Genomic DNA, 72,089 nt, shown 5'->3' with positions numbered 1-72,089 from the left:
TAGAAAATGCTGGTTTTAGAAGTTAAATAGGCAGAAAAAAGTTAAGCAGGTATTTGCTGTTTTCTAACTGTGGGTGTTATCATGGCCTTTTAGACCCTGAGGTGTCTTTGCATCTCCAACTTGGGCTCTTGACTTCATGGATACAAGGCACCCCCCACCCCCGCCACCCCGCCCAGAGTCTAAAGAGGCCAAGTGCATCCATTTCCAGTTGACATTTTGGCTTCATTTTAGCCAGGGGCATTTTCTGGCCCTTTCCCCTAAGTTAAGGGGTACTTTCTTCTGAGGTCTCAGATCCCTGAGCACCCAACACTGACAGCAATGGAGCAGAATGATGAAGTCAGCTTGTCCCCGCTCTGGGGGAATGTTCACCTCTCTCATCTGGCTCACTTATCCAAAGTCTAGAACCATGTGGACTGAGTTCATCTTTATCTAGAAACTGTGGTTCCTCTGCACCTGTCAGTCTCACCTCCTATAATCGCTTTCCTTCTTACTTTTATTCTATGTTCATCATCCCATGTAAAATCTGGCTCAAAGCTCACCACCTCGAACCCTCTCTCAAAGTACCCCCTGACTTATTTCTACCCACCTGGCCTCCGTAGCTGGTTCTGACAACTTCACAGAAAGACTAAGCCCATACTTCAGTTCAGTTCACTTCAGTCGCTCAGTCGTGTCCGACTCTTTGCGACCCCATGAATCGCAACACGCCAGGCCTCCCTGTCCATCACCAACTCCCGGAGTTCACTCAGACTCACGTCCATCGAGTCAGTGATGCCATCCAGCCATCTCATCCTCGGTCATCCCCTTCTCCTCCTGCCCCCAATCCCTTTCAGCATCAGAGTCTTTTCCAATGAGTCAACTCTTTGCATGAGGTGGCCAAAGTACTGGAGTTTCAGCTTTAGCATCATTCCTTTCAAAGAAATCCCAGGGCTGATCTCCTTCAGAATGGACTGGTTGGATCTCCTTGCAGTCCAAGGGACTCTCAAGAGTCTTCTCCAACACCACAGTTCAAAAGCATCAGTTCTTTGGCGCTTAGCCTTCTTCACAGGCCCCAGCAAAGCAGAGGAACCCAAAAGAAGCAAAAAGCAGCTCTAGTGAATTTCTCCAGAATACTACAATTGGAGACTCAGAAAGCTTTTTAAACTTTAGCACTTACGTGAGCTTCAGTGTTGTTTTATTCTGAATTACACTCAGAAAGATCATCATCTTTCCAGGGCTTGGGGCCTCCGTTAGCATGAATGGAATCAATTTCTTCACACTATTTCATACTTTTTATTAGTTTGTCATCTAAAGCCTTCCAATTTCCAAAAGGAATTGGTGACTGCCTGCAATTAACAGAAAAAAAAAAAAAACCACCCACATCTATGTGGGGTTGACGTGTGGCATCTGTCCCTCCTTTTCAGCACCTCCAGCCCTTATCTCACTCTAGGCTTACTGCCAACACTTCTGAACAAATCTCCCATGTCCATCACTCCAATCAAGTCCATCCTGTGCTCTGCTGCCAATTCTTTCTAAAGCACACAGTGATTTTGTCACCGTCCTGCATTTTTATCAGCTCCACCGAGATTGTAAGTTGCCTAAAGATACAAACTGCACACATTTATATTTCCTGTGTTGCTGTGATTCTCAGATTTGATGGGGAACTTATTTAAAATGTGACTCCATGATTCTTGCAATTAAAGATGGATCTGGTAGGACCAGAGTGAGGTCAGGAACCTGCCTTTTGTTTCCAGATAAGTACTCGTAGGAGACTGTGGCGCTGGGGGTCCATAGACTAGAAACTGAGAATCATTCTCTTTTAAATCTGGCAGGGACCTAATAAATGGGTAAAAATTGAGTTTAGTTTCTTTTAAATCAATGCACCTCTATTTCATCTTCTCTGAAAAGATTTTTTAGTTCCCCATTTCCTTCACTCCAGCATCTGGTAGAATGTCATTGATTAAGTTTCACACTGAAGTGATTTTTTAAAATATTCAGAAGAAAAAAGAGGAGCAAGGAGCTTATAAATGGCTTTCACTGCACACCTGGAGAATTATCAAGGTGATAAATGGTCCTGTCAGTGATGTCTGGGTATAACCCAGGTGCTTAGATCACTGAAAAAGGGTCTTTTCCATCTCTGCCTACCCACACCATCAATTACCCCTCTATAGCAGACTGCCAAAAGAAGCCACAGTTAACGGAAATATATTTTAAGCCCTAATTTCCAAACTTCGTGCTCACTCTCTAAACAGAGAAAGGGAATAAGAGAGAGCCAGGAGGAGCAGTGGAGAACAGTAGCAGGATTAAAAAATAATATGGCATGTGTTTCATTGAACACCTACTGTGTGCTAAGCTCCATTAGGCACCACACACAGGTAATTGATATCCTCACAGTAACCTGCAAGTAGGTATTGACTGTCCTATTTTGTAGAAAAGGAAACTGTTTGCCTTCCTCCTGTGACATTGCCATGACTCAAGCAAAGGAAACTGGGAAAAAACAATGCTTGAAAAGATAACCACACATTTCAGAGTCAACCCCTGGGCACATTTGTAATGACGATTTAGAAAGGGAAAGGGCCTAAGAGGGGAAGGAAAACTCAGTCTCAAGGCTCTTCCTAAAGGCGTGGGAAATGACCCTTCCGATCCCAAGTGCTCACGGGCTGGCTTTACCTTACCCCTAAACAGTCTTGAGGTGCTTGGGGATCTGTGACCTGTCCAGTTCATTACCAGTCATAGATGAGTTATTAAAAATAATTGACTCTTTCTTGGGCACAAATTCCATTTAATAGATTAATATGACAAATCTCAAAACAAAAACAAACAGAGAACAGCTGTCTGGCTCAGACCAGCCATCAGCAACATTGTTGTAACCCCAGGCTTGGAATCTCCGCTCCTCCTGGGTGTCCTCTTCACCTGGCCTTCCGAGCCATGGTCCTGCTGGCCACCAGGGAGCCCCTGTCTGTGGTTCCACATGCTCTTCAGGTGGTTCCTGGGCTCCTGCACTCCCACCACCACTCCCCTCCCCAGGCTCTCCTGCCCCAGGACCGACACACTGGCCTGTGTGGAAGGGGATGTCACTCCACATAAATGTGCTGACTTCTCTGTCTGCCTCCACAGCCAGCCCGCTGAGTGCGGCCCCGGAGTCAGGATCTGATAGAAGGTCACCAGCCAGAGTGGCCTCCAGTCTGTCCTCCAGCACAGCTGGTGACAGGGTTCTTCCTGTTCATAAAAACTCTCCTGAGGCTCCCAGCCCAGCGGGCTTCCAGCCCCACCATGCTATGCTGCTGAGTCTCTCATACACACACCAACCGTCATCCTTTCCTCCTTTGATGAGCGCCTTTCCCATCTGGGACAACATCTGCAGTGCTGAGAGAGGTATCCATCCCCAGCATCTCAAGGTCTGAGCCTCGTGAACAGCCATCGGCCTCAGGGCTAGCCCCCTGCCAGCATCAGCCCCACACAGCATCTTTCAGCTGAAAGGAAAGACACAGCCAAGGTACGCGAACAGAGGCAGCAGTGTGGATGTAAGGGGAGACGGCCTGACAAGGGCAGAAGGTTCATGGACGGTGGTGGGAGAGGCCAGGCTTAAGACACTGGATTTTATTTAATAAGCAGAAAACCACGTGGCTACACGCACAGGGAGGAGTCATGAACAGTGTTTCAGGGTAAATAATCAGGAGGTAGAAAAAGTGGGGTCTTTGAGGGGCCTTTGGAGGCAAGGAGCCCGACTTGGGGCGCTTGCTCTGGAGCAGGGCCACCTGCTCCTCGGGATCCAGGGAAGATCGTCTGAACCCAGCCCGCACACCGCATGAAGTCCGAGGCCCTTGCTTCCCCCGAGCGCCCTGGGCGCCACCATCTAGCTCTGCTGAATGCTCATTCCGCATCTCCCTCTCTACCCCAACCGTGACCAAAGTGTAGGATGCAACCTTTTCTCCACCCTCTTCCCATCCTCTCAAATGTCCTCCTACCAGGCAGGTTTGTGTAGCGGGATGAAGAGTACATGGGGAGGACAGATGTACATCGGAGAACCCTGGAGCAGGTAGCTAAAATGAGACTTCCCTGTTAGCAAAAGGCCCATGGGCCATTTCTGCTGACTCAGCACTAGCCCTCACCTGTGATATCCATCCTTTCCCCCTCCTTTTCCCTTCTCTCTTCATCACTTTCCAAATTTTGGCTTGTTTTTTAATGCTAGTGGCTCAACAATCTCTTCCTTGCTGCCTTTCAGATCATACCATCAGGGTCTTACCTCTGTCTCCCTGAAGTTTGCTAAGTCTTTTTCTAAGCCAAGTCAGATTCTGTGTAAGAGAGACTCTGGTGCCAGTTTTATGAATAACAATTTTTCTTGGAACTCCCATCCCCAACTTCACCCCTAAGCCTCTGGAGCATCTTTGAGAAACTTTCAGGCTTCACTTTGATGTCAACTTGAGAGTCTTTCCATGTTTAAAGCTCCTGTGTCTATTCTGTATGACTGGCAAAAAAAAAAAAAAAAAAGAAAGAAAGAAAGAAAGAGGCAGAAATACAAAGTTGAGAAGCAGGTTGGATTGCAGCAATGATTTTTACAAATTCTACTCTGGGAATCCCTTTATATTACTTATGAGGACTCCAAATAGCTTTCGTTTTTGTCCCTTGTCTCAATTTTAACGTCCTGGTGATCTTGGCATGGAATAACAGACTGGTTCCAAATCGGGAAAGTGAAAGTCACTCAGTCCTGTCCGCCTCTTTACGACCCCATGGACTGTCCACGGAATTCTCTAGGCCAGAATACTGGAGTGGGTAGCGTTTCCCTTCTCCAGGACATCATCCTAACCCAGGGATCAAACCCAGGTCTACCACATTGCAGGCGGCTTCTTTACCAGCTGAGCCACAAGGGAAACCCAATTGGGAAAGGTTTGTCAAATCGGGAAAGGAGTATGTCAGAGCTGAACTGTTACTCTGCTTATTTAACTTATATGCAGGGTACATCATGTGAAATGCCAGGCTGGATGAAGAATAAGCTGGAATCAAGATTGCTGGGAGAAATATCAATAACCTCAGATATGCAGATGACACCACCCTTATGGCAGAAAGTGAAGAGGAGCTAAAAAGCCTCTTGATGAGAGTGAAAGAGGAGAGTGAAAAAGTTGGCTTAAAGCTCAACATTCAGAAAATGAAGATCATGGCATCCGGTCCCATCACTTCATGGGAAATAGATGGGGAAACAGTGGAAACAGTGTCAGACTTTATTTTGGGGGGCTCCAAAATCACTGCAGATGGTGACTGCAGCCATGAAATTAAAAGACGCTGCCCTTGGAAGAAAAGTTATGACCAACCTAGATAGCATATTCAAAAGCAGAGACATTATTTTGCCGACTAAGGTCCGTCTAGTCAAGGCTATGGTTTTTCCTGTGGTCATGTATGGATGTGAGAGTTGGACTGTGAAGAAAGCTGAGCGCTGAAGAATTGATGCTTTAGAACTGCGGTGTTGGAGAAGACTCTTGAGAATCCCTTGGACTGCAAGGAGATCAGCCCTGGGATTTCTTTGGAAGGAATGATGCTAAAGCTGAAACTCTAGTACTTTGGCCACCTCATGTGAAGAGTTGATTCATTGGAAAAGACTCTGATGCTGAGAGGGATTGGGGGCAGGAGGAGAAGGGGACGACAGAGGATGAGATGGCTGGATGGCATCACTGACTCGATGGACGTGAGTCTGAGTGAACTCTGGGAGATGGTGATGGACAGGGAGGCCTGGCGTGCTGCGATTCATGGGGTCACAAAGAGTCCGACATGACTGAGTGACTGAACTGGACTGAACTGATGCCATACAGTAGGTCCTTGTTGTTTATTCCGTTTTAAACTAGTCCCTGATGCCTCCACAGGGACATTCGTTGAACTGAGGCAATCAGGACACCTAATTCTTATGGTGGAAATACGTTAGAGATCAGATGTGAATTTAGGTCGACCCTGGGAAGGGCATGGGCATGGACCGGCATGGGCGGCACCTCACAGAGGTAAGCCTCTCACTCTGCACACCCCCCTGCACAGCACCGCCTGCAGCCTGGTCCCGCTGCATGACCTTCAGGCATCCTCTGTGGGGCAGTTGCTAATACCCGCTGCTGTCTTGGACACTGGGTCAGAATCAGCCCCCAGAAAACTAATCTGGCCCATGACTTTGACTTTCCTGGCTGTGTGAGCTCTGAATTTTCAGAATTAGAGCTTCTCCTTGGGTTAGATATTGTTTCTCAGGTCTGTTTTAAACGTAAGTATTAATATCTCCTCAGCACAGATCAGGACTTGTATCAGCTTAGAACCATAAAAGAGGCAGTGCAGGAAATTTCATCCACCCACCTTGGTTTATGCAAGAGGAAACTGAGGCCAGAGTGATGAGGTGACATCATCAAAGACACTGAGCTACGAACAGCACCAAGAGAAGAATGTGGGTCCAGCGTTAGGTCCAGTGATTTTTTCCATTTCTTTCATCCATCTTTCCAATAAACATTTACTGAGCACCCACTATGTACCAAGAGCTATGGTAAGAGCTGGGGATATTGTTATCACCAGGGATGAATAATAGATGCCCTGACCATTTCATACTACCTACCTGTATGTGCTAACAATATAGGTTAATGAGCTCCCTGCCACTGCCCTCCGTTAGTAGGTCACCGAATAGGTAAGTGTGGATGAGAAGAGAAAGAGAGAGGTATATCTCTAACATGGGCTGTCACTTACCCAACCGCCTACCCAACCTGGGCAGGAAAACTTGCCATGGGGATCCCTGGGCTGCCGGGCACAGCATACGGGCTTGGAAACGTGGAGGGGGGATGGGGCAAGAAGTAAAGGAAAAGAGGCACAGAGATCCCGACAGCAGGCTTTAAAGGTGCTGAAAGCAAACCACCCTCCTCTTACATAGCTGAACGGAGGAGGTCGGAGGGGGAGGTACGTGGGCCTACTTAATGACGAGACTCTACTTCCCTGGGGGCGTGGGGAGCGCTAGAGGAAGAAGCAGGATTCAGCAGCTGTCCCCCACCTTCCTGATCCCATGAGCTCAGGAGCTGTGCCCCACCCCAGAGCCCCCTCTTTCCAGGGCTCCTAACCTCAAACAGCCAAGACCACTAAGTTGGCTGGGGACCAGCTTACCAGGAAACTAGAAAGATATGGTGTGCATTTATCCTTGGTGAGTCACTGCTTTCATTTCATTAAACTTCAAGGAAATGTATATAAGAGTTCTGATAGCCACAATGAGCTTGTAACCAAAACCAAGACTTTCTCATAAACTGATGATAATTAATGGGGAAAGTTTCAACTGTCCCGTAAGGGGTGTCAAAGGCGGTGTTATTTGAACATAACAGAATCACTTCCTGTCCTAAAAAGCCACCCCAGAGAGCTGAATACTTCTGGGAGACAGCCCTAGCCCCGGTGACACTGTCTGGCACTAATTCAGCTTCACCTGGTTGGAGTTGAGGACTGCCCTAGGGCCAGGCTTGCAAAATATGCATATTGTATAAAAGGCCTCCCGACTTTAGCTGCTTGCTCTGTTTCTGGCTTCCAGGATGCCTGGGCACTGGGTCCCTCCATTTGCATCTCTCACAGCTACATATTCAGGGGGTTATGGTCTGAGAGGTTCCCAAACATACTGCATACAGGTAACTCAACCCTGGCCCCGTGGGGGGGTGAGAATTCTCAGCAGCGTTAGCCACTTCTCCGATCTACTCTTCAGAAAACCTCTGAAGGTAAATTATATACTATCAAAATAATTACAGTAGTCTCTCTACTTCTGTGAATATTTTTAAATGTCTACAATTAAGTTGATAAATAAAATAAAACCTTACTTGCTGGGGATAATCCATTTATTTGTTTGTGCTCATTAAATTCTGAATTAACATTCACCAAAAACTTACTGGCCTTCTAGTATGGGTCAAGCAGTGTTTTATCAGCTTCAGTGCTAAAACATTTGCCCTTCAGCAGTGGATCCAAATAGAATTTCTGTGGGTGCTGCTGCTGCTGCTAAGTCGCTTAGTCGTGTCCGACTCTGTGTGACCCCATAGACAGCAGCCCACCAGGCTCGCCCGTCCCTGGGATTCTCCAGGCGAGAACGCTGGAGTGGGTTGCCATTGCCTTCTCTGTCTGTGAGTGAGGCCTTGGCATTTTACAGTTTGTCAGGAGGTTGCATTGTACAGTCAAGGTGGAGAATCGCTGTCCTGAGGGAGTGATGGGGCAAAGAGCACAAGGAGAGACTTGGCTGGGCTCTCACTTTAGATGTCCATGTGGTGTTGAGAACCTCACTCATATCTTTGGCTTTCAGGCTGAACTTACTTCTGGACAAGGAGAGAATGGGATTTGATGGTCTCTAAGTCTCTTGGTCTGAACCAAGGTATAAGTCCCTTTCAACTCCTGCATTCTAGGACTTTTCAAGATGTTTTGTGGTGAGAGGAACTGGAAGCTTTTGGAGAGTCCCTGAGTTCAACACCTGTTCAGATGCCTCTCCCATTCTCTATACCAACTTATTTTACCCATGTGTGTCCATCAGTCTCAGGGTTAAACCAACTTAACAGAAGACAGTGGCTACAACAAGGCTATAAAAGGTCCATTAGTCCCCATAGTGCCCGTCTTTCCCAGACTGCTTCCTCCATCTAGACACTTAGGGGACAGTGAATCAAGGGTTACCCAGGGAAGCAGAAAGGCCAGTGCCTGGTGGATGACAAGTGTGGAGACAAGGAACCAAGCATTTCTCTGAAGTGCCAGCCCTGGCAAGTAACTCAACATGCTAAGAGCATTCGAGCCCCAACCAAGAAGAAGCCTCTGCATGCCAGGCACCCAGAGGCTAAGGAGGAAAATACCCTTATCTACTTTCTTCCACCCAGGTCTTGGTGTGATACAAGAGGAGCACACATTCTCCATTCTTCACTGGCCAATAATAATGCGGGAAGAATTTGGAGTTCACCCTTCTGGACAAAATGGAAGATTATTAACAGAAGAGTTATTGATAAGTATACAAATAAATTTTATTTTCCATTGTAGATCTATTTCTGAAAATATTATGTTCAAGTTGAACATACGAAAACAGAACACTTCTTTCTTCTTTACTTGAAGTGGCCATCTAAGAATTTCAATTGTGATTTCTCTGCATCTTAGTCTACTGGTTATAATGCAGTAGCCAACATTCAAATCCATGAAAGCAAATCCTTTTGTAAAGGATTAGATTAAATCATGTGAGGATGAACCAGGTCTTTCTTAAATTTTTAAATATTTTGAGTGAGAGACTTTATCAATCTCCATTACTCCTTACAGATTCAACTTTCAGTTCATATAAAGTCAGCCTCAGGTGGAGACTCACTATTCCGATTACTCTATTGGGAAGATTGCTGAGCTTAGTCGCTCAGTCATGTCTGACTCTTTGAGACCCCATGGACTGTAGCTCGCCAGGATCCTCTGTCCATGGGGATTCTCCAGGCAAGAATGCTGGAGTGGGTTGCCATGCCCTCCTCCAGAGCATGGCAAAGAGCAACATGTATATATATTGTTGCTGTTGTCAGTTACTAAGTCATGGCCTACTCTTTGCAACCCCATGAACAGCAGTACTGCAGGCACCTCTATCCTCCACTATCTCCCAGAGTTGGTCAGACTCCTGTCCTTTGAGTCAGTGATGCAATCTAACCATCTCATCCTCTGCTGCCCCCTTCTCTTTTTGCCTTCAATCTTCCCCAGAATCAGGGTATTTTCCAATGAGTCAGCTCTTCACATCAGGTGTCCAAAGCACTGGAGCTTCACCTTCAGCATCAGCCCTTCCAATGAATATTCAGAATTGATTTCCTTTAGGATGGACTGGTTTGATCTCATTTCTGTCCAAGGGACTCTCAAGAGTCTTCTCCAACACCACAGTTCAAAAGCATCAATTCTTCGGTGTTCAGCCTTCTTCACAGTCCAACTCTCACATCCTTACATGACCACTGGAAAAACCATAGCTTTGACTAGACAGACCTTTGTTGGCAAAGTGATATTTCTGCTTTTTAATATGCTGTCTAGATTTGTCATAGCTTTCCTTCCCAGGAACAAGCATCTTTTTATTTCATGGCTATGCCACTATCCTCAGTGATTTTGGAGCCCGAGAATATAAAATCTTTAAACTACGTGCATGTAAAAAAATGAGGATATTTTTAAAATTACAAAGTGAAGAGGATCTACCATAAGTATGATATTTAATGATGAAACTTTAGAAGCATTTTCACTAAAGTCAGAAATCAATGTTGTCTGCTATTGAACATTGTAGTGGAGTCTTAGCTAATACACTAAGACAAGGAAAAGAAATGCGTTAAATAGAATTGGAGTGAAAGACAAAAAATGATTGCTGTTTGCAGAGAACATTATAAGCATAGATAGTCCAAAATAATTTAATAATATAAGAGGGTGCAGCGAATTGCTAAATTTAAGAGCAAGTTAAAAAATCAATATTACCCCCCAATACTGGCAATAACCGACAAATAATAGTTATTAGAAAATATAATAGAACAAAATTCTATGTAGAGTGGCAACAGAAATTACTGGGTACATGGGAGTAAACCTGTGAAAAAGTGCCTGCTGATCAGTTGCTTAGTCGTGTCTGACCCTTTGTGGTCCCATGGACCGTAACCTGCCTGGCTCCTCTGTGGGAAGACATTTATGAAGAAAATTATTAAATATTATTGGAGGATATAAAATAGATCTGAATAAAATTATAAATATGTCAATTCTCCCCCCAAAATATTCTCTAAATTCAATGCTTTCAAATGAAAACTCAACAGAAATTTTTGTGGTACTAGACAAACTGATACCTAACCTCACAATTTCCAAAATGGTTTGAAAATAAGAACAAGATGGAGGCTTGTTGGCTTTTTACCCTATACATTAAAGTTTATTATAAAGCTTTAGAACATAAAACAGTGAAATACTAGAACAGGGATAAAAATAAAACAATGGAACAGAGCAGAGACCCCAGAAATAGCACCAGATGCAGACTCTGAAACTTAATGTATTATACCGGTGACGGTGGGAACGGAGTACTCAGTAAACTGAGAACTGATTCGTCATGTGGGAGAAAAGTGAAGCTGACTCTCATCTCACACATACACAAAATAAATTCTAAATGGATGAAGACCTAGAAAATGAAAACCAAATGTTAAATGGGTTAGAAAAAACTACAGGACCTCTCTGTTCTTGAGATAGGGAACACAAGTCACAAAAGCAGAAATGATAAAAGAAAATACTGATTTCATTAAAAGACTTTCTTTGTAACAAATGATCCCATAAACAAAAGATAAGTAATAGAGAAGATATGCAATGTATCAGAATACATAAAAGATTCATATCAGAACATATACAGATTTCCTACAAACTGATAAGAAAAACCATGTGATCAAAAAACATGCAGAGGATATAACAACTCACAAAAGCCCAAACAACAAATAAACACATGGTAAGATACTCAATTAATAGTCAGTGAAATAGAATAAAAGCAGCATGAGATGCTATTTCATATCTATCAAATTGGTGAAAACGAGAAAGTCTGACTGACTACGGTGGAAAACTCAAACGCAACTGGTGGGAGACTAAATCGGCACAACACATTTGGAGACAAAATTTAAGATATGGATCTATCTAATTGAAAATTCATACACTGTATGGTCCAATAATACTTACATCAAGCATATACATCTGTATGTACACCTGAGAGAAATTCTCACACATGAACATAAGGACACATATACAAAGAATGTTCATTGTAGCATTAAAAATTAAATAGCTAAAAAAGCTGAAAAAACCTAAAATCATAAATAAACAAAATGCATTATATTCACATACTTCAATAGTGTGCATGAGAAGCTGAATAAGCTAGATCTATGTATTACCATGGGCAGACCTAAAAAATAAAGTGGAATTTAAAAAGCAAGTTCCAGAATGGTACATATAGTTTGATATCATATGTTTAACTATATATAATTTTTAATGAATACATCAAGAAATGAATGGGAGTAAGAAGATGGAGACAAACAGCCCTTTTGAGTTTCGCTGTCAAAGGGTTGGGCTGCACAGCACAGAAGGAAGCTAATATATTTTAGGTGAGGAATGTGAGTGTTTGAACCATGAAGGATGAGCTGGAGATGAATGTGCAGGCTGTGTAGGGTGGAGGCGAGTCAAGAAGGGACCTTAATTGGATACGTGGTGGACGGATGACACTATAAAGGGGGGTCAGGTTTGATTAAAAGGCAAGACAAGCGGACCTCCAGAATGATGATGGGACCTGGCCTTTCTGCGGGTAGCGGACGATGCTGTTGTCACTCCTAAGGAACTTCTGCTCTGGAGTCCCAGTGATCCACCTCCTCTATGTACTAAAAATAAATTCTACACCCAGCACCGCGGCACTGTTGCACTGTCTCCACCGCCCTGTGAGCTTCCTCTGGGCCCCGGTGGCTTCTTTTTATCTGCACCCGTGCCTCTCACGGATGTTAGCAAAGGCCGCTCTGGGAAAAGCACTGGGTCTAGTCCCGCCTCCACTGCTTCGCCAGTTCTGTGATTTTTCTAGAGCGAATCCTGTGACTTCCAACACCTCAGTTTTCTACCTCTCAGGGTGGTTAAACCGCCTTGAGGTGACCGCTGGTGCAAGACTCCGGGAAGCCTGGAGGCGAAGCCCTGCCCTGGACCCCGGTTCCCCAGGACCGGCTCGTCCCACCGTGCGCTCTCCGCAGCTGCCTCCTCTCCACCCACAGCCTCGCCTTTGTTTTCTTCCCGCCTTTCTGGCTCCAGGTTTCCCCAAAGCCTGCGGTCAGACGCCACCGCCGGCGGCCCCGGGCTCCGTCTGGGGCGCTGCCTCGCCCACCTGGCCACCCTTGGGGGGCTACCTGGGGGACAGGGACCCGCCAGCGCTGCCGGCCGCGGGGTCCCCGGTAGGTGGGCGGCCACCACCCGTCCCCTGGGCGCGCACCTGTCTCGGGAGACAGTCCGACGGTGCCAGGCGCGAGCCTCGGGGAGCTCGTCTGTCCGCGGGCGCCGCCGGCCGGTGGGCGCTCGCCACGCCGTCGGCTTCTCTGGCTCCCTGTCTGTCCGGGGCCCACCTGCCCCTCTGCCCCTCCTCCCGGGCCTCCCTCGAGTCCCCACTCCTGCGCCCCCCGCCCCCCCCGCCCCCCCAGCCAGCCTCTCTGGGCCCCGCGGTTGGTCGCTTACGGTGTCACTCCGCCCTCCCCGGCAGGAGCCACGCGGCGCGCGCTCTCGGATACGAGCGCATAAAGCCTGCTCGCGCCGAGCCGCCAGCCCGGGCGTGTGGGCTCAGCGGCGTTTTCCAGCGACTCCTCCGGCCAGGAGCGCTCCTGCAAACAGGTTTAGGGGCACCCGCTTCCAGGAAAGTTTGCGGAAAGTGGATTTGAGGCGCACTGGGGAGTGGTGCCAGCCCCCCCCCCCCCGCCCCCAGCCTTTATACCCTTCCAGAAGGCTCGCCTTGCCCAGCCCCTTCCTGACTCCTCGGCTCCCTGACTCTTGCTTCCCTTCGCTCCCGGGTCCCCCCGCCCTTCTCTGGGCTCAGCATCTTCTTCCTTACCTCATTCTCCCTCATCCTCTCCATCCCTGCCCTCTTAACTCCTGCCACACAGTCTCAGCTTCCTTCTGGTCATACTACCCTTCCCCTTTCTTCCGTCTTTAACCTCCTCCTGCCCACTCCGTCTCATTCCTCCGGCCTCTCTACTTGCGCTCACACTCTGCGTCCATCCCCGCCTCCCCGCCTGCTTCTCTCCCAGCAAACTTCCACCATGGATTCCAGGCCTCCTTGGACGGCTGCTCCTACCTCGGGGAGCACCCTCGCTGCCGCGAACGCCACCACACCCTGGCTGGGCCGGGATGAGGAGCTGGCCAAGGTGGAGATCGGCGTCCTGGCCACTGTCCTGGCGCTGGCGACAGGGGGCAACCTGACGGTGCTTCTGACGGTGGGACAGCCGGTCCGCAAGCGCTCCCGCATGCAGGTGTTCGTGCTGCATCTGGCTCTGACCGACCTGGGCGTGGCGCTCTTCCAGGTGCTGCCCCAGCTGCTGTGGGACATCACCTACCGCTTCCAGGGCCCGGACCCGCTCTGCCGGGCCGTCAAGTACCTGCAGGTGCTGAGCATGTTTGCTTCCACCTACATGCTGCTGGCCATGACGCTGGACCGCTACCTGGCCGTCTGTCACCCCCTGCGCAGCCTCCAGCAGCCCAGCCGGTCCACCTACCCGCTCATCGCAGCCCCCTGGCTGCTGGCGGCGGTCCTCAGCCTCCCTCAAGTCTTCATTTTTTCCGTACGAGAGGTGATCCAGGGCTCTGGAGTGCTGGACTGCTGGGCAGACTTCCGCTTCCCTTGGGGGCCACGGGCCTACATCACCTGGACCACCCTAGCCATCTTCATCCTGCCAGTGGCCATGCTCACAGCCTGCTACAGCCTCATCTGCCACGAAATCTGCAAGAACCTCAAAGTCAAGACGGAGGCTGGGCAGGCCGAAGGAGGGAGCTGGGGCCCTGCGAACAGGCCGTCTGCTCCTCGTGGCCCGGTGGCAGCCACGCGGGGGCTGCCATCCCGGGTTAGCAGCGTCAGCACCATCTCGCGGGCCAAGATCCGAACTGTGAAGATGACCTTCGTCATTGTGCTGGCCTATATCGCCTGCTGGGCGCCTTTCTTCAGTGTCCAGATGTGGTCTGTGTGGGATGAGAATGCCCCCGATGAAGGCAAGTGTGTGGTCTGGTTGGGAAGGTAGAGGCAGGAGCAGGAGGTGGAAAAATGCAGAGAAGAGAGAAGGTGGGTATTAGGACAGGGCCACAGTGGCTTCCGGGCCAGGCAGGTAACAAATGGGTGAAGCAGTTAAAGATGGTGTCTGTTCCGGTGTGAAAAGGGACAGTTCTAGTATGCATTCATTTTGAATGGTTTCTATCAATCCCTTCAAAGCTGTTTGAAGATCTCATTTAGCATTATGTGTGTGTTACTCACTCAGTCATGTCTGACTCTTTGTGACCCCACGGACTGTAGCCTACCAGGCTCCTCGGTCCTTGGGATTCTCCAGGCCAGAATACTGGAGCAGGTTGCCATTTCCTTCTCCAGGGGGTCTTCCCGACCCAGGGACTGAACCCGTGTGTCCCGCACTGCAGGCAGAGCCTTCAGCATCTGAGCCTCCTTCCCTGGTGGCGCTAGTCTGCCAGTGCCCATCCGCCAGTGCAGAAGACTTAAGAGACGTGGGTTCGGTGCTTGGGTCGGGAAGATCCCCTGGAGAAGGGCATGGTAACTCGCTCCAGTATTCTGGCTTGGAGAATCCCGGGGACAGAGGAGCCTGGTGGGCTACAGTCCATGGGGTCGTACAGAGTCGGACACGACTGAAGTGACTTAGCACGGCAGCACAGCACAGAGGCTGCCAGGGTCAGGCAGGTAACAAACGGGTGCAGCTTTAAAGATGGTGCCTAAACCGGTGTGAAAAGGGACAGCTGTGACTCCCATCCGGTCAAAACATGCCATGTGAGTACCTGTAATGTGAAATTTCTGTATTCTACAATTTTGGCAACTAACTTAAGCATTTTAAAATACTATTTGGCCCTAATGAAGATATGACCATGAGTAGATTTGGCCAAGCAACTGACAGTTTGCTAGACGGTTTGAAAGGGATTTTCAAATGATTTGGTCCAGATGGCTGTTTGTGGCCCATGAAGTGTGTCTCTCAGCATTCTTCCCCTGCTACAGCTGAACAAGACTTTGAACTCCTTTTCAACAGCCGTTTTCAAATAATTAGCCCTGGGGCACAACCCTGAAACTCCAAATTCAACCCTTTGTCTTGTTAATGAGAAAGCAGAGGCTCAGAGAGGATACCTGACCTGCCCAAGGAAGGCCACACAGCTAGGAAGTGGCGAAGTGAAGTGACGAATAGAACCTAGGCCTGGAATCTCCTCGTTTCTTTCCTCAACTCCGTACCCCCGCTTCCCAAATTCTAGCTCTGGAAGTGATGAGAAGGGCCTTCCTCCTATGTGAAAAACAAAATGGGACCTTCTAAGAGGACTGTGTTCCAGGTGCCTGATTTTGGTCATTCTTGGGAGTGAGATAGACGGCAGCCTAAGTTTCAGATACTGCCAACAGGTCAGGCCATTTGGGGGTGAGCTTGTCCTGAGAAAGGAAAGTGCTGTTTCTGGGCAGCCCAAATGCTGGCAAGTGGTATTTAAAGACATCTGTTCCTGCTCTCCTAAGAAGAGGGGGGTGGGGACAAGTGTGTGGTCACCTGTCAGGGTGACTGGGTGCTCTCTCGTACAGCAGACTCTTCATGCGCAGCTCGGGGTGTATGATGGGAGCGGCGCGCGACTGCCCCAGGGACGCCCTGTGCACAGTTAGCTCTGGAAGCTTCCTGAGGACTCACCGACCAGCAGACCCAGACTGCCCCTTCCTACCAGCTCTTAGAGTGATCTCCCCTGTGCTATTGTTTCTAGTCTCAATCTGCTCATCCTAGGGCACGCTCAAGCCAAACATCTTTTCCGGAAAGACGAAGTAAGGGGAAGGTGGTTCATGACATTAACACAACTCTGCCAGGGAGTTCAGCAAGATCCATGTTGATGAATGGCAGAGACCAACACAATATTGTAAAGCAATTATCCTTCAATTAAAAATAAATTTTTTTTAAGCTAAAAAAAAAAAGAGAGAGAGAGAGTTCAGCAATACTGAATTGTAACAGTCCCATTGTACCCCTTCTTAACCACTTTTTGGACACTGGTGTGGACCAGAGGCTATTTATAAAATTACCCTTTAAGCAATGACCATATTAGCCCTAACCTGTTCTAGGGACTGCCCCCACCTCTAGTCAAGCACAGAATAGAAGGAAGGAGGGCTTTCTATGTGCCAAGCACATTTAGGCCTTGTGCTACTTAGGGGTGACCTTCTCCCCTTGACATCTAAGCAATCTGAGCTTCAGAGAGGTGAAATAACTGGTCCAAAGTGCCACTTCTAGTAAGAGATGGAGCCAAGAATTGAATCAAGGTCTTTTTAGGCCAAACTTTATCCAGACTTTTATTGTTGTCTTATTCCCAACACTCATAGCTGAGCTGGTGGCACCAGCGATGAGAAGGCCGTTCGCCCATTATCAAGGAACCTACGAGAAGCTTTCTTGCTTGCCTCCTGTAGTCACCACCATCATCAACCTGTCCCTCAGACCCATATATAAGTGACTTATCACTTATCAAGGGCCTCTCCGAGTAAGCAGTGCAGGAACGAAGTGTCCCTCAGAAAACCAGAAGCCTTTCGGGGACCCTGAGTTGAGCAGACATTCACTGCTTTAAACTTGCTTTCCGGTACACCCAGCTTCCCTCCACGGCACGCTGGCCTCCTGGCCTCTCGTCCCCGAGTCTTTGGCAGGAAGCTGTCTCCTTGCACTTGCCCTTGCCTCCGACAATCAGTGGAGCCTCTGCCAGGCCGCGCTGCAGCAGGTCTGCCCTCCAGGACTGAGCTGGAGCCTCCGAAGACTCCAGGGCTCCAGGTGCATCTCGAGCCCCGACCTGGGCCTGGCTCGGGGGGCGGGGGGGCAATCCAAACAGATGCTTCCCAAGTGAAGAAACCTTGGAAACCCTCAGTCTCTGGCCTGATCTAGGCACTATACATATACTGATGGAGCAGATGAGATGAATGCACACCTTAGCCAGAGCAGCTTCTCAAATGTCTGCAGCCCCCAGGTGTTCAGTTAACTGGGGCGCAGGCCAGACACGTTCATGCTGCAGGAGCCTGGGTTTGTTGCTGAGGCTGGTCCCCCCCTTGCTCTCACTTCTATGCTTCTCAACTCTGTGATTCATGCTTTCTCTCAAATATCCTGACCCTGTATCTTTTCTTCTCTTGGGCTGCAAGTACCACACTGGAGAGCACCCAAGGACCCAGCATATTGGAAGCTTTCATGGCACTTTACAGAGCAGGCACTTGAGCTTTGCCTTTGAGTTCATTGGTTGAAATGGTGCAGAATTGCTGCTTTCAAGAGGGGAGACCTAGGTTCAGGTCTGTGCCGTAACCCTCAATTCCTTCCAGCTCTGCCATGGCGCTCAGTGATTCTACAGCCTCCACTAAAGCGCTGGGCAAATCAGTGTGCAGCCCGTGCCATAGCTTAGCCATGGTGCGTCTGGCAGAAGGCTGGGGCCCATCCCAGCAGCTTTCCTGTTGGCATGAGAAGTTTCATTTCATTTTCAGAAAGAGTATTATATCTGGAAGGAATCTTATCAGAGTCTTTGAAGGCTCGCATTTTGACTGTCCAGGAGAGAAATTTGTTTTCCCTGCAAAAGGGACATTCTCTGAATGTAATTTCTGATGACGGAGAACAGCACTGGTCAGGAACAAGATGTCTGGATGCCCTGTACCTAGAAGCTGCACAGTTGGAGGTGGCTCCATGGGACCTCTAGGCTGTCAGGCTCCACTGATTGCCTACGAGGTCCCCAGCACCGGCCTGGCACAGTCAATACTCACACGGACAATAACTGAATGACAGAATGACTGGGACGGACCCTAAGGGGTCAGAGGGCAGTGTGTACCCGTTTCTATGACATAAGTGGGAATGCAGGTGTGCCCAAACTTGGCTAGAATCATGGTCATTTTTCCTGCAGATTTTACCGAAATTGCCTCACCCGTGCTTGACATCCGTTAGGGGATTCACAATTCAAGATTTTGGGACAAAGATAGTGATCCAGTTCGGGCTGCTCCTGTCACTGACTATGTCTGTGTCTCTAAAGTCAGCTTAGAGCAAGCCTCAGCTCCTGTCATCACCCTGTGGCACAAAATGAATAAATAAATCAGTGAGGCAAAACCCTGGAGTTAGGAGTCCCAGGTTGGAGTCCCAGCTGTGATCCTTTCTGATTATAGAACCCCACGTGGTCCTCCTTGGGATTCAGCTTCCTCCTCTGTTCTGTAGGGAGCGGGACTCTCTCCCAGGGCCCTTCCAGCTCTGAAATCCTTGTGCTTCTCCCTTGGCAGATTCGACCAACGTGGCTTTCACCATCTCCATGCTTTTGGGCAACCTCAGCAGCTGCTGCAACCCCTGGATCTACATGGGCTTCAACAGCCACCTGTGGTGGCGTGCCCTGCGCCGTCTGGCCTGCTGCAGAGGCGCTGGGCCCAGGATGCGCAGGCGGCTCTCCAATGGCAGTCTTTCCAGCCGCCATGCCACCCTGCTGACCCGCTCGAGTGGCCTGCCTGCCCGCGGCCTCAGCCCCGGACTCAGCAGGAAACCAGGGCCCAGAGACTCCCTGAGGGGCGCAGAGCAGGTGGATGGCGATGCTGCCACTGAGACCAGCATCTTTTAGGGAGCACTCTCCAGAGTCTGGCGGAGGATCTCTGCCCATCTCAGCACTGCCCAGCCTGATGCTCTCCATGGTCTTCTTCAGTTAGAACCTTTCATGACTTTGCAAGACTGGAGAAGCGTTCTCTCAGGACACCTAACCAATAGGCTCTAGAAGAATTGTTGGATTTTCATGACAATGACATTTATGCCCTTTGACTCGGCTTGAGGCAGGGTGAGGAGGCCGGAAGGGTCGCTCCTATCTTTGGTGTCACAGCTGCCGGCCCAACCTCACGTCCTGGGAAACAGGGAGACTCAGACTGTCCGCTTCCTTGATGCTGCCGTATTCACAGCGTGTCTGGGGACCAGGTGTGTGATAGGTGTGGTGCTGCAGATCTGGGCTCTCCTGCCTGGGGGTCCACAGGCAGCAGGGATTTAGCGGCTGGTATCTTATCTTGTTTGTCCCACCCTAATCTGACTAGTTCTTCAGCCAGGAGAGGGAAGGAGTGACTAACTGCAAGGAGGACCCTATTTGAATCCTGAGATGGGTGTGTGTGGGAGGGGGCGTTGGTAGAGAGAGGCGTGCTTCTCTTCATTAGAGAAGTGAACAGGTGTGGGGGCTTCACCTGCTCCCCTCACCTGTCTACCGAAGGGAGGTGAGGGGTAGCACAGCGCTTGGCAACTGGTAAAAACTCTGCAAATGCCGCTTATCTTCTCCCAAACACCCTCATTTATAGTTAGGATGGGTGACAAGGCAAAGGACTGCATGTTCTTGGTGGGATGGCCCACTGGGGTGAGTGTGGGAAGAATGAGTGAGGAGAGAGGAGATGAAAATGGTCACCAAATTCTGAGTGGGAGGGTCTTGGAAGCAGCAGGGATTGGTCGCACATCCCCTTCCCTTCACGGGGTCCACGTGGCTCCTGCCTCTTGGGCTGCATGGAGGGGACATCCTTTGAGAAAGTGTGACTTAGTCATGGCTCTGGATTTGTTTGAGGCTCTTCAGAGCTTCCACACAAATCACATGCTTGCCACAATCAAGTCAGGAGACCAGGATGGGAAACCTGGCTCTGCCTGGTGGTATCTGTACGACCTTGGGAACTTAACCTCCCTCTCTGGACCTCAGCTCCTTGCCTGCAGAATAGAGATGCTCTTCAAAGTCTTTCCTAGCTCAAACCTTATATGACTTGCAAGACTGGAGAAGCACTAAGGACTTCCTAACCCATAAGCTCTAGAAGAATTGTTGGATTTTCATGATAGTAACATTTATGCTGTCTGACTCAATTTTGGTCAGAACTGTGGGTCCTGCCACAGCCATGCTGCCCACCTCTGCCCACAGTTCAGTTCAGTCGTTCAGTCGTGTGCCACTCTTTGTGACCCCATGGACTGCAGCACGTCAGGCCTCCCTGTCCATCACCAATTCCTGGAGATTGCTCAGACTCATGTCCATCGAGTTGGTGATGCCATCCAACCATCTCATCCTCTGTCGTCCCCTTCTCCTCCTGCCTTCAATCTTTCCCAGCATCAGGGTCTTTTCCAATGAATCAGCTCTTCACATCAGATGGCCAAAGTACTGGAGTTTCAGCTTCAGCATCAGTCCTTCCAATGAACATTCAGGACTGATCTCCTTTAGGATGGACTGGTTGGATCTCCTTGCAGTCCAAGGGACTCTCAAGAGTCTTCTCCAGCACCACAGTTCAGAAGTGTCAATTGCCAACAGTTACATGATGCTAATGGCAAGAGGGCCTGGCAGGGGGAAGCTGGGACTTTGTCCTGCTCCTCATTATCACCAGTGGCATTTATACCTTGGAATAACCTCCTCTCCATGATTCTGGCTCTAATCTAAGTGATGGTCTTGATGGTGGGAAGAGCATCAGCTGAAGTCAGGCCCTGGTTCTACCACCATGATGCCGCCAGTGACCTTGCTCTCTTCATTGCGTGCTTAGTCGCTCAATCGTGTCTGACTCTTTGTGGCCCCATGGACTGTAGCCTGCCAGGCTCCTCTGTCTATGGGAGTCTCCAGGCCAAAATACTGGAGTGGGTTACCGTGCCCTCTTCCAAGGGATGTTCTCAACCCAGAAATTGAACCCAGGTCTCCTGCATTGCAAGCATATTCTTTCTCATCTGAGCCACCAGGGAAGCTCAAGAATACTGGAGTGGGTAGCCTATCCCTCTCCAAGGGAACTTCCCGACCCAGGGATTGAACTGGGGTCCCCTGCATTGCAGGCAGATTCTTTACCAGCTGAGCTACCAACAAAGCTCTCTTTGTTACGAGGGTTAAATTGGACTGTGGGTATGTAGGCAGTTTGTAAACCCAGGAACTTCTAAACCCTGAAGCTATACTACTGTGGGGATTGATTGCTAATCTAATTAAGAGCTCTTGAGAGCAACACTAGGGAACAGAGTCACTCTCTGCCCTCCACTCCTAGGGAAGCTTTGAGGGGTGGCTGTGGCTTTGGGGATACACTTCTTTAAGAGGCCGCTTAGCGCTAAGAAGTCTCCTTAGGCCTCCTTAAGAGAAAAGAACTAAGCTGAGTGTCATGAGTGAGCAAAGCTTCCCAGCCTTTCAACACTAGAGAACTGGAAACTGGGATGCAGGCCCTAATGGGATCAAGGCTCAGGGCAGATGTGGGAACCCACTCTCTCTCTCTGCTGCAGCCATTGCTCATGTCAGCCCTTGACATCCAATTGCTTCTTCCCAGTCCATCTGTCCTGATGGAGCTGGGCTTATGAACCTCACACACCAGCCTGAGCTTTTGAAGTTGCTCCTTCCTCTGTTTGCATAAGCCTTCCTCACCTCAGACCACAGTTTCTGACCCTAGTGCCACAGTAGATAGTAAGTAAATCTTTGCTCATCATGATAACTGGGACGTAGAAGGGATACTGGCCTTGTAACCCAAACCTGGTTTTGAGTCCTGATCTCACCTCTTTTCTACCTGTATGAACTTGGGCAGGTTATCTAATGTCTCTGAGCAAGCGGCACTCATAAATAGAAGTAACAACGTCTGCCTTGTGGGAGGCATTTGTGAGGCTGTAGACTGTACCACATTCTTCTGATACTAGAGAGGATGGTGGCCTGGCTCTGGATCTCATCCAGGAGTGGCTTCCAGGGCACTGGGCCTGAGACTCTACAGTGGAGAGGAGAGAAGAGACCCGGAATCAGGGTTGGCCAGAGCCCCTCCCATGCCCACTCTGTGCTTTCTGTAGCTTGCTTGCTTGCTTGTGAAGTCGCTCTATCATGTCCGACTCTTTGCGACCCCATGGACTGTAGCCCACCAGGTTCCTCCATCCATTGGATTTTCCAGGCAAGAGTACTGGAGTAGGTTGCCATTTCCTTCCCTAGGGGATCTTCCCGACCCAGGGATCAAACCTGGGTCTCCCACATTGTAGGCAGACGCTTTACCCTCTGAGCCATCAGGGAAGTCCTTCTACAGCAAGGAGTAGCAAATAATCCCACTATTATATTTCCAGATTTCCTTTACACAAGGGGGATTTACTTCTGATGGTGGCTTTGGGACCCTCACTCTTTCTCCCATGGAAAGGCTGCACTTGATCTTTTCCAGAAACCTGGTGCTGTTCTGTGATGAGGCCAATGGGGAACAGCTGGACACCAGGCTGGGAGCCTCAGGAGTCTATTCCAGGAGGCTCCTGAAGGAAATGGCAGGATGATGTCGTGTCAGACTCTTTGCGAGCCCATGGACTACAGCACGACAGGCTTCCCTATCCTTCACCATCTCCCGGAGCTTGCTCAAACTCATGTCCATTGAGTCAGTGATGCCATCCAACCATCTCATCCTCTGTCGTCCCCTTCTCCTCCTGCCCTCAATCTTTCCCAGCATCAGGGTTTTTTCCAATGAGTTGGCTCTTTGCATCAGGTAGCCAAAGTATTGGAGCTTCAGCTTCAGCATCGGTCCTTCCAGTGAATATTCAGGATTGATTTTCTTTAGGATTGACAGGTTTGACCTCCTTGCAGTCCAAAGAACTCTCAAGAGTTTTCTTCAGCACCACAATTGAAAAGCATCAATTCTTCGACGCTCTCTGACAGCTCACCCCAGGAGAAATTGAGCTGTAGTGTCCCTGGGCTGAGCAACTTTGTGAATTGTTTATGCCGTCCTGTGGACTCTGTGAATAACTGCACTTCAGTCCTGTGAGCCCACGTGGAAGTAGAGGGCTGAGGAGGGGTGGGCAGGGTTGAACATGGCAGGGGGAGGTTAGTTGCTTGACTGCGGGCATTTCTCAGAATTGCTTTCTATGTTATTTGGTCTATGTCAGTAATTTTCTAGATGACTTTGTGTTTTGTATGTAAATAAGTATTCTCATCTATTGAGGAGCTATAGCCTCCGTCTAGGCCATAGCAACTCACTCGTGAGTCCAGAACCCAAAAATGTGGTTGAAATTGGCCAATAAAACTGCTTGATAACCAGCAAATTTCTGGTCACCTTTGTTTCCTACGGGCAATGACAAGGAGATATGTGAGCTAAAATAAAATTGTGATAGCTTTGAGCAGAGGAGGGGCAGGGGAAATGTCGAGGTGTGGTGAGCCACCTTCCCGGTGCCCCTCACCCACTTGAAGGGGAAAGAAGACAAGTGACCTGGGATTTGCCCTGGGACCACACGGTGGCAGTGCGGAGCTAAAAGTGAGTCTGACGCAGTAAATGACCTGCGTCAGGGAGGGGCCTGCAGGGAGTCTTCCGAGCTCTAATGCCGTACTAAGTTTCCCTAAGGTTCTAGAGTCTTGGTCTTGCATTTGACCCTGCTCTCAGGAGCTTACATGCACTTCTTTCTCCCGGAGTTCACAGAGGATGTATTTAGCAAAGAGGGGCAAAGAGCAAGAGGTTTCTTCTGCAGGTTGAGGGTCTGAATATAGAGATTCTTGTCTGAAAGGGTGGGTGCATGAGGGAGCTAGTGAGGCCTCAAAAAAAAAGGAAAAGCCAATAATTTGGGGTCATTATGTGTTTGGTTTAGAGGCCAGGGTCTTGGGTTAGAAGGCCTCTTGAAGCGCCTCTGGGTCAGGGCAATAGTCCTGATTCAGGAGCAAATACCCTACAGGTGTTGAGCATAAAATACCTCTTCACACTGTGGGTCTTGCTGGTGGATAAGATAGTTTACCTCACTGAATTCTGCTGCAGTTTCATGGTGGGCTGTGGGTGCTTGCTCCTTTAGAATAAAGCTTCGTGGAAGACAGGTCACATTTAGTCAGGTCCAGTGTGCATTCCCAGTTCATCACTGACATGTAAACAGCCTTCTACTGGCTGCTGGTAGCAAATCAGTTTGTGCGTACCTTGTGATAAGACAGTTTTGGAGAGATTTTTATCCAGCCTTTATTCACAGAGGAACTGAGAGTGGGGCAGCATAATTCTTCCCTGGAGGTTCTGATGATATACAGAGAAAGTATATGGATGTTACTGGAGAAAGCGACTTTATTGTACCAGAAACTGTACTCCTCAAAGGGTGATTACCTGTACATAAAACCATTTATACAGATTTAGGCAGCTAACCCTTTAAGCTCATGGAAGTATATATATAGTTTTTAAAAGGCCATTTGATTTCTAGCTACGTGGCTAGCAATGTGGATCAGGTTAAATTATTAGCTGGCCCCAATCGTTATCTTATTGGCCCAAACTCTCCTGTTCATTTTTCAGACCATCTAAGTCATCTGCATTGTTGACGGTCGATCAAATCTCTGTGAGTCACTTGGAGTCACACTTTCACCTCTATTCTTAAACAGCACTCTCAAAGAAGGCCTCCCTTTATAAGCAACTGGGGCGAGTGCTAATGTTAACCTCTATGATATATTTACTTGCCTTAAAAATCATGCCTTTGAAACCAATCCTAGCACAGTTCATTATACCCCTTAATCAGGTGGGCAGGGGCATTCTTGTCTCCCTTTCCTCTGACATTAAATTCCTGTTCCCCAGTATCACGTCTTCTGAATTCAGACATTTCTCCAAGCAGTTCAGTTCAGGTCGGTCCCTGGAGAATTTATGGAGTGCCTGCCTACACTGGGTCAGGTCTGTTCCCTGTCCTTCTGCCTCTTCTTCCATCCATCCATCCACCATTTTTTCTGAACTGAGGTCAGAAACCATCTCTCTCTAGCTACTTTTTCTGATTAGGCCTACCTGATCTTAACATTCTTATACCCAATCTAATCACTGATGAGCTCTGGTTGCTCTGTGTTAATTCTCCTCTGTCATCTGTTGTTGTACGCGTGTTCTTGCCTGTCTCCACATGGAGGTCATGCACCACCTAACCTCATCTAGATGCTAAAGTCTTACGTTTATGTATGATCCTCCCAACTTGCAGGGCCTACTCTGGGAGAAAGCAGAAGGCAGGCACTCTTTCCATGCTACCACAGTTCTCCTCTCTCCTGGTGTGGAAAGTGTCTTAGCAGTATCTCTGCCCAGTCTCTCTTGGGCGTGCTCTAACCTGCCGGGGTCCAGCCCCGGTGGATCCAGGGAATTCGAAGGTGGGGATGGAGTCGGCGTCCTTGGAAAAATACATATTTAATTCCAGATAGAGAGGGATTAGAAACGGATAGTGTAGTAGGAAAATTAGTGGAGAAAAAGAGGCTGAATAACTTGGTTTACGTGGAATAGCATCCATGCTCCAGATGGGAATTCAGCCAGAGAAACTGGGAGCAAGAAAGAAGCGACATGGGGGAATCAGTCTTTCCGGAAACTGATCCCATTTTCTTTATTTTTAGGTTTGCTTATATACCTTTTGTTACACATAGGGATGAATACAGAGTCATGCGGGGGGTCAGCAGTCCTGACCTTTATCAAAATCAGGTGCTTCACATAAAAGGGTCTTAGGGATTTTACATCATCTTCTGGCCATGAGACCTGCTGACATTTTATGATCCTTTCTTTCTGATAACCAAAAACCTTATTTTTTCCAAGGGTGTTTTTTCTTAAACCAGGCACCACCCTCCAAATAAAGTTGCATTCCTATAGGGTGAGGGTGTAGTGAGTTATAATCAAGAAAGGAATTTATTTAACCCAAGGTTAACATGATTAATCTTAAAGGTTAATACTTATTTCTCCTATATGCTTAAAGGTTAATACTTATTTCTCCTATATATTAGTTATATTCATTATAAGGACAGGGAATATGGAGATTTAGCAGCAAACATCAGCCCAACAAATGAAAATCCTTTCACCAATGTTCCCCTTAAGATCTATTTAGTCTTAAGATAGTGATAAAGTTACATTTTTACATAGCAAGGACACAGTGATTTATAACAAAGTACAGTGATCTATTACAAAAGAGAAAATTCATTAACTCAAAAAGTCTGGTATTGCTAACCTTAAAAACTACTGTATTTCCTTTTCTATATTCCAAACACATTGATTAATATATTCCCAGGTGCCTAAGGATATGGAGGCCTGGCAGCAATCATTGACTCAACAATGAGAAAAGCCCTATGTTCATTAAGACTCTCAAAATACTCCAAAACTCTCTGTGCTGTTTATGGTTGAGAGGTAGTAAACAATCATGTGCGTAGTGGCAGGAGTATGGATAATCCTGTCACACAAGCTAGTCTGTCAGCAGAGAGGTTTGACCTGAGACACCGTTGTCACACCCAGGGCAGGGAATTAGCAGCAATTATTGGCACAACAAATGAAAAAACCCTTCACCAATATAATTCCTAACCAACCCACTATACTGACAATTTCCAACTTCCCAAAGGAATTTGCCTTTAGTAAGTCTAAAACATCTTGTGCCTCTCAGGTTGGGAGGCTGTAAACAATCACCTGTGGCCTGACGAACCTATACAGGCGGGCTAGATAACCTTCAGAGGAGTCCGTAAACTGAAACACTCTTGTCATGCCCAGGAATTTTTATTGACTTGGAGCTGCAAGTTAACTCCTTCTCTGAGAGAAATGGTGATGGGGGAGAGCCCCCTGTAAAGTCAGAGGTGTAGGTGAGAGCATAAAACAGACTCTGGTTTTGGGGGTAGATGCTCGGGAACAGGGGATTTCCTGAGGCTTGATCACGCCTTTGCATATGCCAAGCCTCCTTCCTCATGACCTTTGCCATGGGCGGAGTTCCTCACGCTGGTCCCCGGCAATAACCTATCTGAATCTCTTGAGCATATCTTGAATTTTTTTTTTTTCCTGATTTAAAAGAGATCAATGAGAAGTAGAGTTTTGCTTCTGGATGCAAAGATAGTGTCACTGTTGTTGGCTTTGGCGGTGTTCACTCCTCATTCTGTTTCTCTAATCAGTAGAAACTCTTTTTTCCCATCAAGAAAAGCTCAAACAAAACTGACAGACCTTTGGCCAGAGTTGTCAAGAAAAAAAGAGAGAACGGCCAAATAAATAAAATCAGAGGTGAAAAAGTTAGTTAGTTCTAACTAACACCACAGAAATGTAAAGAATCATAAGAAATTACGGTAAACTATACTATATGTTGATAAAATGGGCAACCTAGAAGAAATGCACAAATTCTAGGAATGTACAATCTCCTGTGATTGAATCAGGAAAAAATAGAAAATATGATCAAACCAATTACCAATCATGAAATTGAATCAGTAATTTTAATTTTTATTTATTTAGTTATTTATTTTTGAATCAGTAATTTTTAAAACTTCCAACAAACAAAAGTCCAGGACCAGACAGCTTCACAGGTGAATTTTACCAAACATTTAGAGAAGAGTTAATGTTTATCCTTCTAAAATTATTTGCAAAGAAAGTAATGCCTCCAAACTCATTCTACAAGGCCAGCCTCACTCTGGTGCCAAAACCAGAAAAAGATATCACAAAAAAAGATATTACAGGCAAATATCACTGATGAACATAGATGAAAAAAATCCTCCATAAAATACTAGTGAAACATCTAACAATACATTAAAAGGACCGTATAGCATGATCAAGTGAAATTTATTTCAGAGTTTCAAGGCTTTTTCAACATCCCCAAATCAATCAATGTGATACACCACATTAATGAATTGAAGAATAAAAATCATGGGATCATCTCAATAGATGTAGAAAAGGCTTTTGAGAAAATTCAGTATACCTTTATAATAAAAACTTTCAACAAAGTGAATACAGAAGAAACATTTCAACATAATAAAGATTACATATGACAAGCGCATAGCTAACATCATACTCAGTGGTGAAGAGCTAAAAGCATCTAAGAAAGTTCTATGATTAAAAAAAAAGACAAGGATGCCCACTCTCACCACTTTTAACCAACATTGTATTGCAAGTCCTAGCCATAGCAATTAGACAAGAAAAAGAAATGAGGAATCCAAATTAAAAAGGAATAAGTAAAATTGTCACTGTTTACAGATGACATAATACTATACATGGAAAATCTAAAGATTCCACCAAAGAACTACAAGAGCTCATCAATGAACTTAGTAAAGTTGAAGGATGCAAAATTAGTATGCAGAAATTGGTTGCATTTCTATACAATAACAACAAACTATCAGAAAGTAAAATTAAGAAAATTATCCCATTTACAGTTGTATCAAAAATAATAAAATATTTAGGAACAAATATAACTAAGAAAGTAAAAAGCTGTAATTGGAAAGCTGTAAGACACTAATGAAAGAAATTGAAGATGACAGAAACAGAAAAGTATGCTGTGCTCATTGATTAAAAGAAATACTCTCGTTAAAATGACAATGCAACCTACATACTCAATACCATCTCTATTGAAATATAAATGGCATTTTTCACAGAACCAGAACAAATAATTCTAAAATTTCTGGAAACACTAAAGACCCTTAATAGCCAGAACAATCTTGAGAAAGAAGAAGAAACCTGGACGTATCACAGTCTCTGGCTTCAAACTATAATCCAAACCTACAGCTATCAAAACAGTGTGGTACTGGCACAAAAACAGACATGTAGATCAGTGAAACAGACTAGAGAGCCCAGAAATGAACCCGCACTTATATGGGCAATCAACCTATAATAAAGAAGGCGAAAATACAAAAGGGGGAAAGGACAGCCTCTCCAGTAAATAGTGTTGGGAAAACTGGACAGCTACATGCACAAGAACCAAACTGCATTGCTTTCTCACACCATGCACAAAAGAAAATTCAAAGTGGACTAAAGAGTTAAATGCAGAAAACTTTTAGGAAAAAACAGGCAGTACACACTATGGCATTGGTCTTAGTAACAATGTTTTTTAAACACATCACTTCAAGCAAGCGAAACAAAAGCAAAATAAACATATGAGACTACATAAAGCTAAAAAACTTTGTAATAAAGGAAGCTATTAGCAGAATGAAAGGACAATCTACTGAAAGGGAGAAGTTATTTTCAAATGATATATCCACTAAGAGGTCTATACCCAAAATATACAAAGAACCCATACAACTCAACAAAAAATGATTGGAAATGGCAGAGGATATGAAGAGACATTTTTCTAGAAAAGACATGCCAAAACATGAGCATATGAAAACATGCTCAACATCACTAATCTTCAAGGCAAATACAGACCAAAACCACAAAGAGATGTCAACTTACATCTGTCAGAATGGTTGTTATCAAAAAGACAACAAATACGTGTTAAGGAGAATGTGAAAAAACGGGGAGCCTGGAGCCCCCCCCTCGTGCACTGTTGGTGGGAATATAGACTGGTACAGCTGCTATAGAAAACAATTCAGAGATTCCTCAAAAAATAAAAAGTAGAGATAACATGTGATCCAGCAATTCTACTCCTTAGTATTTATCCAAGAAAGTGAAAATACTAATTGAGAAAGATATATACACCCTATGTTCATGGCAGCGTAATTTGCAGTAGCTAAGATGCGGAAGCAACATGAAAGCCCATCAGTAGATGAACAGATAAACAAGATATAAATATATATACGTGTGTGTGTGTGTGTGTGTGCGTGCGCTGTGTGTGTGAATATATATTCAGCCATAACAAGAATGAAATTTCGCCATTTGCAACAATGTGAGTTGACCTAGAAGGTATTAGGTTAATAAGTCAGATAAAGAAAGACAAATACTGTTATGATTTCACTTATACGTGGAATATAAAATAAAACACAAATGAACAAAAATAACAAAACATAAACAGAGTAATAGATACAGAGAGCAAACATATGGTAGCCAGAGGGGAAAAGGAGAGGGGAGGGAGAAATACATGAAGAAGATGAAGACGTACAAACTTCCTGTTGAAAAATAAATGAGTTGTAGATATGAAATACACAGTGTGGGGAATATGGTCAGTAACTATATAATATCACTGTATGGTGACAGAGGGTGACTAGACTTATTGTGGTGGTCATTTTGAAAGCATAGAAATATACCATTTCTCAAGGTGGCAGAGGAGTAAGACTTGGAGATCACCTCCCCCGCCCCCCTCTCCCCAGAAATACATCAAACTTATGTCTGCATGCATGGCCCAACTAAGCCCAGGCGCCACAACTACTGAGCCAGCACTCCCACCAGCCACAGCTATTGAGCCCATGTGTTGCAACTACTGAACCCATGAGCCCATGCTCTGCAACAAGAGAAGCCAGCGCAGAGAGAGGCCTGCACACTGCAACGAAGAGCAGCCCCTCTTGCCACAACTAGAGAAAGCCCATGCACAGCAATGAAGACCTAGTGTAATAGATACTTTTATCTATTTATAAACAGATAAATCTTTAAAAAAAAATACACCTGCATGTGGAACAACTTCCACAGAACACCTACTGCATGCTGGCAGAAGACCTTCAGATTTCCAAAAAGGGCAAGCTAATCTCCACACAACCAGGTTGGGAGAAAGAAGGAAAGAAAAAGAAAATAGAGAGACAAGGGAATTGGGATGGGACCCGTGCCTCTGGGAGGGAGCTATGAAGGAGGAAAAGTTTCCACAAGCTCAGAAACCCCCTCACTAGTGGGGATGGGGGAAGCTTCAGAACCTCAGAAGAGAGTGCGGCAGGATGGTGTACAGAGGGCAAAGTGGAGAGAATTTTGCATAGAGGTCAGTGCCAACAGCACCTCCCAGCCTGAGATGCTTGTCTGCATGCCCACGGAGATGGGTGGGGGCTGGATGCTGAGCCTCCGGTTCAGAGGCCAGACCCCAGGGAGAGGACTGGAGTTGAAGGACCCCAGGGAGAGGACCGCCGTGACAACAGTCTGAGGGCGCAACACAGCTGCAGGAGTCCAGGGGAAAGCCTGGACTTGCCAGAGAGATGAGCGCATCAGCGCGGGACACACGAAGAGAAGGGCAGGCTGGTCAGGGACGCTGTAATTCCGTGCACTCAGACGGCAGGGCATGCTTTCACAAGCTCCAGAGGAGGGGTGAGCCGCAGCTCTGACCCAGGAGGTGGACATGACAGCTGCCCCACTTCCACCAGGCTGTGAGCGGGCACAGGCCACTGTCCACTCCTTCCCGGGAGCCTGTGCTGCCTGGCGTCACCAAGGGATCTGTGCCCTGGAGCTGATTCCCCCGGAGAGCACAGGCCCTGCCCCGGGCTGTAGCACCTTCTCGGCGGCCTCTTCCGATGAAGGCATTCCCTGCCCATCCCCAGCGTGTCTGCTGCATATGTGCCTCTCCCCAGCCTGAGTGGGCAAGTGAGCCCTAACCAGCTGCCGCCTTCCTCTCTCTTGTCTGGGCGGAAAACCAGACGCTGGAGGGCAGCATGCAAACAGCGGTGGGCCAAAACCAAAGCTGAGCACGAGCTGTGTGACCAAAGGAGGAGAATGCAGGAGCAGTGAATTAAATCCCCACAGCTGGTATGGGAAACCCTGCATCCGGAATATCTGAAAAAATGATGCGTTCCCACATTTGAGGCTGTGGATATTGGGGACAATTGTGGATTTTGGAAAAAAGGGCAAGCTGGAGTAAGGCCAGACCAGAATCTGAACTGGCCCTACAAGTGCCCACTGCACATCCAGAGACCTTTCTAAGGAGTAGAAGGGCAGTGGTTGTTGATCCATTGCCACTCTTTCTCTTTTGGTGTGTTCTATTGTTCGTTTTTATTATTCATTTAATTTTAATTTTTTTTATTTTTTTAATGCTTTTATTTTTAAGTACATTTATTTTATTTTTTCTAATTTCCACAGTATGTTTTCATTATATTGCTTTTCCCCCTTGGTTTTGATCCTCTTTTTAACTGTATTTTACCTTGATCTATCTTTACTTCCTTGATGTTTTGTATTTTTTTCCTTCTGTCTTCATCTTGCTTTTGTTTTTACTCTTTTTTCTTTTGATTGTATTGATGTGGTTGTTTTATGTTTTCTTTGCTCTTATTTTAGTTTGCTTTCTGCATTTGATTTAATCTTGCTTTTGTGTTTTTGCTAGTTTAGTTTTTTTACTGTTGGTTTTCATTTATTGGTTGGATCACTCTCTTCTTTTTGTTTCTTCTCTTTCTCTCTTTTTTTTTTCTCTTTTCTTTCAGTGAATGTGAGTGTGTGAATTTCTTTTTGTGTTTTTTTTGTTGTTGTTGTTTATCTTGTTTTATTTTATCCCTTAATTGGGGACATAACTTTCTGCTTTTTCATGCTGATTAATTTTCTGTAATGATGCTCTTCTTGCTTCTTCTGTCTGCCTTCAGATGGAGGAGGCTAAGAAACTTGTGTAAGCCTGATGGGAGGGACTGGTGGTGGGAAAAACTGGGTCTTGCTCTGGTACATAAGGCCTTGCTCAGTAAATCTTTAATCCAATTATCTGCTGATGTGTGGAGTTGACTTGGTGTTTTGTCTGTCGTTTCTTTGTTTGATTGATTCTTTTATCTTTTTCTTTCTCTTCTGTCTGTGCAGCTTGTGGCGTCTTGGTGCTCCAGCCAGGGGTTGGGCCTGAACCTCTAAGGTAGGTGACCCAAGCACCGGATGTTGAACACCAGAGAACTCCTGACCTGATTGAATATTAGGCAGTGAGGATTCTCATAAAGGCCTCCATTTCAACATTAGGTCCTGGATCAATCCAATGGCAGACAGGCTGCCTAAAGCCATCATAAGCTCACAAATACCCTAAAACACACTACTGGACATGGCAATGCCCATCAGAGGAACGAGATCCAGCTCCACCCACCAGAACACAGGCACCAGTCCCTCACCAGGAAATCTTCACGCAGCACTAGTCCAACACCATCCACTGGGAAGAGACTCTACAAGTAAGAGGACCTATGACCCTGCAGCCTGCAAAAAGGAGATCCCAAACACAGCAAGTTAAACAAAATGAAAAGACATGCAGCAGATGAAAGGAGCAAAGTGAAAACAGACAGGAACAATGAACGAAGAGGAATAGGCACTCTACCTAAAAAGGAATTCAGAGTAATCGTAGTAAAGATGATCCGAAATTTCAGAAATTGAATGGAAGCACAAATAAGCAGAATGGAGACACAGACTGAGAAGATGCGAGAAATGTTTAACAAGGACCTAGAAGAAATAAAGAACAGTCAGCGATGAGCGACACAATAACTGAGAAAAAATTACACTAGAAAGAACCAAGAGCAGAATAACTGAGGCCGAAGAACAGATAAATGAACCGCAAGATAGAATGGTGGAAATAACTGGAACAGAGTAGAATAAAGAAGAAAGAATGAAAAGAAATGGGGATAGTAGCAGAGACTGCTGGGAAAACATTAGGCAGACCAACATTTGCATTATAATGGTCCCAGAAGAAGAAGAGAAAAAAAGAAAGGGTATGAGAAAATATTTGAGGAGGTAATAGTCGAAAACTTTCCTAACATGGGAAAGGAAATAGCCAACCAAATCCAGGAAGCTCAGGGAGTCCCATACAGGATAAACTCAAAGAGAAACATGCCAAGACACATATTAATGAAATTAACGAAAATTAAGCACAAAGAAAAAATATTAAAAGTAGAAAGGGAAAAGCAACAAACATCATGCAGTGGCACCCCCATAAGGTTAACAGGCTAACAGTGAACCCCATAAGGTTAACAGTGAACCCCATAAGGTTAACAGGCTAACAGTGAACCCCATAAGGCTAACAGTGAACCCCATAAGGTTAACAGGCTAACAGTGAACCCCATAAGGCTAACAGTGAACCCCATAAGGCTAACAGTGAACCCCATAAGGTTAACAGGCTAACAGTGAACCCCATAAGGCTAACAGTGAACCCCATAAGGCTAACAGTGAACCCCATAAGGTTAACAGGCTAACAGTGAACCCCATAAGGTTAACAGTGAACCCCATAAGGTTAACAGGCTAACAGTGAACCCCATAAGGCTAACAGTGAACCCCATAAGGTTAACAGGCTAACAGTGAACCCCATAAGGCTAACAGTGAACCCCATAAGGTTAACAGGCTAACAGTGAACCCCATAAGGCTAACAGTGAACCCCATAAGGTTAACAGGCTAACAGTGAACCCCATAAGGCTAACAGTGAACCCCATAAGGTTAACAGGCTAACAGTGAACCCCATAAGGCTAACAGTGAACCCCATAAGGCTAACAGGCTAACAGTGAACCCCATAAGGCTAACAGTGAACCACATAAGGCTAACAGTGAACCCCATAAGGTTAACAGGCTAACAGTGAACCCCATAAGGCTAACAGTGAACCCCATAAGGTTAACAGGCTAACAGTGAACCCCATAAGGCTAACAGTGAACCCCATAAGGCTAACTATGCAGGCCTGAAGGGAACGGCAGGACATACTTAAATGATAAAAGGAAAAGGACCCACAACCAAGATTACTCCACCCAGCAAGAATTTCATTCAGAGTCACAGAAATTAAAAGCTTTACAGGTAAGCAAAAGTTAAGAGAACTCAGTACCACCAAACCAGCTTCACAAAAAACGCTGAAGGAACTTCTTCAGATAGGAAATACAAAATGAAGAAAGGCCTACACAAACAAACTAAAAAATAATAAAGTAAATGGTAATAGGACCAGACATATCAATAATTACCTTATATGTAAATGGATTAAATGCTCAAACCAAAAGACACAGACTGGCTAAATGAACATAAAAACAAGACCCATATGTATGCTGTCTACAAGAGACCCACTTCAGATCTAGGGACACATACAGACTAGAAAGTGAGGGGCTAGAAAAAGACACTCCATGCAAATGGAAATCAAAAGAAATCTGAAGAAACAATACTTATATCAGATAAAATAAACTTTAAAATAAAGACTGTTACAAGAGACAAGGAAAGACAATACATAATGATCAAGGGATCAATCCAAGAAGAACATATAATAATTATAAATATATATGCACCCGACATAGGAGCACCTCAGTGTATAAGGCAATGCTAACAGCTATAAAAGGGGAAATTGACAGTAACACAATAATAGTGGGGGGCTTGGTGGCTCAGATGGTAAAGCATCTGCCCGCAATGCGGGAGACCCAGGTTCAATTCCTGGGTTGGGAAGATCCTGGAGAAGGAAATGGCAATCCACTCCAGCACTCTTGCCTGGAAAATCCCATGGATGGAGGAGCCTGATAGGCTACAGTCCATGGGACCCACAAAGAGTCAGACACGACTGAGTGACTTTACTTTAACATCCCACTCACACCAACAGACTGTTCATCCAGACAGAAAATGCTAAGTCACTTCAGTCGTGTCTGACTCTGTGCGACCCCAGAGACGGCAGCCCACCAGGCTCCCCCGTCCCTGGGATTCTCCAGGCAACAACACTGGAGTGGGTTGCCATTTCCTTCTCCAATGTATGAAAGTGAAAAGTGAAAGTGAAGTCACTCAATCGTGTCCGACTCTTAGCGACGCCATGGACTGCAGCCTACCAGGCTCCTCTGCCCATGGGATTTTCCAGGCAAGAGTACTGGAGTGGGGTGCCATTGCCTTCTCCAAGACAGAAAATAAGGAAACACAAACCTTAAATACATTAGTTCAGCCTAATTGATATCTATAGGACATTCCACACAAATGAGCAGAATACACTTTTTCCCAAGTACACATAGAATGTCCTCCAGGATAGATCCTAGCTTGGGTCACAAATCAAGCTTTGGTAAATTAAAAAAAAAAAAAAGAAATTGTATCAAGCAGTTTTTTTCTGACTACAATATTTTGAGATTAGATATTAATTACAGAGAAAAAATATGAAAAAGGCAAATACATGGAGGTTAAACAGTTTGCTCCCAAATAACCAAGAGGTCACTGAGGAAGTCAAAAAGGAAAGTTTAAAAATACCTAGAAACAAATGACAATGAAAACACAACAACCCAAAAGCTCTGGCGACCTTAAAAGCAGGGCTGAGAGAGGATTTTATAGCAGTACAAGCCAATGTCAAGAAATGAGAAAAACATCAAATAAACAGCCTAGCCTTACATCTAGAGCAACTAGAAAAAGACCAACAACAAATAAATCCAAACATTAGTAGAAAGAAAGAAATTATAAAGATCAGAGCAGAAACTAAATGAAAAAGAAATGAGGAAAGTAAAAGCAAAGACCAATAAAACTACAAGCTAGTTCTTTGAGAAGATATATATAATTGACAAATCATTGGCCAGACTTATCAGTAATAAAGGGAGAATACTCAAATCAGTAAAATTAGAAATGAGAAAGAAGTTGCAACAGACAATGCAGAAATATGAAGGGTCATAAGAGATTACCATGAGCAAATATACACCAATAAGATGGACAGTCCAGAAGATATGGACAGATTCTTAGAGAAGTACCACCTTCCAAGACTGAATCATGAAGAAGTAGAAGAAAGAACAGACCAATCATAAGAACTGAAATTGAAACGATGATCTAAAATCTTCCAACAAACAAGAATCCAGTGCCACATGGCTTCATTGGTGAAGTCTACCAAACATTCAGAGAAGAGTTAACACCTATCCTGCTCAAACTCTTTCAAAGAAATTGCAGAGGAAAAAGTGCTCCCAAATTTATTCTATGAGACCACCATCACCCTGATACTCAAACCAAACAAAGATATTACAAGAAAATTAAATTGTAGGCCAAATCACTGATGGACTTGACTCAAAAATCCTCAACAAAATTCTAGCAAAGAGAATCCAACAACACATTAAAAGTATCACACACTATGATTTAGTAGGGTTTATCCCAGGGATTCATAGATTTTTCAATATAAGCAAATCAATAAATTTGATACACCATATTAACAAACTGAAAGAAAAAACATATGATAATCTCAATATATGCAGAGAAAGCATCCGACAAAATTCAACACCGATTTATGAAAGAAACTCTCCAGAAAGTGGGCAGACAAGAAATTTACCTCAACATAATAAAGACAATATATGACAAGCTCAAAGCATACATTGTTCTCAATGGTGGAAAACTCAAAGCATTTTCTCTAAGATCAGGAACAAGACAGAGGTGCCCATTTCCACAACTATTATGATATAGTTTTGGAAGTCAGAGAAGAAAAAGAAATAAAAGGAATCCAGATTAGAAAAGAAAAAGTAAAACTCTTAGTGTATGCAAAAAACATGATACTATGCATAAAACCCTTAAGATGCCACCAGAAAATTACTAGCCCTAATGGGTGAATTTAGTGAAGTTGCAGGATAAAAAATGAATACACAGAAATCATTTATATTCCTATACACTAACAATGAAAAATCAAAAGAGAAATTAAGGAAACAATCACATTCACCATTGCAAAAAAAAAAATTACCTAGGAATAAACCTACCTAAAGAGACAAAAGACCTGTGTACAGAAAACTGAGATGCTGATCAAAGAAATCAAAAATGACACAAACAGATGGAGAGACACACCGTGTTCTTGGATTGGAAGAATCAACATTGTGAAAAAGACTATACTACCCAAGCAGTCTACAGATTCAACGCAACCCTTGTCAAATTACCAAAGGCATTTTCACAGAACTAGAACAAAAAGTTCTACAATTTGTATGGAAAACAAAAGACTAGCCAAAGTCATTTTGAGATAGAAAAATGGAGCTGGAGGAATCAACCTTCCTGACCTTGGACGAAATGGGAAAGCTATAGTCATCAAGACAGTATGGTACTGGCACAAAAACAGAAATGTAGACCAATGGAACAACATAGAAAGCCTGGAGACAAATCCATGCACCTATGGGCACCTTATCTTTGACAAAGGAAACAAAAATATACAATGGAGAAAAAACAGCCTCTTCCCAATAAGTGGTGCCGGGAAAACTGGACAACTACATGTAAAAGAATGAATTTAGAATACTTCTTAACACCATTCACAAAAATAAACTCAAAATGGATTAAAGACTTAAATATAAGGCCTGAAACTATAAAACTCTTAGAGGAAAACATAGGCAGAACACTCAACATAAATTGTAGCAGATCCTCTTTAACCCACTTGCTATAGTAATGGAAATAAAAAAAAAAAAAGATCAATGGAACCTAGTTAAACTTAAAAGCTTTGCATAGCAAATGAAACTATAAACAAGGTGACAGACAACCCTGAGCTTATGTAGCTCAATATCAGAAACACAAACAACCCATCAAAAAATGAGCAGAAGACGTAAACTGGAGAAGGCAACGGCACCCCACTCCAGTACTCTTGCCTGGAAAATCCCATGGACAGAGGAGCCTGGTGGGCTGCAGTCCATGGGGTCACTAAGAGTTGGACACGACTGAGCGACTTCACTTTCACTTTTCACTTTCATGCATTGGAGAAGGAAATGGCAACCCACTCCAGTGTTCTTGCCTGGAGAATCCCAGGGACGGGGGAGCCTGGTGGGCTGCCATCTATGGGGTCGCACAGAGTCAGACACGACTGAAGCGACTTAGCAGCAGCAGTAGCAGCAGCAGCAGACCTAAACAGATATTTCTTCAAGGAAGACACACAGATGGCCAATAAACACATGAAAAGGTGCTCAATATCACTCACTGTAAGAGAAATGCAAATCAAAACTACAATGCGGTATCTTCTCATACTGGTCAGAATGGCTATCATCAAAGAATCTACAAACAGTAAATGCTGGGGAGGACGTGGAGAAAAGTGAACGCTCTTGCACTGTTGGTGGGAATGTAGACTGATACAGACCCTATGGAGAACAGTATGGAGATTCCTTAAAATACTAGAAACGAAACCACCATATGAAGCATAATTCAGAAGACACATGTACCCCAATGTCCATTGCAGCACTATTTACAATAGCAAGAACATGGAAGCAACCTAGATACCCAACAGCAGAGGAATGGATGAGGCTGCGGCATGTATACACAGTGGGATATTGCTAGAACGTGAAAGAGAACAGATGGGAATCAACTGAGCTGAGGAAGATGAAAGTGAAAGCGGAGTCACTCAGTCATGTCCGACTCTTTGTGACCCCATGGACTGCAGCCTACCAAGCTCCCCTGTCCATGGGATTTTCCAGGCGATAGTACTGGAGTGGATTGCCATTTGAACCTAGAGCCTATTATACAGAGTGAAGTAAGTCAGAGGGAGAAAGACAAATATTGTATATTAATGCATACATGTGGAATCTAGAAAAATGATACTGATGAACCTATTTGCAGGGCAGGAAGAGAGACACAGACATAGAGAATGGACTCATAGACACAGCAGGGAAGGAGAGGGTGGGATGAATTGAGAAAGTAGCATTGATATATACGCACTACCGTGTGTGAAACAGAGAGCTAGTGGGAAGCTGTTGTATAATACAGGGTTACCAGCCTGGTGCTCTGTGACGACTTAGAGAGGTGGATGGTGTGGGTAGGGGAGAGGCTGAAGAGGGAGGGGATATATATATATCCCCTCCCTCTTCCATATATACATATATATATATATAGTTATGACTGATTTCAAATTTGCTGGCATATTGAGAGCACTCATACATGCCAGCAAATTTGGAAAACCCAGCCGTGGCCACAGGACTGGAAAAGGTCAGCTTTCATTCCAATCCCAAAGAAAGGCAATGCCAAAAAATGGTCAAACTAACACACAATTGCATTCATCTCACACGCTAATAAAGTAATGCTTAAAATTCTCTAAGCCAGGCTTCAACAGTACATGAATGGTGCAATTTCAGATGTTCAAGCTGGATTTAGAAAAGTCAGAGGAACCAGAGATCAAATTGCCAACATCCACTGGATCATTGAAAAAGTAAGAGAGTTCCAGAAAGACATCTACTTCTGCTTTATTGACTACACCAAAGCCTTTGACTGTGCGGATCACAACAAAATGTGGAAAATTTTTCAAGAGATGGAAATATGAGACCACCTGACCTGCCTCCTGAGAAATCTGTATGCAGGTCAGGAAGCAACAGTTACAACTGGACGTGGAACAAAGGACTGTTTCCAAACCAGGAAAGGAGCACGTCAAGGTTGTATATTGTCACCCTGCTTATCTAACTTATATGCAGAGTACATCACGTGAAATGCTGCCCTGGAAGAAGCACAAGCTGGAATCAAGATTGCCAGGAGAAATATCAATAACCTCAGATATGCAGATGACACCACCCTTATGGCAGAAAGTGAAGAGGAACTAAAGAGCCTCTTGATGAAAATGAAAGAGGAGAGTGAAAAAGCTGGCTTAAAACTCAACATTCAGAAAGCTAAGATCATGGCATCCGGTCCCATCACTTCATGGCAAATAGATGGGGAAACAATGGAAACAGTGACAAACTTTATTGTCTCGGCTCCAAAATCACTGCAGATGGTGATTGCAGCCATGAAATTAAAAGACGCTTACTCCTTGGAAGAAAAGCTATGACCAACCTAGATAGCATGTTAAAAAGCAGAGACATTACTTTGCCAACAAAGGTCCATCTAGTCAAGGCTATGGTTTTTCCAGTAGTCATGTATGGATGTGAGAGTTGGACTATAAAGAAAGTTGAGCACTGAAGAATTGATGCTTTTGAACTGTGGTGTTGGAGACTTTTGAGAGCCCCTTGGACAGAAAGAAGATCAAACCAGTACATCCTAAGGGAAATCAGTCTTGAATATTCATTGGAAGGACTGACGCTGAAGCTGAAATTCCAATACTTTGGCCACCCGATGTGAAGAACTGATTCACTGGAAAAGACCCTGATGCTAGGTAAGACTGAAGGTGGGAGGAGAAGGGGATGACAGAAGATGAGATGGTTGGATGACATCACTGACTGAGTTTGAGTAAGCTCCAGGAGTTGGTGATGGACAGGGAGGCCTGGTGTGCAGCAATCCATAGGGTTGCAAAGATTTGGACATGACTGAGCGACTGAATTGAACTGATGACTGATTCACATTGTTGTATGGCAGAAAGCAATATGACGTTGTAAAGCAATTATTCTCTAATCAAAAAATAATAATAAATTTTTTAAAAGATGAGGGAAAAATGAGAAAAGAAAAGAAATATCAAATCACTATATTGTGTGAACTAGCATAGTGCTGTAGGTCAGTTATACTTCAGAAACAAATTCATAGGAAAATAGAGATCAAATTTTTGGTTATCAAAGGCAGAGGGTTGTGGAAGGGGAATTGGTTAAAAGCAGTCAAAAGGTACACACTTTCAGTTATAAAATAATAAGTATTAAGGGTGTAATGACATATGATAAATGTGATTAACATTGATGAATGTTCTATGTGAAAACTGTTGAGAGTAAATCCTAAGAGTTCTCATCACAAGGAAAAAAATTTTTTATTTCTTTAATTAATTTTGTATCTATACAAGATAACGGATGCTCACTAAACCTACTGTGATAATCATTTCATGATGTATGTAAGTCAAATCATTGTGCTGTACACCTTAAACTTACACAGCACTGTATGTTAATTACATCTCAATAAAACTGGGAAAAAAAGAAAGAAAAGCCTTCTAAGGAGATGTGATAGTCCCTCTAGGCTGCCATCAAAAAATATCATAGAGTGGTTGCTTATAAACAGCAGATATTTATTATTCATAGTTTTGAAAGGTGTCAGAATAGTTTGTGAGTGTCTTTTTCTGGGTTGCAGACTTCTCATTGTATCCTCATATGATGGAAGACACTAGGGAGCTCTGGATTTCTAAGAGCACTAATCTCATTCAGGAGGGTGCCTTCCTTATGATCTAATAACCTCCCGAAGGCTCCATCTCCCAGTACCATTATCTTGGGTTAGGATTTCAGCATATGAATTCAAGGGGAACACAAACCTTCAAGCTGTAGTGGGAGAGGAACAATGATAGTTAAATGTATAGGGACGTGTAGACTGGCAAAAATTTCCAAAACTCAAACAGGAACAGTGTCTTCAGATCATCTTGGGAAAGAGGAACTTGGAAAGATGAAAGCTGCCCCCACGCCCACAACACCCTACCCCCTTTCTCAGTACCAAGGCTAGAAAGGTCGTTTAGAGTCAGCAGATGGAACACAGTTGATGAATAGTTTCTATGGTGTTTGAATTCGGCCAGGAGTATTTCTAAAGTTTTCATTTTTTGAGATGTTTGCTTAGCTATTGTGAGCATTTTTTTTTTTTCATTTTGTATCTTAATTAGCTGTTGGGAAAAGTAAGTTGTGTATTTATCTAGTGACTGCTTACAGCATGTTATTAATTTAAAACCACTTAATTTTTTTGAGGTTTTCTAGGACTAGCATTTTGCAAACAATGACAAACTTATCCTCCTCTCCCATAGTTACAGCCCTCATTTGTGTTAACTGTTTTATTGCACTGATTAGAATTTCTAGAGCTATGTTGGGGAGTAAAGGAAATGGTACACTTTGGGGCATTCTTACTTTGTTTATGATTTAGTGAGATTGAGTCTAGGGCCTTACAGTTAAACATAAATGTCATCAGCTGGTTTCAGATAAGCTATTCTTAATTAAGTTAAGAAATTAGGTTCTTTTGCTACCAAAATTGGTAGTAAAAGTAAAAATAACAGCAACCACAAACCAAGAATAGATATTGAATTTTATTGGATTGAATTTGGAAAGTTTTTTCTTTTAATAACATAAAGATGGTTCTGTCATCTTTAACTCCTAAGAACTAGCAGATTCAAAGGTGAAATAGTGGTGAGCGCTCCAAGCGCACTATTTAAAGTTCTGAGGGCAGAGCAGGCTTACTCAGCAGGACCCAACACTCAAAAAGGAACGGCATGCAAGGTTAGGCCAGAGGAAAAGAGGAACTAGGGGTTGCTATTTATTTAAAATTTTTAAGGAAGTTGTTTATTTCCAATAATTGAAGAGATCAGAGAGGCACTTAATCATTAGACTGTCAAACAGAACTCTACTACAGCTGATTAAAATCTTTTAAAAATTTTTTACGGAGAAAGACTTCATCACTTTCTCTACTGATATGCTCCGATGTTTTCACGCTTAACCTGGAATTTCTTCCTGATCTGAATGTTTCTTGCTGAGATACAGGCTTGTTTTTCCTCCTATGCCTCGTCTTAAAAAAACAAAACAAAACAAAACAGTAATTTCCCTGTAAAATAAGTGCAAGAGTTCATAAGGAACTGCATCCCATTAAAAAGCCCAGGATTCACATGACCACTTGAGTGTATTCCACTGGCTCAGAGACAGCAGGGTTCACAAAAGTCCAGATATTGGGCTTGTGGCTCTTTCGGTTGACATTGACATAATCTGTGGTTTCTTTTATGTTCTCATAGTCCAGGACAGAGTCATTTCTTCGCTCTCCAGGGGCTGCAAAGACTACTTGTGTGTAGTTCACATCCTTGGTGACCTTAGGGGGGAAAGCAAAGAACTTTGGGTCAAAATTCCCACCACGTTTGGAGAAGGTATTCAGCTCAAAGAGTCTCACCCTGGGCCAGATGGGAAAGAACCTGGGTCCCAGGTAGCCGTGTCTGAGAGCAGGGCCAAGGCTCTGAGAGATTGCTCCTTGTACCTGTGGCAATGAACGGCTTAAGGAAGAAAAAATGTGGAGACTCTCCAAGTGAGGTTGGGACTCAGGGTGGACTTTGGCCAGTAACTGGGACGTGGGGAAAAGGGGATTTCCTGTGAGTACCTTCATTGGTAGAGCCCACTTAGACCCACTTTGTGTGGATGCTCTGTGCTGTTGGTGCAGGCCTGTGAGTGAAAACCCAGCCGCCCTCACCGAAGGCTGCTATGATGACTCCGTGGCCCTCCTTCCTTGCTCCCACCTCTGTAGCCCAGGTGACCCCAGACTGCTGGGGTCACTAGGAGTGCCCCTTACCTGGGAAGTGGTGGGAGGTGAGCTGTTTGAGCTGTCAGAGCTATCTGAGGACGTGTCACTGTCATCTAGGGAAAAACAGAAATTGTTCTTCTAAAGGAAGCCAGAGGGTGTTTAGAGATTATAGAGGCGATGGAAGGACGCATGAGACAAAGACAGAAGCAGAGCCAGCAACTCAAAGTGGAGTGGGGAAGAGAGATCAGTGTCCCCCAGAGAGAAGAGAGGAATGGAGCAGAGAGAGCGGAAACCTCTGGAAACAGCCAGTGACATATCCAAGAGTCCAGGCCCTGCTGTATTTCCAGCTCCATCTAAAAGTAAATACCAAGCCCGCAAGGCTGCCCTGTGCTTGAGAAAGACTGTCTGCTGGAAGGGGAGTAAGCGGGGTGTGCTGACTGCTGTGGCCCAAGGCAAACAGATCTGGCCCTAGAAATCACAGACACGCTTCTAATCTAAGCCTGTCACTAACTCCAGGCAGATTACATTCCTCTTTGTGCCCTGGTCTTGTCCCCAGTGGCAGAGAGGGTTGGACAAGGATCTGTGAAGTCCCTGCCAACCAGTGCGTCTCTGACTGCAGCCAGGCTTCAGGGAAGCTTTGGGATCAACGGTCATGGTGAGGCCAGTGCCTCTCCGCTTCCTCTGAAACCCCGAGTTCATGCAAGTGGTATCTTCTGGGTCCCTCATGCATTGAGGCCTTATCTTGGTGCTGAGGAAGCCTGACAACCAGATTTCTCTAATGGAAAAGATAAAGTTTAGAAGGATGGAGCAAACTTAAATCAACCAAAAGATAAAGCAGTGGAAAGGGCAGTCTGGTGAGTGAATGTCTTGCTGTGGAAGCGGCAGTTTCCACTGTGTAAAGAGTGGCCTGGCGGGTCTCTCAAGTGGGGAGAGAGAGAAAAGAGCGAGAGTGTGGTGTTTCTGCTGGTCCCCTTGCTGGAGTGAGATACAGATCTGAACTGTCAGCAAGACTCAGGTTTATTAAAATGCCCAGGTCCCATGGCTGGGAGCAGACAGAGGTGGTTGAAATCTGGGCTCTAACTAATGGCGGGCAGAAGATAAGACACCATATTATCACAAAGACAGGAGCAGAGACAGCCCCCAGGCTTGAACTAAGACCTACACAAAACCCACTGCCGTCTGCCACACCGCATAGGATGGGTGGCCTTCTGAAAGCAGCGGCCTGGCTTGGCCTGCACTGGGGAGGGTGTGAGGAATCCTCCCGCTCGTGGTTTGGGCAGGAAGACTGGGGCTGCTGCGAGGAGGCTCCCCGGGTAGTCCAGACAGACCAGAAGCAGCGCTATGACACGTTCTCCTCGTGGCAGTACTCACGCCGGCAGCTGGGCTCAGGCACCAGGACGTTCCTCTCTGCCCGAGTCTCCTTCCTCTCCTTGGCAGCAGGTGGGCAGCAGTCAGCTGGACTAAAGCTGGGGGCCTGGGACCTGGCCCCTTTCAGTATGCGCTCATTTTCCTTGGCTACCAGGGACAGGGCAAGAGTCAAAAGAAAATGTTCTCCTGGTCAGGCACATCCTGTATCTATGAGCACAGGTCTTCTGAGGGAACACACGTCAGACAGATCTCTTCACACCTCAGCCCTCCTCTGCTCAGAACCCTGCAGTGCCCCTCGCCTCACTTGGAGTAAAAGCTACAGTCCAAGCCACAGGCCTCACTCCCCTTCCCCTTCCTGCCGCAACTCAGCTCCATACAGCCTGGGCCCCCTTGCTTCCACCCTGATGAGCGAATCTCCCGGCTTATTGACTTTGTAGGCGTGGCTCACTTCCTCACTTCCCTCAGGTTTAGACTCAAATGTCAGCATCTCAGGGATGCTGACTCCCATCCAGTTCACATCTCCCTGCCTTGCTTCACTTTTTTCTCTACACTTAACGTGACCTGACACACATTGTACTTGTTTATTTGTTGTCTGTATTACTCATGGAATGCAAGGTCCATAACGGCACAGATTTTTATTTTGTTTCCTCTTGTACTGGATAAATGAATGGATGACGGGAGAAGCCTAGACTTACATCATCCTGCTCAACCCCTTGTCTTAGCACAGCCCAAGCAGTGTTATTTTATTTCCCCTAATTATAATGTCTTCCTCAGACAGAGTGTCCTGCTTTTCACTGCAAATCAGCTCAGAAATTTAAGCTCATATCTTAGTCTAACCATACTCCTTTCTCTTGTAATTCACGGCCATTTCTACGTGTCCCTTGGCGGTGATGAAGGAAATTTATTACGCTCGGGTTAAGTGAGCCCAGCCTCAAGAGCATCACAGAAGCTTGTCTCTAGACAGGAGGTCTTGGTAGCAAAAGGACTCTCAGCCATCATTCCCAAGCACAGACGGGCTGGGTCAGAGTGCAGATTACCCACTCAGAGGTTGGTGGAGTGAGGGGTCACCTGGCTAGCAATTCCTCAAGTAAGATTTCAAGTGATATTTGGGGGCTCATCTTGCTGTGGGCTTGGGAATGGTCCCTGAGGGGGACCAGGAGGAACACTGAGCCAGTTACCCATGTGCCTGCTGAGCAGGTAGTTGATGACTGCGAGGAGACAGGCCTGCAGGATCAGCGACACGACTGCGATCACTACTCCATGCCAGACCTCCATGACCCTGTTGGGAAATGAGGAAATCAGGTGAGAGGTTCTGGAGGTGCTGAGACAGCGGGAAACCCATCCCTGCCCCATGCCAGGGGCAGCCTGCAGGTACTGCTGTTGTGGCTTGAGTCCCTTTCCTCTTGAAGGGAAGGCTTCAGGGCCCGGGAAGGGTGACATGTGTGGGAAGTGATGTTACTGATGCAGGAACCTGAGCTGGCTCTCCCCAGACCACTCACTGATTCAGCATGACAAGCTCCTGGCAGGGCCGCCGCGGGTTGCGAGTGGGGCGCGGGCTCTCTCCGGTACCTCGTCTCCACGCAGCACCCCCGGCAGGATGGCCCTGGAGGCCTGCAGTGGGTCAGAACTCTTGGGCAGTCTCTGCTGCTGGGGAGTACTTTTCTTTCCTCTCCCCAGGTTCCAGTTTTTGAATCTGCAAAACAGGCAGTAACAGTATTAGTGCCTGCCAGCTGGTAGGCACTGGCTTGCTGCCAGCCCCAGGGCTGAGCACTCCCGCAGCCTGGCCTTCCAAACTGATGGGCACAATCCTAGGACCTAGATGTTACTACCCTCCTCTTATAAGGAGCCACGTGAGGCCGAGGGCTGAGGGACATGTCTGAGGCCCTACAGTCAAGCCTGGTTTGAGCTCTACATCCAAGCCTACACCCCCAACATTCCGTCTCTTCTCCAGAGCCTTTGCCTGCTGCTGGAAGCACAGAGGAATCCCATAGGAGTGAAAACACTGAGAGAGATTCTGTGAAGCATACCAGTGTCTCAGACACACACACACACACACACACACACACACACACACACATGCACCCACACTTCTGAAAGGAAATAAATTAGGAGTTTGGGATTAGCAGATACAAAGTACTATATATAAAACAGATTTAAAAAGGTCCTACTGTATAGTGCAGGGAATTATATTTAATAACCTGTAATAAACCATGATGAAGAAAAAAATATATATATATATATATTCTGAATCATTTTACTGTACTCCAGAAACTAACACGATTTTGGAAATCAACTATACTACTACTACTACTAAGTTGCTTCAGTTGTGTCCGACTCTGTGCGACCCCATAGACGGCAGCCCACGAGGCTCCCCCGTCCCTGGGATTCTCCAGGCAAGAACACTGGAGTGGGTTGCCATATACTTCAGTTAAAAAAAAATTTTAGCTTCAAAAATAAAGACCACAGCGCTGAATATGGAGTGTATTATAAAACAAAGCCAAGATGGTTTCAAAGCTTTTGAAATGATCTTTACTTAGCACAAGATAGGCCACAGGATGGCCCATTGTCCTGCTGCAGACGATAAATGTTGAAAAGCCTTTTATTGCCGATAAAGCTTATTTTCTCAATCAGGGATTCCAAGTGTTAGGGGTAGTGTGGAAAGCCCTGCCTTTTTTACTTCTATCTGTAGTTCTACATTGGGTGGGCCTTTCCAACATCCAACTTGGACTAAGTCTGGAGAGAGAGGAGGCAGTAGCTGAGGAGGGAGCCTGCGAGGTTTGCCTCCACTGCCTCACCAGGACTGGGTGTTGGCCAGCTGGAAGCTGCCAGGGAGAAAAAACTACCTTCTCCCCTACGTCCTTTACCAACCAACCAGCCACTCTTCGGGAACAACTTTTCTTGTGTGAGGTCGATAGTTGGGCGCAGACTCCCCCGGTGGTCCAGCGGTTAAAGAAGTCACCTGCCAGGGCAGGAGACACAAGCTCCTACGTGGCGCAGGGCGAATAAGCCTGTGGGCCTCCGCTCCTGGGCGCCAGAGCCCGGGGCCCGCGTTGTTGCCCCTGAGCCCGCACACTGCAACCAGGGAGGCCGGCGCACCGAGCCCGGCTTCCGCGAGAGAAGCCACCACGGTGAGAAGCCTGCACACGTAACCAGAGAGGAGCCCCTGCTCGCTGCGGCTAGAGAAAGCCTGCATGCGGCAGCGAAGACCTGTGCCACCAAAAACAAAGAAAGAAAAATGGGAGGGACACGTGCCCAATACTTAGCTTCAGTCCCCTCTTTCTGACATAATAAATTCTGATGTAATAAATTCTAGATACTTTTCCCCAAAGGAAACTAACTCTATCCACTCTTTACTTTTCAAGTTAAATGAGTAAAGTATACCTAACATCATCACTCTTAAAGAATGCTATTTAGTTTGATTTATAAAGGTGGATTCAGCGTCCAGATGTGAGTTCTTCATTACGTATAGATTCAGCATGTGATATGGGTCAGGAAGACGGAAAGTGGGAATGTTCTAAGTGGGGGAGTTCCCCTTACCCGGCTTCATCCTAGCACCCACCACACCTGGAGCCGAGGAGCACCAGAAGCTCATCTCTGGAGAAGGAGTCTCCTGGGGTTCCTTCTGCAGGAGTGTTGCATTAACTCACTTTCGTCATGGCATGAGGGCGTCACTGGGAGCAGGAGGTGGAAACTGATCCAGATGGCAAGCCAAGCGAGAGGGGACCCCAGGAAACTACCTACCCCCCCTTTACACATGGACATCACCAGATGGTCAGTATCAAAATCATATTGAGTATGTTCTTTGCAGCCGAAGATGGAAAAGCTCTATACACTCAGCAAAAAGAAGACCAGGAGCTGACTGTGGTTCAGATCATCAGCTCCTTGTTGTAAAATTCAGGCTCAAACTGAAGAAAGTGGGGAAAACCACTAGACTATTTAGGGATAATCTAAATCAAACCCTTATGATTATACAATAGAGATGATGAATAGATTCAAGGGATTAGATCTGGTAGACAGAGTCCCTGAGGAACTGTGGACAGAGGTTCATAACATTGTACAGGAGGTGGTGACCAAAGTCATCCGGAAGAAAAAGAAATGCAAGAAAGCAAAGTGATTGTCCGAGGAGGCCTTACAAGTAGCTGAGAAAAGAAGAGAGGTGAAAGGCAAAGGAGAAAGGGAAAGATACATCCAACTGAATGCAGATTTCCAGAGCATAGCAATGAGAGATAAGAAAGCCTTCGTTAGTGAACAATGTAAAGAAATAGGGAAAATACTATGGATAAGACTAGAGATCTCTTCAAGAAAATTAGAGATACCAAGGGACCATTTCATGCAAACATAAATAAAGGACAAAAATGGCAAAGACCTAACAGAAGCAGAAGAGATGAAGAAAAGGTGGCAAGAATACACAGAACTGTACAAAAAAGCTCTTCAGTTCATTTCAGTCGCTCAGTCGTGTCTGATTCTTTGTGATCCCATGGACTGCAGCACAGCAGGCCTCCCTGCCCATAACAAACTCCTGGAGTTTACTCAAACTCATGTCCTTTGAGTCGGTGATGCCATCCAATCATCTCATCCTCTATCATCCCCTTCTCCTTCTGCCTTCAATCTTTCCCAGTATCAGGGTCTTTTCCAATGAGTCAGTTCTTTGCATGAGGTGGCCAAAGTATTGGATTTTCAGCTTCAGCATCAGTCCTTCCAAAGAATATTCAGGACTGATTTCCTTTAGAATGGACTGGTTGGATCTCCTTGCAGTCCAAGGGAGTCAAGAGTCTTCTCCAGCACCACAATTCAAAAGCATCAATTCTTCAGTGCTCAACTTTCTTTATAGTCCATCTGTCACATCCATACATAGCTACTGGAAAAATCATAGCTGTGACTAGATGGACCTTTGTTGGCAAAGTAATGTCTCTGCTTTTTAATATGCTATCTAGGTTGGTCATAGCTTTTCTTCCAAGGAGCAAGCGTCTTTTAATTTCACGGCTGCAGTCACCATCTGCAGTGATTTTGGAGCCCCCCAAAATAAAGTCTCTCACTGCTACCATTGTTTCCCCATCTATTTGTCACAAAGTGATGGGACTGGATGCCATGATCTTGGTAACTCTAGAAAGAAAGTTAAGTCAAAAGTGACATGCACAGGATAAAATTTGCAGAGCCAGGAGGCTGGTAATAAAACACCAGAGTGGTGAAGTGAGTAGGCGATTATTCATGAAAAACAATGATATTGAAAAATTAGTTGACTTGATTAAAGAAAGGGCATCGATATATTTTAAATGCCTGATCTAGACTTATTTTGGATAAGCCCTACTTAAATTTCAACAGATACCAATTTATCAAGCAAATTTCTCAAGGAAGTATGTTAGTCACTCAGTCTTGTCTGACTCTTTGTGACCCCATGGACTTTAGCCCACCAGGCTCTTCTGTCCATGGAATTCTCTGGGCAAGAATACTGGAGTGGGTTGCTATTTCCTTCTCCTTCTCAAGGAAATTTTGGTACTAATCCTGCTTTCTGGGGCAGACGTAAGGAAAAAAAAAAAAAAAGATTGGATATTACCAGGAGAGCTTTATTGAATCATGAAAAAGGCATGGAAATCACGGAAAAGGGCTGGAAGCAAAGCCAGTGTGCGAGGAAATCAACAGTTTCTTTTAAAAAAGCACTCTTACACTTTAGGAATGCTGCTGCTGCCCTTGCCTGGAAAATCCCATGGACAGAGGAGCCTGGTAGGCTGCAGTCCATGGGGTCACTAAGAGTTCCGCACTACTGAGCAACTTCACTTTCACTTTTCACTTGCATGCATTGGAGAAGGAAATGGCAACCCACTCCAGTATTCTTGCCTGGATAATCCCAGGGACAGGGGAGCCTGGTGGGCTGCCGTCTATGGGGTCGCACAGAGTCGGACACGACTGAAGCGACTTAGCAGCAGCAGCAGCTTATGCTTTAGGAATGCTGACTTTATATTAAATGGCTTATTTGTCCTTAATCACAGAAGTTATTCTGCTTCTTCCATTGAAGGGGATGGTAGGGATACCACTAGGGCTGTACTCTGAAACCATGCTCTAAGTTTTCATTTTTTTAAGGCTCCTCTCTATTTATTAAAAATCAAACTAAAAGGCATTTGTAATTAAAAAACTAGAAGTGCAAATAAGCGAAGCATTTCCTAAAATGAACCCAAATTTCATTCCATAAAATTATCTTTGTGTTTTCATAAATATATGCACTTTGTATGTGTATGGAAATATTTGTACACACAATCTTTTTGAAACAAGGCATCATACTGAGTAGTTACGTTTCCTCTTTGCTTAATAGATCATAAACTTGTTTCCAGATCAGGAAAACCTCCATTAAAAAGCCCCAGTCTGGGTGCTCCCCTGGTGGCTCAGAGGTTAAAGCATCTGCCTCCAATGCGGCAGACCTGGATTCGATCCCTGGGTCGGGAAGATCCCCTGGAGAAGGAAATGGCAACCCACTCCAGTATCCTTGCTGGAGAATCCCATGGATGGAGGAGCCTGGTAGACTACAGTCCGTGGGGTCGCAAAGAGTCGGACAGGACTGAGCGACTTCACCTCACCTCACCTCACCTCAATCTGGGTGCTCACAGGCCAAATTTGACACCTAGATGATTTTATTTGATAATGTACTTTAAAGCTTCGTATGCGGATGCCCTGAGGAAGGTCATGTACCTTTCAGTCCCTGACTGATCCCTGAAGGCATTTGAGTTTGCACCTTCAGTTTTGTGGCATCATTGAAAATGACTAGTATTCTACTTTACCAGTATTTCTTACTACTCTGGACATTCAGAGGCAAACAGCTCCTTGGCCTCATCTAAAACTGCTTGTACACTGCCTGGAAACCACCAATAACAGATGTAACAGGCCAAAGTGACCCCACACATTTCCAAATGTCTCCCTGAGGCAGTCACTTTTGCCCCTAGTTGAGAATCACGGCATTAGATAAATGTTGCTGCTGCTGCTGCTGCTGCTGCTGCTGCTGCGTCGCTTCAGTCGTGTCCGACTCTGTGCGACCCCATAGACGGCAGCCCACCAGGCTCCCCCGTCCCTGGGATTCTCCAGGCAAGAACAAATGTTACACTATGTTAAAAGCATTATCTTATTTGGTCTTTTTATTTAGAGCAATATTGCCTACACTTCCTCTTTTCATTTTAATATATTATGAGCATCTTACCAGCTAAATGACACACTGTACCTGTGTCGTCAATATATAAGATAAAAGTCAATACGGATCCAAGTTCTGTTCCCTTCTAGGTGTGAATTATTGAACTTCTCAGTGTCTTAGTTTCTGTACCTATTAAATGGGGTTAATGATAGTATATACTTCACAGAGTTCTTGTGAGGGCTTGGGGCGTTAAGTTTATAAAGACCTAAATACAGTGACAGGTATGTGGAAAGCACTCAACAGTTATTAGACATTATTCGACCCTAAAACACTGCACCAAGATGGAGACTAGGGTGGAGCTATAAAAATTCGGCCTGTATATTTTTGGAAGCTTAGACATTCGGTTTTGAGCACAGTTTGAAGATAAAATCTTGGCAGGATGAGGTTTGAAAATGATGACAGATGTCATTATTTAAGTGGCTAATGGCCCCTAACCGCGATGAGCAGGTTGTTCCTTGGGGGCTAATTGCAGATTGCTGATCAGACAGTCGGCAGAAACATCTGCTCATTTCTGTACACACTCCAAACAACCGGGAAATGAGCAATTTGAAGTAATTAAGTTGTGAAAAAAATGCCCGGACCATGTGAGAGTTTGGTATGCCTTGTTCCATCATTAAGATGTGATTGTCCTGCCCTCTTTCAGGTTTGGATACCCAGCCCCACGTTAATGCAGTGTGCTGCCAACTGCCTGCAAACCACAGGTCAGCAGAGGGCTGAGAGCATTTCTTCTGTTTTCTTCGAACCGGGTGGAAACCGTGAGTTAAGGCTGGATTCCATGTTATTTCCCCCTCTCCTACTAAAGGAGCTCTCTCATGGGCTTTCTAAAAGGTGAAAGTCACTCAGTTGTGTCTGACTCTTTGCGATCCCATGGATTGTAGAATCCATGGAATTCTCCAGGCCAGAATACTGGAATGGGTAGCCTTTCCCTTCTCCAGGGTATCTTCCCAACCCAGGGATCAAACCCAGGTCTCCCGCATTGCAGGGAGAGTCTTTACTAGCTGAGCCACAAGGGAAGCCCTTCCAAAAGGTACAGCATAACAAAAGAGGTGAAATAATAAAAGCACACCTTTTCCTGTCTGATACTATGCTTTCTTTGGATAGATACATTCAGAAAGAACACAACAGAAGATGATTTATGTAAACATCATATGGATTAAAGTAATCATAATCAGTGTTGCTAAGCTGACTTAATCTTTTAAAATTAAGTATCTTTAATGTTTAAAATGGATAAGCAAATAAGGACCTACTGTATAGCAAAAATAATAATAATAATAAGTAGCTTTAAAGATTTTTTAATGAAGTGTTTACAAAAAGATTTTTTAGAAATTTTCATTAATTTATTGTCTTTAAAATGAAGAATTTGCACTCTAAGATAACAAGACAGGGAGATGAGAGCCAGGCTCCTCCTCCTGGCTCAGTCACTTGCTACCTGTGTGACCTGGGACAGGTAGAAATCCTTTCTAGGCCCAGCACTTATAGTACTCCTAAGGCTCTTTCTGGCTCTTAACATTCTGTTCTTTAAAGATGGAATTACAGTAGGGGAAAGGAAAGTGTAGTTGGATGGAAATGGAAAATTTTGAAGGAAAAAAAGACATATTTCTATTTTATATCATTCAGTCTCCTTCACTCTACTAGACTTTTGTCCTCTAATTGAATATGCAGTTTTGAATAATCAAGAAAAGGATGAAACATAAATAAGCCAAACTAATAATAACTATAACCACATAAACAGAGGAAGCCAAAAATTGTGAAATTACTGACATTTGTGTGTGTGTGAAATATCAATAAAATTATCAATTTCCTAGAAAAATATAGATTAGTGAAATGGACTCCATAAGGCACAGAAAACTTAAACAGACTAAAAGCAAAGCAAAATAACAAGAAAGAAGTTTGGGATCCGAGTTTGGTACCTCTCGAGCAGCTAAAGGCAGAGAACTTGGAGTCAGACAGTCTTGCTTCACATCCCAGCTCATCCTCTGCATGAGTTGGGTCTAATTATTTAACCTCTCAAAGTCTCTGCTTTCTTGCTTGTAAGATAAAATCAATAATCACTAATTCTCAGGGTTTGATTAGATGAACATAAATGATACCCACTTCTGCAGATGAAGTAAGATGAGATATGTAAGTTATTCTAGCTTTTGTCACACAGTAATAAGCATCCAATAAATGATAGCTATTATTATTTGAAATTAAAAGCAGTATAAAACTATCTACTCAAAATCTGCATCTCGATAGTGTTACAAATGAATTTTTGAAATTTTAAGGAACATAGGGCACATAAAAAAATGGAAAGCTCTCCAGGCTCATCTCATTTATGAATACAGAGGTAAATACATGATTATATCAAAAGTTACTCCACCTTGCTTATAGTTTCCTTCATTGTGCTAAAGTGTTTAAGATTAATTAGGTCCCATTTGTTTATTTTTGCTTTTATTTCCATTACTCTGGGAGGTGGGTCATAGAGGATCCTGCTGTGATTTATGTCAGAGAGTGTTTTGCATATGTTTTTCTCTAGGAGTTTTATAGTTTCTGGTCTTACATTTAAATCTTTAATCAATTTTGAATTTGTTTTTGTGTATGGTGTTAGAGAGTGTTCTAGTTTCATTCTTTTACAAGCGGTTGACCAGTTGTCCCAGCACCACTTGTTAAAAAGATTGTCTTCTCTCCTTTGCATATTCTTGCCTTCTTTGTCACAGATAAGCTGTCCATTGGTGTGTGGATTTATCTCTGGGCTTTCTATTTTGTTCCACTGATCTATGTTTCTGTCTTTGTGCCACTACCATACTGTCTTGATGACTGTAGCTTTGAAGTAGAACCTGAAGTCAGGCAGGTTGTTTCTGCCAGTTCCATTCTTATTCCTCAAGATTGCTTTGACTATTCAAGGTTTTTTGTATTTCCATACAAATTTTGAAATTCTTTGATCTAGTTCTGTGAAAAATACCATTGGTAGATTGATAGGAATTGCACTGAATCTATATAGATTGCTTTGGGTAGTATACTCATTTTCACTATGTTTATTCTTTCAATCCATGAACATGGTATATTTCTCCATTTGTGTCCTCTTTGATTTCTTTCATCAGTGTTTTATAGTTTTCTATAAAAAACCTTTTCAGTGTCCTATAGTTTATAGGTCTTTTGTTTCTTTAGGTATAGTTTATACCTAACTATGATTTATAGTTTATAGTTTCTTTAAGTATAGTTTATAGGTTTTTTGTTTCTTTAGGTCAATTTATTCCTAAGTATTTTATTCTTTTCATTGCAATGGTGAATGGAACTGATTCCTTAATTTCTCTTTCTGTTTTCTCATTTTTAGTGTATAGGAATGCAAGGGATTTCTGTGTATTATTAATTTTATATCCTGTTACTTTTCTCTATTCATTGATTAGCTCTAATAACTTTCTGGTGTGTCTTTAGGCTTTTCTATGTAGAGGATCATTTTATCTGCAAACAGTGAGAGTTTTACTTCTTCTTTTTCAATCTGGATTCCTTTTATTTCTTTTTCTTCTCTGATTGCTGTGACTAAAACTTCCAAAACTATGTTGAATAGTAGTGGTGTGAGTGGGCACCCTTGTCTTGTTCCTGACTTTAGGGGAAATACTTTCCATTTTTCACCATTGAAGATGATGTTTGCTGTGGGTTTGTCATATATGGCTTTTATTATGTTGAGGTATGTTCCTTCTATGCCTGCTTTTGAACAACAAAGGAAACTATAAGCAAGGTGAAAAGATAGCCTTCAGAATAGGAGAAAATAATAGCAAACAAAGCAACTGACAAAGAATTAATCTCAAAAACATACAAGTAGCTCATGCAGCTCAATTCCAGAAAAATGAATGACCCAGCTAAAAAATGGGCAAAGAACTAAACAGACATTTCTCCAAAGAAGACATACAGATGGCTAACAAACACATGAAAAGATGCTCAACATCACTCATTATCAGAAAAATGCAAATCAAACCCACAATGAGGTACCATCTCATGCTGGTCAGAATTGCTGCTATCAAAAATTCTACGAACAATAAATGCAGAGAGGGTGTGGAGAAAAGGGAACCCTCATATTGTTGGTGGGAATGCAAACTAGTACAGCCACTGTGGAGAACAGTGTGGCGATTCGTTAAAAAACTGGAAATAGAACTGCCATGTGACCCAGCAATCCCACTTCTGGGCATACACACCGAGGAAACCTGAATTGAAAGAGACACATGTACCCCAGTATTCATTGCAGCACTGTTTACAATAGCTAGGACATGGAAGCAACCTAGATGTCCATTGGCAGACGAACAGATAAGAAAGCTGTGATACACATACAATGGAATATTACTCAGCCATCAAAAAGAATGCGTTTGAATCAGTTCTAATGAGGTGGATGAAACTGGAGCCTATTATACAGAGTGAAGTCAGCCAGAAAGAAAAATACCAATACGGCACATATGGAATTTAGAAAGATGGTAATGATGACCCTATATGCGAGACAGCAAAAGAGACACAGATATAAAGAACAGACTTTAGGACTCTGTTTAGGAGAAGGCGAGGGTGGGATGATTTGAGAGAATAGCACTAAAACATGTATATTACCTTATGTGAAATATATCACCAGTCCAAGTTCAGTGCAAGAAACAGGGCACTCAAAGCCGGTGCACTGGGAGAACCCTGAGGGATGAGATGGGGAGGGAGGTGGGAAGGGAGTTCAGGATGGGGGACACATGTTCACCCGTGGCTGAGTCACGTCAGTGTAGTGCAAAAAACACTACAATATGATAAAGTAGTTAGCCTCCACTTAAAATAAATTAATTAAATTATTTTTTTAAAGTTACTACAAGGAAATCAGGCTCCCTAACTTCAGACTCTACTACAAATCTACAGTAATCAGGCAGCTTCCTGATAGTTCAGTTGGTAAAGAATCTGCCTGCAATGCAGGAGACCCCGGTTCGATTCCTGGATCGGGAAGATCCACTGGAGAAGGGATAGGCTACCCACTTCAGTATTCTTAGGCTTTCTCTGGTGGCTCAGCTGGTAAAGAATCTGCCTGCAATGTGGGAGACCTGGGTTTGATCCCTAGGTTGGGAAGATCCCCTAGAGAAGAGAAAGGCTACCCACTCCAATATTCTGGCCTAGAGAATTCCATGGGCTGTATAGTCCATAGGGTCACAAAGAGTCAGACAGGACTGAGCGACTTTCACAGTAATCAGGACAGTATGGTACTGTCACAAAAACAGACATAAAAATCAATGGAACAGGATAGGAAGTCCAGAGACAAACCCACACACATATGGTCAACTAATCTATGATGGAGGAGACAAGAGTATATGATGAAAATAGACAGTCTCTTCAATAAGCGGTGCTGGGAAAACTGGACAGCTACATGTAAAAGAAAGAAATTAGAACACTTCCTAACACCATACACAAAAATAAACTCAAAATGAATTAAAAACCTAATTGTAAGTTCTGATACTATCAAACTTTTAGAGAAAAACATAGGCATATGAAAATAAACACAAAAATAAACAAGTGGGACCTGATCAAACTTAGCTTTGCACAGCAAAGGAAATCATAAAATGAAAAACCAGCCCTCAGAATGGGAGAAAATGTTTGCAAATGAAGTGACCCACAACAGATATATCTCCAAAAATACACAAACAACTCATGCAACTCAATACCAAAAAAAAAAAAAAAACAACCTCAATATAAAAAGTGAGCACAAGTTCTAAATATCCATTTCTCCAGACAAGACATCCAGATGGCCAAAAAAGCTCGTGAGAAGATATTCAACATCATTAAAAGAAATGCAGATCAAAATTATAATAAGCTATCACCTGACACAGGTCAGAATGGCCATCATCAAAAAAATCTACAAACAAAACATAATGGGAAAGTGTGGAGAAAAGGAAACCTTCCTACACTGTTAGTGGGAGTGTAAATTGGTACGACCACTATGGAGAACAGTGTGGAAGTTTCTTAAAACACTAAAAATATAGCTACCACGTGATCCAGCAATCCCACTCCTGGGCATACATCCAGACAGGACCATAATTTGAAAAGATACATACACCCTAATGCTCACCACAGCACTATTTACAATAGCCAAGCATGGAAGCAACCTAAGTGTCCGCTGACCGTCCACAGAGGAACGCATAAAGAAAGCGTGGTGCATGCATACAATGGAATATTGAAGTCACTCAGTCGTGTCTGACTCTCTGTGACCCCACGGACTATATATATAGCCCACCAGGCTCCTCAGTCCATGAGATTCTCCAGGCAGGAATACTGGAGTGGGGTTGCCATGTCCTTCTCCAGGGGATCTTCCCGACCTAGGGATTAAACACAGTCTCCTGAATTGTGGGCAGATGCTTTACCCTCTGGGCCACCAGGGAAGCCCTTGGCCATAAAAGAGAAGGAAACAATGCCATTTGCAGCAACATGGATGGACCTGCAATTATCATACTAAGTGAAGTAAGTCAGACAGAGACACTGCTTGTACGTGGAATCTAAAAAAAATGGTACAAATGAACTTATTTACAAAACAGAAACAGTCAAAGATATAGAAAGCAAACGTATGGTGATGAGAGGGAGGGGAGGGAGAGATAACCTGAGAGGCTGGGATAGACATATACCACTTTGTGCTGCGTGCTCAGTCACCCAGTCATGTCCAACTCTTTGTGACCCCGTGGACTGTAACCCACCAGCTTCCCCCATCCGTGGGATTCTCCAGGCAAGAATACGGGAGTGGGTTGCCATGCCCTCCTTCAGGGGATCTTCCTGACCCAGGGATCTTCCTGACCCAGGGACTGAACCCACATCTCCTGCAGTTCTTGCATTGCAGGCAGTTTCTCTAACTCTGAGCCACTGGGGAAGCCCCACGCATATACATATGTCCACTTTTTTAAATTTTCTTTTCCTGTATAAGTCATTACAGAGTACTGAGAGGTGTTCCTGTGCTATACAGTAGGTTCTTATTAGTTATTGCTTTTGTATGAAGTAGTGTGTGTATGGGGCACAGTGGTAAAGAAACCATCTGCCAGTGCAGAAGCTGCGGGAGATGTGGGCTTGATCCCTGGGTCAGGACGATTCCCTAGAGAAGGGCATGGAAACCCACTCCAATGTTCTTGCCTGGAAAATCCCACGGACAGAGGAGCCTTGTGGGAAACAGTCTATAGGGTCACAAAGAGTCGGACAGGACTGAAGTGACTTGGCAGGCACACACGTGAATATGTGTAACTGATTCTCTTTGCTGTATACCTGAAACTATATTGTAAACAAACTATACTCAAATAAAAATTTAAAAAAAATTTCAATTACTCCAGGGATATCCAGGAGATTAATTATTACAATAATGAAAACTAAGGTTGAGTGTTTTCCATGTGGCTTTTATCTTCTTGCTCTACAAGAACACACATCATCACCATTTCCTAGATGAGGACACTGAGGTTGTCCAAGAAGTGAACAATTTGTTGTGCCCCCACTGGAAGAGTCTTTTTAATTCAAGCTCATCTGACTCAAAATTCTAAGCCTTGATCATTTAAGGAACTGCCTTTTATATACTATAAATACATGGATAAATAAAAAAATTAAACTATGATTGCAGCAAAACGCCAAAAACATTTGATAAAATTGAATATTCATTATTACTATTTTTTAATTAAATGTTTTAAATTGTATTGGAGTATAGCCAATTAACAATATTATGATAGTTTCAGGTGGACAGCAAAGGTACTCAGTCATACATATACATATACATCTATTGTCTCGCAAACTCCTTTCCATTCAGGCTGCCACATGACACTAAGCAAAGTTCTCTGTGCTCTACAGTAGGTCCTGTTTTTCATCCATTTAAAATATAGCACTGTGTACGTGCTCATCCCAAACTCCCTAACTATCCCTCATTTCTTTATTTCTTAAGTTATTAAAATTCAAATGTGAGGATTGCTTCTTACTCTAATAAAGAATATCCCTTCTATACCGGCAATCAACATCTTACCAAATGGTAAAATATTTTAGCCATTATTTGAGAATGAAGATGTCTGTTGTAGCCATTTTTAAAAATTAATCCTAGAAATTCTAATTCCTGGAAGTTCCTCCAACCTATAAAAATAATATTGAATATTTATTGAGCAGGCTTTCTGTGGCTGACACTTTTGCATATGTCTACTCAGCTGATTCTCACAACTACCTAGGAGGAAGGTGCTATTATTATTACTTCCATTTTATGGAGGACAGAACTCAGACACAGAGAAGTTAAATAAGTTGGCCAAGATAATGAGAAGGGTTAATGAGGCTTTGTGCCCAGACAGGCTGATGCTGGAGCCTCAGCTAATAACTTATGCACAAAAGAAATGCAGCAAGGAAAAGTCAAGTTTATCCTTATTTGCAAAAGATGTGATTTTATACCTAGGAATCCCAAAAGAATCAATTGAAAAACAAGTGAAATTAATGAGACTGCTCAGGAAAGTCCTAAGGGCCTGACAAATATTCTAAAATTAACAGCCATTCTTTCTATTTTTCTATAATAGAAAATAGAATTGGGGGCGGGGGGAACAAGGAGCCTTATCAACCATCACAACAGATATAGCTAAGAATAATTTTAATTATAAGAAAGTTATTTTATCAAAAATTCTAGAAATTTACTGAGACTTAAAAGACTTAAACTAATAGAAAGACATCTGATGTTTCAGATTGGGAAGTTAGAAGACTAAAAAAATTGCTTCAAAATTGATTTATTGGTCCAATATAATTCCAATCAAAATTAGAGTGAGAATTTTTTTAAACCTCAAAATTATTCAAAAGATGGCAATGACGACCCTGTATGCAAGACAGGAAAAAAGACACAGCTGTGTATAATGGAATTTTGGACTCAGAGGGAGAGGGAGAGGGTGGGATGATTTGGGAGAATGGCATTCTAACATGTATACTATCATGTAAGAATTGAATCGCCAGTCTATGTCTGACGCAGGATACAGCATGCTTGGGGCTGGTGCATGGGGATGACCCACAGAGATGTTATGGGAAGGGAGGTGGGAGGGGGGTTCATGTTTGGGAACACATGTAAGAATTAAAGATTTTAAAATTAAAAACTAAAAAAAAAAAATTATTCAAAAATTTATTAGGAAAAAATAATAATCCAGAAAGGTTGGAACATATTTGAAAAGGAATTGTAACAAGGTGGGTTCCAGACAAACCATTTTTAAAAAGTAGTGTAGACTTATTAAATTATGTTTAGGAAAAATTAATCTAAGGAAAGAGTCTTCAGTGAAAAATTACAAGACAGTTATGTTTAGCTTGTACTTTATTGTATATATGTAGTATATAATATACAATATGATCACAACTCTATAAAAAAGTGAATATAAAAAGAAAAAATATTTTTAAGGAAAGAAAACTCTAGATCATTAAAAAACTATGTCTATTAGTTTAGCAATAACCTCTACCCCTCAATTCACATGATTCTGTTCATCAAATCCAGAATAATTCATTGACAATAATTTTGCATATTAAATATAAATTTTCTCATGAACATACATTTATGGAAATTAAATTGGGGAGTCTGTTTAAATGTGCTTTCTTCAGAATGGGGAAACGGAAGAAAAGATACCTAAATATTAAAAATTAGGTACTGAAATGTTGTGGATGATTTTTTCCAATCAGGATAAAAAAGTATTTTAAGAGTATGAAAACAAGTCCAGAAATTCTGAGTAGCTGAAATTAGCATGAGAGCAAATTTCTCTACATAAACGTTTTATTTACATCTAAATTCTATCTCACCATGTTAATAGAACATTGAGATAGTAAGTTAAATGTCTGAATTTCAATGAATCAAATATTTATTGAGTGGTCTGTGTGTGGTCCTGGATGAAATACCCTTGGCCATGAAAAGGGGAGATTGCTATCTGAACTTCCAAGAGCTCATGTTGTACTTGGAAAATCAAGACATTATGGTGTAAAAAAAAAATCAAAAAGCACAAGAAATGCCACGATGAGGCATGATGAATTGTCAGAAGATGTGCGTAAGGTGTAATGTTTTAGAAGAAAAAGAGATGCCCATGCAATAGAATCTTCATAGAAGAGCAACTGAGATGGATGGATAGGTGGAGAATGGAGAGCACAGTCCTCCAGCTAAAGCTATCTGCCAGCTCTGGCTGTAGAGGACAGCTTTAAAGGAATTGCTTGTCTGCAACAAAGTTCACTGTACATTGACCACATGGGAATAAGAAGATATGGGGGAAAGCTGGGTATGCTGCCCAGCAACCTCACAAGCAAGGGCAGGAAAATGATGAGAAACAGGGACTCAGTGGTCAGGTGAGCTGGGCTGGGGATCCCAGCTCTGGCCTTCATAGCTATGACTTGCTTTCTGTCTTCTGGCCCCAGAATTTTATGGGGAAAATGAGAATGTCATTTGTTTCATTTTAAACTCAAGTTGTGTGCTTCCTATATGCCAGCATCATGCAAAACATTTTGAATAAATTATCTTATTTAACCCTCAAAATAAAAACGTTATGAGGTAGCTACTATGGCTGTCCCCCTGCTGCATAGGAAAGAACCAGGTTTTAATTCCCTGTGGAGGGGAAAGAATTCAAACCCAGGCTGTTTGAGGTCAGAGCCTTTACCACACTACACACAGCATTTAAGAAACTTAGTCTGGTGCTTGGCATATAGAGGTATACAACAGGGGGTTATCCTTAGACCAGAAAGAGGATTCAATCCCTATAAGTTGGCTTACCTATATAAATGCACCCATTTCCCCAGGGCCCTCACTCATGATTTTCAGATGGGAGGTATAAGCAATCCAGTTAACAAAGCTATATGGCCCTGGGAGATCCCTGGTCCTGTGAGTGTCCCTATGTCCAGGCACCAGAGAACAGAGAAGGTCAAAGCGCTGTGAAAGGGAGGAAACAGGACCTGACAAACACCGCGGAGAAGATGACAATAGAGTTAGGGTGTTACCTCTGTCCTGTGTATCAGAGAAATTGTCCCTAGAGTTGCTTCAGCTCTGGTCACCATGGTAGGGAGCTCACCCCAGGGAGCTGGGACACATCTGGAATATGAAATAGAAAACCAGGTCAACACTGTAGCTCACCTTTCCAGACTCAGCTACCTTGGACACCTTGCTTCCTCTCTCTGAGCCTCGGTTTCCCTGTCTAGAAACTGAAGGGGATGAGTTAAACAGATTTAGTTCTGACAGTTTATTGTTTTAGAATTCCATTAAAGTGACATAGAGGATAAGACTCAAATTCACAAGAAATAGCAACTATGAGTCTCAATCAGCGAAGCCACATCTCCATTCACATGGCTTTACGGGTGCAGGCACTTCCAATTTTTAGGAAGAAAACAAATCATCCTAAATCTCTGATTAGTAATTTGATGGAAAGCCTTTTTACAAACAATTACTTGAGATGATTGCAACTTAGTGCCAAGATTAAATCAGCAAGACAATTGCAAGCAACTTAAGCAATATTCAGAAGTCATTTTGCTAGTTCTGCAAAGCTCCAGATAAATTGGAGGGGCCAGCCAACAAAATTTTATAGAATTGACCAACTAGATTTTAAAGAAACTAAACACCTTCTACAGGTTATGCTCAGTTTGTGAGCACTTTAGTGGCTGGAACCAGGTCTAGTCCATACTTAGCTCCGTGATTCCCAACACAATATTTAGACTCTAAATTTTAGAGGCAATGTATGGGGAAAAGCATTTTGTATTAATAATATTCTGTACACATTGCAATTCAGTCTGTTTCCATGTAATAAATACTGTTTCAGCTTGGTGGGGAGTGGGGCACTTAATGTCCCTGGGCCTAATTGCCCTCCTCCGTTAATCAGAAAGCCAAAGGCCTCTCTCACAGGCTTTGTCAAGAGGGATAAGTGAGACCACGGAAGCTTCGAGCACTGTTCCTGCCTCACTGCTGGGTCTCAGGGCCATGGGCTTGCCTCCTATTCGGTTCAACAGGACCTCATGCTCAGAAGGGCCCCATGATGGGCCTAGTGCTCTGCTGTTGCCATCTTTAAATTCTTAATAATTTTTAAAGGAGGGACCCCAGATGTTTATTTTCACTGGGCTCTGCTGATTATGCAGCTGACCCTACTCAAGGCATTGTACTGGGTAGGGTTGTCGAAGCCCACAGAACAAGGCCCATACAAGGAACAAGAGCAGGATCCCAATTACCACGCCCTCCCTGAGCGGCTAGTCTACACTCCTGAGCTCCTCGGGCTTCAGAGACGATGGAGAGAGGCCTGCTCTAAAAACACTTTTTCGTGCTGAAGTTCTCTAGAAGAGCTCTCACCAACTTCAGTCAAATCACTCAACACCTTGGTGCCTCGGTTTTCTCAACCGTAAAGAGAAACTATGAATAGCACGTATATTTTCAGAGTTGTTGTGAAGATTGAATGCATTAGTCTACATGACGCTCTTAAAGCAGTTCCTAGGACATAGGGAGCGCTATGTAAGGGTCAGCTATTATATTTTGCTCTCATTGATGCTGGCTTTTCTTTGCCTGGATGTTTGCATGGCTTTTCCTGGTCTGGATGTTTGCATGGCTTTTTTCTTTGACAGCATACATTTCCCCATTCCCATTTATAACATTTTTAAACTGCCAGACTGGTTTGTTTCCCTCAACACATCCCAGTTCTTTGTAGCTCAAAATGAGTCTTAAGGGAAAAACTCACGTAGCAGGGTATTTTCTGTGATCTGGTTCACAGATGACTTGAAAAGAGTAATTAATTTCTAACTACTATTGCTGGAGCACCAGACTCGGCACTAAATGTCCATTGTCTGTGATCCTCATAGCAATACTATATCATGGATGGTTTTATACCCATTTTGAAGATGAGGAAATTGAGGCTTATAAACATTCTGCAAAGTTCTTTGGATCTGGTTCTGTCTGCCTCCAAAATCACCTTCCAGCTGGAGCCCTGAAGGCTGCTGCTATCGCCAACAGATCTCAGGTCTCAGGAGCAAGAGGCTAATTAATGTCCAGGGACTTCCCTGGTGATCCAGCGGTTAAGACTCCATGTTCCCAATGCACAGGTTCAGCCCTGGTTGGCGAACTAAGATCCCACATGCCTCCAGGTGCAGTCAGAAAGAGAGAGACACTGAGGTCTGTGAAGTGCACAGTGCCAAATCTTAAGCTCACTCCGAGAGGACGGCAACTGAACTCCACACCCTGGCATCCTAGCGCGTAAACAAAGAATCCGCTATGAAATTTGAGTACATTTATATTCACAAACAGACACACACCCCTTAAACTAATTTTAAATCCTACTGCCAAGACAATACTTACCCCCAGGACCATGAGAAAGGTCTGGTCCCAGCCTGTGTTTCAGCAGTGTCCTGATGGAAACATCTCCCTCACCACCCCCCAGCCCCACCCGGAAGCTTGTCAGTCAGTGGAGGTCAGTCACCAATATTTCATCATTTCCAACAGGGCGGGGACATGCTACTCAAAGATAATGATCTAGCTCGGTTGAGAAAAGCTGGGTGAAGCAAGAGATAACACCTCCTGTCTCTCTTGGCAGGGCTCTGCCCTTCTGCTCCATGCAGTTTATGTCTGTGGAGAGTAGTAGTCTCTTTCCCTCCGTGTGAACACAAATTTAAATACCACAAATACACGCGTGGCCTGGTGGAGTGGAAAGGGCACTGCAGGAGGACCCAGGAGGCCTGGGTTCAAGGCCCAGCTCTGGCACTCATTTGCTTGTATGAACTTGGACGAATCACTTTCCCACCAGCAAGCTCATGTTCTTCCTTTATGAAATGAAGAAGTGGGTCTCTACAAATTAGCAAAGGTCCCTTCCCACTTGCTTCACCTCCGAAACTGTGTATGCCATGGCCATAGGTTATTTAAGAGTGTGTGTATGGGATGCAGGCAACTGATAAGGATGATTTTAAGCACTTTGCCGTTAAATGCTGAATGGGCCCAACTTGAGATGGCTGGGGCAGTTTGTAAGATAAACAGTGCCAGCAAGGGAAGGAAGGCTGACTGCAGGCTTTGGGTGCGGGGTCTCAGGCTAAACCTCCAAGACCTAAACTGAGGACTGAAGAACAGGAGGAGGATGAAATGACCCTGATGTAAAACAAAGAAAGCAGAACTTTGCAGGCCTCTGTGATGTCACCTCCCTGCTCTGGACCAGTTAAGCAGTGTGGAATAAGGGCTCCTGAATCAGATAAATTCAGATTTGAAAACAGGCTCAGTTACCCAATAGCTGAGTGACTTGGGAAAAGTTACTCAACCTCTCTGAGTCTCGGTTTTTTCACAGGTTAATAATCAGCATTTTAATTTTTTTTAATTTCATAAGGTTTTTTAAAGTTAGTTCAAATACATAGGCAAAGTACTTAACAGATGCTCTTTTCCCTGGTAAACAGCTCATCATGCTCAGTTGTATCCGATTCTTTGCGACCCCGTGGACTGTAGCCCACCAAGCTCCTCTGTCCAGGGTATTCTCCAGGCAAGAACACTGGAGTGGGCTGCCGTTTCCTCCTCCAGAGGATCTTCCCAACCCAGGGATCAACCCCACACCTCCTGTGTGTCCTGCATTGCAGGAGGATTCCTTACCTACTAAGCAATTGGGGAAGCCCCCAGGTAAACAACATATAGCAGCTATTAATATTTACGTTTTTATTCTTTAAAGTTAAAAGGCCACCTCTCGGGCTGAGCCCTGCTCCGTGTTTTCATATCTGCAGTGTGTTATCAGTTCACTGTGGAAATAGGTCTGTAGCTACAGTTTTCTTTTCTTTCATAGCTATGTTAAGAATTATTTTGATTCTTTTGTGACTCCATGGACTGTAGCCACCAGGCTCCTCTGTCCATGAGATTTCTCAAGCAAGAACACTGGAGTGGGTTGCCATTTCCTTCTCCAGGGGATCTTCCTGACCCAGGCAGCCACCAGGGAAGCCATAGGCAGCAACATTCTCACTCAAAGTTTAGGAATGCATGGGCATGCTGGAAGCTTTACAGGATAACTTCCTAACTGGCTTTTCCACATCCTTCAGGTTCATCCTTACACTGTCAACAAACAGCTCTCTGCTCCTGAGTGCCAGGATCTCCTGCTACTTAACTCTAGCTACAGTTAACCTATGGGAATCAAGCCAAGATTTTTGACTCACTATGTTGTTTTCTTTTTTATCTGAACCCAGAATAGATATGTCAGCATCCAGGGCTGTGCAGGATTCACTCTGCTCTGCTCTTCTATGTGGATCGTTCTTGGCCCAGAACCTTCGATGATTCCACTCCAAGGCTCGCGGTACCATGTAGCTGGGCGTCCCTGGATGTGAATCCACCTGCCAATGCAGGGGACGTGGCTTCCATCCTTGGTCCAGGAAGATTCCACAAGCTGTGGAACAGCTAAGCCCATGTGTCCAACTACTGGGCCCACGTGCAGCAGCTTCGGAAGTCCAGCCAGCTGGAGCCTGTGCTCCGGAAGAAGAGAGGCCACCACGACGAGAAGTACACTCCACTCGCCAGGGCTAGAGAAAGCCCGCGAGCAGCAGAGAAGATCCAGCGCAACCATAAGTACATAAATAAAATATATTTTTAAAAATGTAGTTGTTAAGGGTCTTTGCTGTTGCTGCTGCTGCTAAGTCGCTTCAGTCGTGTCCGACTCTGTGCGACCCCGTAGACGGCAGCCCACCAGGCTCCCCCGTCCCTGGGATTCTCCAGGCAAGAACACTGGAGTGGGTTGCCATTTCCTTCTCCAGTGCAGGAAAGTGGAAAGTGAAAGTGAAGTTGCTCAGTAGTGTCCGACTCCTAGTGACCTCATGGACTGCAGCCCACCAGGCTCCTCCATCCATGGGATTTTCCAGGCAAGGAGTGGGGTGCCATTGCCTTCTCCTTAGGGTCTTTGAACTTGACACATTGTAATCTTCTGTGTGTGTACTCTCACTGGGATAGTCTTGTAACAGTAGAAAGTCTACTTGATTTGGACATCAATGACTTGGAGAGCAGAGGCCTTTGCCCTCTCTGGACTACATTTTTTTCATATACATTTGCAAGGAGTTTTGATTAGATCATCCATGACTCTGCTCTAAATCCAGGGTCTATGTATGACTCAGAGGCAGGAGATAGATGGGCCCCAGGCTGAACAGTTTCTCCCCTGTGGACAGAAATTCCATAAAGGCAGAAACTCCATAAAAGCAGGATGATGAAGGAGGCTGGACCCTGCCTAGATAAAAGATATAGATCACGTATTACTCATTCTCAAAGTTAAAGAGAATTCCCTGACTACACACACGCAGAGAGGCTACTTGGAGGTCAAAAAGGGAGGGAGTGTCACCTCATAGTAAGTGATGTTGTAAGTGATGTCAGGCCTCTTTGCTAGAATCCATCTTGGCTATGAGATGTGTGAGCACACATGGGAGGACCTTCAGATAAACCAAATATGGACTCAGAACCAGCAAAGCAAGATGACTGGTCAAAAGAAACCCGGAAGAAATGTGATCCAGTTGCCACGATGGTGCAACTCTCCCTCTGAGCCTACTCTTGAGTCTATCCACACATACTATACCATTGTTTCTTCAAATAAACAATTTATTTGTTTCACTACTTGCTGTCTCTACATGGAAATTCGTTTCCACACAGCTGATGGGCCAGGGCCTTCCCGCTGGCCTCTGACTCTGGTGGACTAGTGACTGAGATTCAGCACTCTTCCAGCTGTTGCCCAGCCTCAATCTCTGGCCAGAAATTGAAGCCCTGCTTCAAGCAGCTTCAGGCCGAGGCCACCCAGCATCAACTCTACTGTATCCCCGGTCACCAGAAATCTGCCTGCTCCTAGGAGGTGTTCAAGCAGTGTTTGTGGCATACGGAAGTGAGTGAATGCATTTAAGCATTCTGTTCTTTATACATACGTAGAAGTTTGCCCACACCTCATTGCCTAACTACATGCAAACACTTGCTGAAGATGAAATAATGATTTTCTCACAAAAGCCCTTAGCCTGTTCCTTCCCAGAGGTCCTGGTCAGTGGATTTCTGCTGGAGCTCCTTGGGAGGTCCATATCTAAGCCCCTATCTGCTGAGCTCCAAGTGATATGGTCCTCCTCACTCTGCTTTGAGCTGACACCTTTAAAGGAAGGACTCAAGAGGAGATCAGACAGTGATAAATGAAGCTATAACATCTGTAACATCAACAGGAAGCTATTTCTGATAGCTTATCACCTGGTGGAGAAGAAGTGGCTGATGGAGGTCGATAACTCACTTTCACCTCCCACCCCTTATACATTTTGTAAGACCACATCCCTCCCAGGCCCTCTCGCCCTTGCACGACGCCTCCAATATTCGTGGGCTGCAGCGACTCACAGAGAACATAGCTACTTTCTGCAGGAAGGTCAATTATCTCTCCCCATTTTTAAGGGAGAAAAAATGGTGGGTCAAGATTAAGGAATTTTTCTAAAATCTTTCTTTATTCTCATTTCATTTTTATTTTTTGATTAAGGAGTGTTTTAAAAGAGGAAAAATGTTTGTTTCAATCATCCTCATACCATTTTGCATGATGCTTTTCCGGCATACTTGTGGGTTTTTTGAAACAGTTTCCCAAATTGTTTCCCACATTATGACAAATGAGCTTTTAGAACCCGCAATTCCGGTTATGCCCCTCTCTGCTAGCAACTCCTCAGGGGCTTCCCACTGAACTTAGACCTTAGCTGCACCTCGGGTATTTGTCTTTGTTTCTTCACACTCTTCCAGGCTCCCTCCCACCTCAGGGTGTCTGGACACGTGGATTCTTCTATGCCCAAAAGCTTTTCATGGCATTTTTAACGGTTGCCTAAATCCTGCCCTGCTGTGTGCGTGCATGCCAAGTTGCTTCACTCGTGGCCGACTCTTTGCAGCCCTATGGACTGTAGCCCTCCAGACTCCTCTGTCCATGGGATTCTCCAGGCAAGAATACTGGAAAGGTTGCCATGCCCTCCTCCAAGAGATCTTCCTGACCCAGAGATTGAACCCACTTCTCTTATGTCTCCTGCATTGGCAAGTGGGTTCTTTACCACTAGTACCACCTGGGAAGCCCCCCTCCCTGCTCACCCCCCACTCCCCTCCCCAACCCCCTGCCTTGCTTATGCAATCCTAAATTCCAAAGCATTCTCTGGACTATCAATCAGTTGTTTCCAGTATTTTCACTACTGAAGCAACACAGTGATGAGTAACCTTGTACATAGTGACTTTACTGCTATTGTGGGTAATTTTAGATTACTTCTTTTGAGTAAAGCTGCAGGAGTAGATGCCCAAGTCAAAGGGAAGTGACTTTCTGGCCTTTGCGTCACAAGGACCTTTTGCTTTCAGCGTGTCTATTTCACTACAACCTGGATAGCAATGAATTCTTATTTTTCAGTAATTAGATAGTGTTACTTCCATGCATGCTTTAGTTTATTTTTTAAAAATCTGTTTATCAATTAAAAAAAAAATGTTCTACTATTCATTGAGCACCAGTATAGGAAGTTGCTTCACATACTCTAGCTCCCTTAATCCTCACAGCAACCATACAAGGAGGATACTATGGATACTGTTTCAAAGTAAAGAAGCTGAATGTTGGGAATGTCAGTTGCTGTTCAGTCACTAAGTCAAGTCCAACTCTCTTTGTGACCCCATGGACTGTAGCACGCCAGACTTTCTTATCCTTCACTATCTCTTGGAGCTTGCTCAGATTCATGTCCATTGAGTCAGCAATGCCATCCAACCATCTCATCCTCTGTCATCCCCTTCTCCTCCTGCCCTCAATCTTTCCCAGCATCAGAGTCTTTTTCAATGGGTCGGCTCTTCTCAGTTGGTGACCAAAGTATTATAAATGGGAAGGTTAACTATCCCAAAGTCAGAGAGTTGTAATAAGTAGCAGAATCAGGATTCAAATTCAGATCTTGGAATATTATCTCAAAATCTATTTGCTTTATGTATTCTTTCTCTACCGTCTGCATCTTCCAACTAATAAACATTCTCAGCAGCGAGTTTTGCAGACACTGAACTCCCCAGAGTGTCAGGGGCAGTGCAGCACCCCAAGCTCACGTGACAGCATGCGTGGAGCTCCCAAGTCCAGCCACTCAGTTCCGACTCTTTGTGACCCCACGGACTGCAGCACGCCAGGCTTCCCTGTCCAGCACCAACTCCCGGGATTTGCTCGATCTCATGTCCATCGAGTCAGTGATCCCGGCCAGTACCCATCCAGAATCAACAGTCTGCCAGCAGAAGACTCCAGCCTCCTGGGCACCTCCACCTCCACCACTTCTCCCCTTCCTTTTAGATGAAAATTTTTATTGATTAAAAGTCTTCCTCCATAAACTGAAGTTAAAACTCATTGACAGATGCCACCCAATGCCCACCTCACAGAATTGTTCAAGATTCAGTGAGCCCACATGGGCTCTGTTTACCCATATGAAACACTCTGCAAATACCAGGCTTTATTATCTTTTTAAAATAACATGGGAAGAAGTGAAGAGTGACTGATAGTGAGAAAATGTTTCTTCTGGGGTGAC

At 44.4% G+C, this 72,089-nt stretch overlaps 2 protein-coding genes across 3 annotated transcripts; one reads left to right on the top strand and one right to left on the bottom strand.

Annotated features, from left to right (window-relative positions):
- Positions 13,725 to 19,242, top strand: AVPR1B (arginine vasopressin receptor 1B). Its single transcript, XM_005690409.2, has 2 exons — positions 13,725 to 14,667; positions 18,914 to 19,242. Exons 1-2 carry the CDS (start codon positions 13,725 to 13,727, stop codon positions 19,240 to 19,242), a joined length of 1,272 nt encoding a protein of 423 aa, XP_005690466.2.
- C16H1orf186 (chromosome 16 C1orf186 homolog) lies at positions 42,936 to 66,002 on the bottom strand. Of its 2 annotated transcripts, none has more exons than XM_005690408.3 (7): positions 65,920 to 66,002; positions 63,591 to 63,681; positions 46,984 to 47,177; positions 46,663 to 46,763; positions 45,488 to 45,631; positions 44,165 to 44,229; positions 42,936 to 43,693 (listed from the first exon to the last, which is right to left on the bottom strand). In XM_005690408.3, the coding sequence occupies exons 3-7, from the start codon at positions 46,992 to 46,994 to the stop codon at positions 43,493 to 43,495; spliced, it is 522 nt and encodes a 173-aa protein (XP_005690465.2). In that variant the 5' UTR covers positions 46,995 to 47,177; positions 63,591 to 63,681; positions 65,920 to 66,002; the 3' UTR covers positions 42,936 to 43,492. The 2 variants fall into 2 exon arrangements, with proteins under 2 accessions (XP_005690465.2, XP_017915561.1); XM_018060072.1 differs by having other exon boundaries at positions 47,054 to 47,177.

The sequence above is a fragment of the Capra hircus genome, chromosome 16, assembly GCF_001704415.2.
Source record: "Capra hircus breed San Clemente chromosome 16, ASM170441v1, whole genome shotgun sequence".
Lineage (NCBI taxonomy): Eukaryota > Metazoa > Chordata > Mammalia > Artiodactyla > Bovidae > Capra > Capra hircus.
Note: the sequence above shows the minus strand (reverse complement) of the source record. Positions and strands in the feature narration are given on the sequence as shown.

Excerpts from the sequence above, each read along its gene's own strand:
- C16H1orf186 (XM_005690408.3), bottom strand. Across the intron at positions 45,632-46,662 it reads CCTGCTCAGCAGGCACATGG|CCAAGGAAAATGAGCGCATA; the intron begins GTAACTGGCTCA and ends TGTCCCTGGTAG. Across the intron at positions 43,694-44,164 it reads CACCTCCCACCACTTCCCAG|GTCACCAAGGATGTGAACTA; the intron begins GTAAGGGGCACT and ends TTCCCCCCTAAG.
- AVPR1B (XM_005690409.2), top strand. The coding sequence starts at position 13,725 with ATGGATTCCAGGCCTCCTTGGACGGCTGCTCCTACCTCGGGGAGCACC. Across the intron at positions 14,668-18,913 it reads TGAGAATGCCCCCGATGAAG|ATTCGACCAACGTGGCTTTC; the intron begins GCAAGTGTGTGG and ends CTCCCTTGGCAG.